Raw genomic sequence first — 72089 nt, forward strand, 5'->3', positions numbered from 1 at the left:
TTTACAGTCAGATTGGAGCCCCATCTGTACAGTCCATGAGAGTGCTACAGAGGGAAATAAACAACAGTGAACATAGAGATACATTATGTACATTTCATAGCTGGGCAAGGCACGCCCACAGTGGAATTTTCCAGGCAGATGCAGCTGGACAGTGAAATAAAAAAAAAAGTTTTGGTTCTCGTATATTACACAACCTAGTACAATCCAAGGTCGTTTCACCATTGGCCCACCATCAGAAAAGTGGGAGAGGTCCTCTATATAGTGAGAAAGGTATGCACTAACATGAACAGTCTATTCATAACTGAAACAAAACCTAACATTTCATGAAAAAACCATTACTCAGAAATAGATTAAATAAGTTTCGAACAGCCTAAAAAGGCGCCTGCAAAGAAAATGGTGTAGCGAATGCTAACTAAAATATGACATTGCATGAGCATTAACAAACCTAATCTAACAGGATGAGGGTAGGCAAGAGGTCACTACAAAAGCACGTATTAAAATATTGCTTATGGTCACCCTGTAACAATACACATGTATGCTAAATTTCACATTATGCTCGTAATAGATGTAGAAAACCTCAACACAGGCAAACAAAAAGTCACAAAACTATTTTTTATCTTCATTTCTTTTATCCATACAGGTCAACACCCATCAGAAGTGGGACATATGGAAGGCCATCACCAGGAAGGTATGGACTCTGGGGGGTCTACAAACAGTGCAGTGTCCATTGCAGCAAGAGGTGATATGATGCTGGACCCGAAAGTCAGCTAAACTCCAGCTCAGGCAGTCCTCCCAACATGGGAGGTGCATGTTCTGCACCCTGACACACCTAGTGGCCCATATTCTTGTGGTAGCCTATCTGGAGCTTGATGGACTGTGGAGGTCCCACCAACAGTAACAAGGGGCTAAGTTCTTATCAGAGCTTTCACATGTTACACGACTAATGTTTTGTAACAGGCAGGATTTTTAACATCAACATTAAGGGTGACCCATGTCCAACGCACAAGAGGAGTTCTTGAAGGTGAACAATGTGCATGATGATGTGCTTTGCCTATTGATTTGTTGTAAAGGATCCCCCTGATTTCTGTTCACAAACAATCGATTGTTCTGAGCAGACACATGGCTGATTAAACTCCACATATAAATCATGTTGTTTGATTTCATGATTAGCAGTTATACCAAACAGGCCAAATAGTATTTAGTGTGTCAGGCACGATGCTCCTTCACTTTGTGGATGATATGATGGTAGCACTTTTACATACAACATAGCATACTAGGCACTTAGTATACAGTGGATGTACCAAATGTCACATTGGTAAGTTGGGATTCTACACAAAAAAGAGTGAGCATGTAATCCAAAATGACTAGTGACATCAGAATAAATAGGTACATTTTGAAATCAAAACACATCCAAATTGTGTTTAGCATCAGAAATACCATTTCATACATGTTAACAGGGCCAATTTAGCATGATGTCTTACTCCTTCTTCACAAAGATGTGTGTGTAAGCCAGTCTGTTTTTTGACAAATAATAGTGAGAGGCATTCAATTTTTGTTGAATCACAGACGGGAATGTGTACACATTGGTGTTAGAGTGACACATACCCTGAACCATTTCTCAATGTCCTTTGTCATATCCAGATGATAAAGCTATGATGGAGATAAATTGAAAACTTAAAGGGATTTTGTAAGATAGAATGTTCCATTTCATATACATAGGAACATCCCTTCAGGAAAGCTCAAAATCAGGCCTAACTCATGACTCATTAGGCAATTGTTGAAATGCATCAAGGTGTAACATGTTACATACTGTGATTTATATGTGAATCTTTGAAGTAAGGATTCTATATGAATTAGTGTGTGTAATAATTTATGTGATGTTCTACAACTTTTTGATTAGACAGCAGTAAAAGCCACCATATTTGCTGAAATAATTTCACTAAGATACAAAAAACTTAAAATAACTAGAGGTATTTAGGAGTGAAATGTGAAAATGTGTTTTGCTGTGTGCTGAAGTGTATTGGAAATGTTTTAAGGCCTATGTATTTACTTATGCTGTGAAAGTCATTTTTCAATCCACCAAAATATTTGTTTATGACTGGAATTGCGTGGTGTAGAATTGAGTGGCTTGGAATTGTGTGTTGTGGAGTGGAGTGGATTGAAGTGAAATTGTGTGGCCTATAGTGGAATTGTGTGGAGTGGAGTGGAATTGTGTGTCATGGACTAGAATTGTGTGGAATGGAGTGGAGTGGAATTGTGTGGCATAGAGTGAAATTGAGTGGAGTGGAGTGGATTTGTGTGACATGGAATGGAGTAGAATTGTGTGGTGGGATGGAGTAGAATTGTGATGCAGAATTGCGAGGTGTGAAGTGGAGTGGAATTGTGTGGAGTGGAGTGAAGTGAAATTGAGTAGTATGGAATTGTGAAGTGTGAAGTGGAGTTGTGTGGCATGGAATTGTGTGAAGTGGAGTGAATTGTGTGGTGCAGAATTGTGTGGCATGGAGTGGATTGGGATTGTGTGATGTGAAGTGGAGTGGAGTGGCATTGTGTGGTCTGGAGTGGAGTGGTGTGAAGTGGCATTGTGTGAATGGTGTGGAGTGGAGTGTCATTGTGTGGTATGGAAAGTTGCCACCAAACTGCATACAGCACTTCAAAGCCTCGTGGAATATAAATGCAATTATAATCCAATATACTACCAATTATCTCAACCTATGATCTATGGGAACATTAGATGCCTTTGATCAAATGCAGGCAGGAGCTTGTTTGTATGTACAAAGCTTCTGCAAGAAATTGTTCGTTTACAAATAAATCCCTTTGAGAGAGGGAGGGGCAAGTGGGAGAGGGCGCAGCATGTATTGTACTGATTGGTGATACAGGAGATGGGCAGTGTGATGGAGCTACAAATGTTAACAGCCTTTTCCATAAAGGAAGTAGCAGAAGTGCTCAGTACTCAATCATGATAAAGAATGATAATGAGTAACAATCACCTTGTTGTGAGGAGTGGTCAACAGAGCAGCCTTTTGGAGGTTTAAACCAAATATGTTTCAGAGTTGAAAATTGAGTTCTATGATGACTTCTTAAAGGTTAGTGGGATGGGAGAAAGCAAACTAGGAAAGGGTGGGTGGGAGGGTAAAGAAGCCCCATGGACAAGGGTGGTGGGAGGGAAGAAGAAATAGTACCTTTTCTTACAATATGAGCAGAAGACGGACACTAATTAAGATGAGTCAATCTGTGCTTGGTCTATGCTCCACAGAAAGAAAAAGAAGTAACACCCAGCATGCTCTGATCAAATTGAAGGCAGCAAAAATTAGTGACAATGATGCCAATTAATTGTAAGCAATGGGCAGGCTTCAAGTCCCTTACAATAAACAATACTCCTCAGAGCAACAACAGCCCTTGCTCTGTCGACAGGCAAGACCTAAAAAGGGATGGCAGAAGCAAAGCGATGCATAAGTGCTATGCTTTTTAGTTTTTCTGCTTATTCATCCCTCTCATAGGCAATAGACTCTCAAATGCAACAATGGTAAGAAATAGCATATTTGGCTCTGACCATCACACATACACATTGTGTATTCGCAGCCAAGCTGTACCTGGGTTAAGATCCCTAACAAGGGTGAAACCAGTCCTGGGTAGATTGTGCCCTTTTTCAGGGAGGCCCTGTCCTTGTGGATTGGGTTGAAGTCCTTTCTCAGAATATTTCAAACCGTCCAGCCATCACTTTTTGTAAACTTCAGTGTGCCGGCCTAAGTGAGACAGATATGCCCAGACATGGCTCCAATGCCCACTGTGTCACTAGCGCCAGGCTATAGCTGGCTGATGAGCCCTTACTAGGGCAAAACGTGTCCTGAGTTGCTTGTGTCCGGCTCATGGAGGACCTGGCTTTGCAGTTCAGGCTGGACTCTTTCATTGTAGCATGGTGGAGACTGATATTCATATTTCTGGGTCCAAACTGACGTAGTTGGGGTGCAAATTATTGATGATGGGACATGGTTTCCAGTAATTCCTGCTTGAGGATTTTGTGGACACGTCCTGAGTTTCTGGGCATCACTTACCTTCGCCCCTTGCACCTCGCTGTCCTCCTGCTCTCCGTCCCCCACTGCCGCTATTACCAGCTGCGGCCGCTGTGCAGGGACGGACTACATCCCCCAACTTCCCGTGCGCCAGGGGACCAGCTGACGCCGATTACGCGCCAGGAGGTGCTCAAATTGACCGGTTATTCCTCGGCAGAGCGGGCTCCTGCTTGAGGATTTTGTGGACACGTCCTGAGTTTCTGGGCATCACTTACCTTCGCCCCTTGCACCTCGCTGTCCTGCTGTCCTCCTGCTCTCCGTCCCCCGCTGCCGCTATTACCAGCTGCGGTCGCTGTGCGGGGACGGACTTCATCCCCCAACTTCCCGTGCGCCAGGGGACCAGCTGACGCCGATTACGCGCCAGGAGGCGCTCAAATTGACCGGTGATTCCTCGGCAGAGCGGGCTCCTGCTTGAGGATTTTGTGGACACGTCCTGAGTTTCTGGGCATCACTTACCTTCGCCCCTTGCACCTCGCTGTCCTGCTGTCCTCCTGCTCTCCGTCCCCCGCTGCCGCTATTACCAGCTGCTGCCGCTGTGCGGGGATGGACTACATCCCCCAACTTCCCGTGCGCCAGGGGACCAGCTGACGCCGATTACGCGCCAGGAGCCGCTCAAATTGACCGGTGATTCCTCGGCAGAGCGGGCTCTTGCTTGAGGATTTTGTGGACACGTCCTGAGTTTCTGGGCATCACTTACCTTCGCCCCTTGCACCTCGCTGTCCTGCTGTCCTCCTGCTCTCCGTCCCCCGCTGCCGCTATTACCAGCTGCGGCCGCTGTGCGGGGACGGACTACATCCCCCAACTTCCTGTGCGCCATGGGACCAGCTGACGCCGATTACATGCCAGGAGGCGCTCAAATTGACCGGTGATTCCTCGGCAGAGCGGGCTCCTGCTTGAGGATTTTGTGGACACGTCCTGAGTTTCTGGGCATCACTTACCTTCGCCCCTTGCACCTCGCTGTCCTGCTGTCCTCCTGCTCTCCATCCCCCGCTGCCGCTATTACCAGCTGCGGCCGCTGTGCGGGGACGGACTACATCCCCCAACTTCCCGTGCGCCAGGGGACCAGCTGACGCCGATTACGCGCCAGGAGGCGCTCAAATTGACCGGTGATTCCTCCGCGACGGGGGACGCGCGCGGGCACCGCCGGGCTAAGCCCGGGCAAAGGGCGGGCCCTCTGTGGCCCTCAGAGGCCGGAGGAGACCGGACTGGACCCGTCCCCCTGGTCAAATCGTGCTTGAAACGACCTGAGCGCACAGTAAGTCTCTATTTCATATTATCGCTACGTCATCTGGTTGCCAAGTTCATAATAAGTCCTCGCAAGTGCTGAGTCCGATAATAACAGTGGCCAATAGAGTGGGGACTTCATTGAATGGAACCCTGGATAATTATATTGTCAGAACATCATCCGGAGGCCTGACAGAACGTTCACTTGTAGAGCGCCGGGCTGAACGCCGACGCTCTATTGAAAATATTAAGAATAGGGCATTGTCTGAGCCTAACCCCGCAGCCATTCTTAATAACGAGATAGCCCTAGATCCTGTAAACGATACCCTATTTTCTGATGGTGTACCTTTCTTGCTGAGAGACTGTGAAGTGCCTTGCACTAGTTCTACTGGAACAGACATTCCTATTTCACCACATAATACTGGAGTTTTGATTGTTGTGTCACCTACTCCTCCTAAGACAGTACGACAAAGGTTTAAGAAACCTATACAAACTATAAAGCATGGACCACCTCCTACCAAGAGGAGACGCAAAAGGATGGAACCTAATAAACAGAAGCTACGTTCTACTGACTTTGGGAAAAAGACCATCCCCCCTGGTACTAATGTTACAACTGCTGCTGTTCTCACGGAAGTGACTGGAACAGTTAATGCTTCTATATCAATGTTAACTTCTGCATATCCAGAGGGGGAACCTAGCACTAAATCTAGCCTGGAGGACAACGGGTCTAATTCAATATATACCAGAAACCTCTTGGATAGTATCAAGACTATTATGCAAACCTATACTCTAGCTATAGTGGAAAGATTGGAAAGTATGGAGAACAGATTGGGGAAAATAGAAACAGATCTGGGTAGGAAGAGAAGCCCTACAAGTCAAAAAGCTAATCCAGAGCTTAAATTGGTCTCAGTCCCTTCCCTAGTGGATAACTCCGTCAATAACTCCCGGCCATTGTCTACTGAATCTGTGTTAGTATTAAATACAATTTCAAATAATCCTATACCAGATGTTTCGTCGCCTAGTAGACACCCTCTGAATGGGATAGCTATTGCCCCTAAATATGCTCATAATAATTTTACTACCAATCAGATAAATGCTCCTGTGAGCACTGCAACAGTTAAAACTAACTGCTATCCAACAATCTCTGACAATAAATCTTTCAGAGATGAGGGCAGTTGTCCGATTGGATTAACAAGAATTGAGGAGGGAGGCCTCAGGCAGACCCGGGGGGAACAGATTAAGAGACCACTACCGGATCTTCCCCCAGAAGCCGTACCATATGTAGTGATTCTCACAGGGGTACCTGAGCTCTCAGCGAACAAGAGAGAGAGTTTTTCCCAACTAAAGAATAAAATAACTCACTGGCTGACATTACACAGGCCAATTGCCGGTAATATAGATGGCAAAATAATACATGTACGCCGTCTTCAGTGGTTGGGTGGAAGACCTAAAGACATTGGGGGGGATGTGGTTGTGGTAAATTTCAGAGATCAGAACGCAGTACGATACATCCTGAATTGGCCCCAGATAAATCTTAATAGCAGCATTATTCCACGCCCTTTGACCTACTTCTACCCAAGATCTGTAGTATTTCCTCACCAACCTGCCCATGATTATTCTTTTCCTACTACCAACTTCCAACTTAAGCCGAATAATAGGAATTCGGCCCATATCCATTATGCAGCTCCAGTCGAAGAAACACCTGGGTGGAAATTAGTACCTACCAGGCCGAGTGTTGCTGTACATGTGAGTAGGGACTATCCAGTGTCATTCACTCCGCTGGAGATGTCAAATAGGTTTGACATCTTCAGCGGTCTGGATGCCTGTGATTGAAGTTTACAGTTAGGAGGGGAGGAGACAGTGGGTGTACACCTTCTAACTACAGGTGGTTTGGATGAGGCTCTGGAAGGGAATGTACCCTCTGTTCCAAGTATACCTGATGGAGATTCTGATCCGATTAGTGTCACTGTTAATTTCCCAACTAATCTCGATAACTGCACACAAATAGACAACCAAGGTAGCCGTTTAAGTGGTACAACAACTTACGGTTCAATTAACTATGAGGCCCTCCCTGGAGTTACAGGACACTTTTCACCTAGTGACTGTTCAGGGAAGGCCAACAAATCTGGTTGTCCGGTGGAGGTCAGCGGACCAGAGACAGTGGGAGTGCAGGCCATTAGTAGCACAGGAGTTACAACAAATGTTCACAATCCCCTAATTAGTAGTGTGGAGAGCCAGTTTCTGGTCTCGTGGAATGTGGCAGGTCTTAAAAACAAGATGGCATCCAGGGATTGGGCTTCCTTTATTGATAACTATATGATTGTCAATATGCAAGAAACTTGGGCATTAGAACCCCAATATAGATCAGGGTATCTCCATTTTGCAATAGCTGCAACTAAAACAAATAAAGGAAGACCTAAGGGGGGACTGACTACTTGGGTAAAACAGGATGATGGATTCACAACTACCCAATTAGCAATTAATTCAAGGGATATTCTGGGGGTCAAGTTAAAATCTCCCTCATTTGGTGAACTCATTATTTTTAATGTGTATGCCAGGGGAAAGCCGGGAGGGAAATCGTCAGAAGTTGTGGTGGCACTGGGACACTATCTAAGTATTTGGAGGGGTGGTGCCAATATATTAATCTGCGGAGATTTCAACTGCTCTTATGAGCCTCTGGACCATATGGATCTAGAGCTCACGGAGGCAGAGGATATCTGTTGGCAAATTCCCCCCCTTAGTATATCCGCTATCACACGGTGGACCCAGGCAGCCCTTCAACTTAAGAACTTCAGTTTAGAACATCAATCAATCAATCAATCATAGGCATTTATAACGCGCACTACTCACCCGGAGGGTCTCAAGGCGCTTGGGGGGGGGGGGGTCCGCTACTGCTCGAACAACCAGGTCTTGAGCTTCTTCCTGAAGGAGAGGTGGTCTTGGGTCAGGCGTAGGTCGGGAGGGAGGGCGTTCCAAGTCTTGGCGGCCAGGTGGGAGAAGGATCTTCCTCCCGTTGTCGCTCTGTGGATGCGGGGGACGGCGGCGAGGGCGTGACTGGTCGAGCGGAGGTGGCGTTTGGGAGCGTAGAAGTTGAGGCGGCTGTTGAGGTAGGTCGGGCCTTGGTTGTGTAGGGCTTTGTGCGCGTGGGTGAGGAGCCGGAAGCTGATTCTTTTGTTGATCGGGAGCCAGTGCAGGTCTCTCAGGTGTCTGGAGATGTGGCTTTGTCTGGGGACGTCGAGGATGAGTCTCGCCGAGGCGTTCTGGATCCGCTGGAGTCTCTTCTGGAGCTTGGCGGTGGTACCGCCGTAGTCCAGTCGACTGGTGACGAGGGCCTGGGTGACCGTCTTCCTGGTCTCGGTGGGGATCCACCGGAAGATCTTACGTAGCATGCGCAGGATGTTGAAACAGGACGAGGAGACGGCGTTGACTTGTCTGGTCATGGAGAGGGAGGAGTCCAGGATGAAGCCCAGGTTGCGTGCGTGGTCTGTCGGTTTGGGTGCGTTGCCCAGGGCGGGGGGCCACCAGGAGTCGTCCCAGGCGGAGGGTGAGGAGCCCAGGATGAGGACTTCCGTCTTGTCTGTGTTCAGTTTCAGGCGGCTGGTCGTCATCCACTCGGCCACGTTTTTCATCCCTTCGTGTAGGTTGGCTCTGGCGGTGGCGGGGTCGTTGGTCAGGGAGAGGATCAGCTGGGTGTCATCGGCGTAGGAGATGATGTTCAGGTTGTGTTGGCGTGCGATGGCCGCAAGGGGGCTCATGTAGATATTGAAGAGGGAGGGGCTGAGCGAGGAGCCCTGAGGGACGCCGCAGATGACTTCCGTGGCTTCTGATCTGAACGGGGGCAGGCGGATTCTCTGTGTCCTTCCGGTGAGGAAGGAGATGATCCATTCCAGTGCCTTCTCCTTGATTCCGACGTTGCTGAGGCGCTGCACTAGGGTGCGGTGGCAGACAGTGTTGAATGCCGCGGAGAGGTCCAGGAGGATGAGGGCCGCTGTTTCTCCGTTGTCCAGCAGGGTTCGGATGTCGTCGGTGGCAGCGATGAGGGCGGTCTCGGTGCTGTGGTTGGCCCGGAAGCCTGACTGGGATGGGTCGAGGGAACCAGTCGTCTCGAGGAAGGCTGCCAGTTGCTTGTTGACGGTCTTCTCGATGACTTTGGCTGGAAACGGGAGGAGCGAGATGGGGCGGTAGTTCTTGAGTTCGGTGGGGTCCGCCGTTGGTTTCTTTAGTAGAGCGCTGAGTTCGGCGTGCTTCCAGCTCTCAGGGAAGGTGGCGGTGTCGCGGGAGGTGTTGATGATGTCCCGCAGGTGGGGTGCGATGACAGCGTCGGACTTGTTGAAGATGTGGTGAGGGCAGGGGTCGGTTGGGGATCCGGAGTGGATGGAGTTCATCGTGCTGATGGTGTCTTCGAGGTTGATCGGTGTCCAGGCGTTGAGGGTAATGGTGGGGGGTGTTGGTTTGTTCGTGGGGCGCGTTGGTTGTGTTCTGAAGCTGTTGTGTGTGTCAGCGATCTTGTTGTGGAAGTAGGAGGCGAGGGAGTTGCAGAGGTCTTGCGATGGGGTGATGTCGTTGGTTCCGGCGTTGGGGTTGGAGAGCTCTCTGACGATGTTGAAGAGTTCCTTGCTGTTGTGTGCGTTGTTGTCCAGCCGGTCCTTGAATGTTGTTTTCTTGGTGGCGTGGATCAGTTGATGGTGCATTCGGGTGGCGAGCTTGAGGGTAGTCATGTTGTCCGGCGTTGGGTCTCTTCTCCAGGCTTTCTCGAGGGCACGGCAGTTCTTCTTGGAGCTCTTGAGTTCGTTGGTGAACCACGGGGCCTTCTTGCTTCCGGGTCTGCTGGGCGGGGTCCTCAGAGGGGCGAGCTCGTCCGCGCAGGTGGAGATCCATTTCGTGAGGTTGCTGGCGGCTTGGCTGGGGTTCGGTGAGCTGGCGGGAGGGTGCTGGCTCAGGGATGCGGCGAGTTGTTCGGCTGTGATCTTGCTCCAGCTTCTTCGTGCAGCCTGTTGCTGGTGGTGGTGGACCGTGGTTCTTTTGAAGGTGAAGTGGATGCAGCTGTGGTCCGTCCAGTGGAGTCCAGTGGCGTGGCTGAAGGAGATGTCTTTGCTGGATGAGAAGACGGCGTCGAATGTGTGTCCGGCGAGGTGGGTGGGGGTGGTCACCAGCTTCTTGAGTCCGAGGGTGGCGAGGTTGTCAAGCAGGGTGGTGGTGTTGCGGTCGTTGTTGTTCTCCAGGTGGAAGTTGATGTCCCCGAGGAGGATGTAGTCAGCGGAGGGGAGGGCATGCGGGCTGATGAAGTCGGCGATGTCTTCGCTGAATTGAGTGCGTGGTCCCGGGGGTCGGTCGATCAGGGTGCCTCTGAGGGTGGTCTTGGGGTCGGTGTGGATCTGGAAGTGCAGGTGTTCGGCGGTTGTCAGGGTGTCGTCGGCGTTGGTCGAGATACGGATGGTGTCCCTGTGGATGATGGCGATGCCTCCTTCAGTCTGATTGTCGCGGTCTCTCCGGATGATCTTGTAGCCCTCTGGGATGGCGATGGCGATGTCGGGCGCTGAGGAGTCGTTCATCCAGGTTTCCGTGAGGAAGGCAACGTCAGGAGCTGTGGTGTCGAGGAGGTTCGAACGGCGTGTCTGTGGACGGAGCAGGATGCACTTGAGGTGGTTGCTGCTGGTGTTCCGTTTGGTGGGTGCTGAAGCAGTGCAGGTCCGGATGCAGGAGAACTTGCAGGACTGGCAGGTGAAGGGTCCGTGGGTGCGTCTCGGAGTGGCTTGGTAGCACCCGGGGGTTCGGCCGGTGTTGAGTGCGTTGAGGGTGGCGGCATCGTAAGTCCGGCGGGTGGGGTGGCCTATGCGGGGGCCAGGGGTTCTGGCGCTGGGCGCGGTCCAGGCACGGACGGGCGCAGACGGGCTTACCTTTGGCGCACCTTCGGCGCTCAATCGGTGCTCCCGCTGCGCGCGTCCGCTGCGCGGTCGCTCTGGGGGCATCATAAGAGGGGAGCCGGGAGGGAGGGTCTGCGGGGAGGCGGGGAGCGCGGGACCCAATCGGCGGGCGGGGGGGCGGGGTCTCGTTGGTAGCGGCGGGAAACCTGGGGGCTCTGCGGCGGCTCTGAGGTGGCTGGGGCGGCGCTCGGCGGCCCTGTGGTGGCTCAGGCAGCAGGTGGCAGCAGGAGGCTCAGCAGGTAAGGAGCAGGCGGGAGGTGTGGGGGCGACCAGGCCGAGGGCGCAGTGGTCACTCCTGGGGCAGTGGTGAGGGTCCCCTTAAGAGGGGAGCCGGGAGGGAGGGTCTGCGGGGAGGCGGGGAGCACGGGACCCAATCGGCGGGTGGGGGGGCGGGGTCTCGTTGGAAGCGGCGGGAAACCTGGGGGCTCGGCGGCGGCTCTGAGGTGGCTGGGGCGCCGCTCGGCGGCCCTGTGGCGGCTGGGGCGGCGCTCGCCGGCCCTATGGTGGCTCAGGCAGCAGGTGGCAGCAGGAGGCTCAGCAGGTAAGGAGCAGGCGGGAGGTGTGGGGGCAACCAGGCCGAGGGTGCAGTGGGTTGAGAGCTGTGAATGGTAGGACTCGAGGGGATGAGCAGGGTAATCCAACTTTTAATAATGGACTGAGTTCCAGCAGAATTGACTACATTTTGGTCAATCTTGAATTCTGGTCATCAATACGGGATATGACTGTAATTCATCGCATTGAAAGTGACCATAACCCTCTCAGTCTCGAGCTACAGCTTCATACAGGGCTGGGGTTAGCTTCAGATGATATAATAGATGATATCGTCATGGCAAATGAAACTCGGCGGGTAAGATGGGCCGAGTGTCTGGGCAAACCTGGAACCATTAGTGAAATGAATGATTTGGTAAAAGAAGCAATCACTGAAATACAGGGGGAGCCGGATTATGAGGATTACTGCAGCAGGGTAGTTCATATCCACTCGACCCTTTTTTTTTAAATTAAGTAAATATTTTAGTACTCCGAGGAAGAGGAACCCTGGTAAGGGGAAAAGTAAATCGGAGTCATGGTATGATAAAAACTGCAGCACCGCATATAAATCCTTAGCTGACACAGTACGATCTACTGATAGGGAGGCCATTCGGGCGGCAAGGAACCATTATAAATGGACACAAAACACCGCGAAAAAAGCGTGGGACTCTAAACATTGGGAGGAGATATTGGCAGCCAGTAAGTCCAGAAATTCGACGGACTTCTGGCATCTTGTGAGGTGGGGCACGGGGAATCAAAAGCCAATCCCGGTTAATTATGTCCCGCCAGAACACTGGGTCAAGCACTTCAAGTCCCAGTTTGCTGACACAAACAACGCCCCAATATCTGCCCCAGCCTTTTTCAGCCGCCCCTTATTAGTAAACACGCTAGTGTTCACCAAGAAAGATGTTAAATGTGCCCTTAACTTAATACCTAAGGGCAGGGCCCCGGGCTTAGACAAAATTCCTGCAGATTTGTTTCTGCATAGCAAATCAGTCTGGGTCCCTTACATCGAATTACTGGCAAATACTATAGCCAAAGGTACCACGGTGCCGGACATATGGTGGGGAGCAGAAATCATACCAATTTTTAAGAAGGGTGACCGAGCGGACCCGGGAAACTCCAGGCCAATTAGTTTATTAGCCTGCATTCAGAAGGTTGTGGCCAGAATGGTACTTCTTAGGGTCCAGAATTGGATCGAGGACTCGGGAGTCATGTCTACCTTACAGGCTGGCTTCCGACCCCTGACCAGTATGGTAGACCAAGTTTTTAGATTTTCCACTATATACTGGAAATGGGTGGTTCTGGGGGGTGGTACACTCTATGCAGCCTTTGTTGATTTAAAGGCGGCATTCGACCTAGTCCCAAGAGATAGGCTGTGGAGAGCGCTCCACGAGCAGGGTATCCCACCAGAACTGCTTGCGGTTCTGATAAAACTACATGAAAATAACTACGCGCAGGTCAGATGGGGTAACCAGAGTCAGGTGACCGGCAGATTTCCAACGGAAAGGGGTGTGCGACAAGGGTGCATGCTGGCACCCACATTATTTACATTATATATAAATAGAGTCACAGATTATTTTAGGGACTCTACTACTGATCCACCCAAACAGAATGGTATCCCCGTCCCCCTGTTAATGTTTGCCGACGATACCCTCCTATTGTCTAAGACTCAGGAAGGGCTTCAGAAGGCAATAGATTGCTTTGAAAAATTCTGTTATGACTACGGCCTCTCTGTTAATGTTTCTAAAACCAAATTTATGACTATGCACATGTATAGGAACATTAGGGGCAGAGTCTCTATGAATGGGGAACCACTAGAGCAGACTGATAGCTTTAGCTACTTGGGCATTACACTGGGTTCTAGGCTACAGTGGAAGCCGCATGTGGCCCATCTAATCTCCAAGCACGCACAACTATCTGGTGCCCTTTTAAGAGAATTTAAGATGTCAGCCACTAAACCCGTAGCCCCAGTATTAAGAATTTACGACTCTAAAGTAAGATCCTCCATGCTATATGGAGCGGAACTGTGGGGGTCGTCTAATATAGCAGGTTTACAAAAAGCACATAATTAATTTCTCCGCAGTATAACAGGGCTTCCACTTTCCACACCACTTGTACCTCTGCGCATGGATCTGGGCTGTCAGAGTCTGGAAAATATCTGCAGATTTAGACCAGTTGCCTACTGGAGAAGACTGTGGGTGACCCCAGAATTGCATCATTATGCGCTAGCACTTCTGGAAACACGTGATATGGACACTGGGGGTAAAATTTTATGGTTCAGAAAGGTTAAAATTCTTCTTAAATCACTAGGTTTGGTTGATCTTTGGGATAATCCTCAGGAGGCATTATTTCCAAACAAACAACAGTTAAAAGAGGTCTACTGGTCATTCATATCCCAGGAGGAGTTTCAGTCACACACTGCCCCATCGCATACTAGGGTTTTTTTGGAGCTGAAACACACTCCTAGGTATGAGTTGTACTGGGATTTGACCACTATGCCCCATGATAGGAAATTATTCCATCAGTTTAGGGTAGGTACCCTCCCATTGAATACGGTTACCTGTAAATGGGCATCTAGTAAAAGTGACCAAATGTGCCCTTTCTGTACAACACACCCGGAATCCATAGCTCATGTTTTGTTTATCTGCCCAGAATACAAGGCTCCCCATCATAAATGGATTAGAGCAGTCTGCATTCAAAAGGGTATCATGACAGGGATCACTGCACTGAGAATATTTCAAACTGACTGTTCGGAAACAATGGTGATAGCGATAGCTAAATTTTTCAAATGGATGTGGATGATAAGAGCTGGGAAATGTGAAAGCTCTCCAGTCGCCAAAAGCTTATCCAGTATAATTGTGGTATTCTTATTTTTATTACTAAAGTTTTAGCATTTTTTTACGGAAGACAGATATTTATTTTTTTAATTGGGAGAGAAGGAATATTAATTATGTAGTGAACTCAAATCCTGCGGTTCTCGGTTTCAGTGGTATGCTTTCTGTGTATAACTTAAATGTGTAGCTCTAATGGATGTGCTTGATGATGTATTGTGTTTTTTATTTCTTTTTATATATCTGATGATGAAATGTGTTTTTAAATTTGTCTTTTATGACAATATGTCGAAATAAAGACTGAATAAAGACTATAAAGAAATTAATTCAAGTATTCCATCAATTATTTTTTGTATACTTTAGTGTGTCACCCTAAGTGGCATGAGTATGCCAACATGTGGGTCCCTTGCACACTGTCTCACTGGAGCCAAGCTGATGAGCCCTAACTAGGGTAAAACTGGTCCTGGGTTGCCTGTGTTTCGGTTCAGAGAAGACCTGGCCTCACAGTTTGGTTTCATCTCTGCCCATTGGAGCAGGTTTGAGATAATGTGCATATGGCTGGGTCCAAACTGAGGTGGCAGGGAGTGCAAAATAATGATGGACTGGGGTGTGTGTGAGTAATCACTAGTGGCTGAGATCCAGTTAAGCATTCCATCCATCACTTATTTGTATACTTTAGGATGTGGCCCTAAGTGGGACAGAGGTGGCTAGACGTGGGTCCCGTGTCACTGGGGCCAAGCTGTATCTGGCTGATGAGTCTTAACTATGGCAAAACAGGTTGTGAGTTGCTTCCATTCTGGTTTAGAGATGAACTGGCTTTGCGGTTTGGGCTGGACTCTTTTCATAGAGAAGGGTTGAGTCTGGTTTGCATATGGCCGGGTCCAAGTGAAGTGACATGGTGTGCAAAATAATGATGGACTGGTATGAGGCCCTAGTAATTTAATTCCCAGTGGCTGAGATCAATTCAAACATTCCATCCATTCCTTTTTTATATACTTGTGTCTAATATAGAGACACGCGTATGTGCACAGACACGCACACAATTTCAGTCACAGAAAAATACAAAAATAGATTTGTGTAGTTTCTGAGTTTAACCTAGGTCGTACAATTCACCAGGCACATATCTTTTGCGGTGTCTCCTTTGATTTTCTTCGGAATTATTTTATCTTTCTTCCCAACCTTTTATAAACTTTGCCAATATTTTCAACGTTTTGTGTAAAGAAAACATTGCTGATTACAGAAGCAGCGTCTTTTTAACAATGCATTGCGAAATAGTTTGCAATTGGCTTTCTCTCCTCCCCAAAATCCGAATTAGTTACTTGTTGTGTTGAAATATCCATCATTACTGCAAACAAATGTCATAAAACACATGAGCAGTGTTGTTATTGGCGCGGTATTTTTTCTAGTCTGTAGTGTGATTCAGCTTTCTTGAAAACTGATCAAACGTGTGTTCGAGTTGACATCTGTTTGACCTCTCTAAAGGAAGCCTTGGCCGAGGATGGGTAAAGTATCACAAAGTCTGGTTTGAAGCTGGATCATAATACATCAGAAAAAAAATCAATGTACCGTGTAATATCATCCCCCAGTCCTCCGAGACCTTCATGCCACACGTTAACGGGAAAATAATCTTCTGAGAAACTGTGGGAACACTTATACGAACCTTGCACAGAGAGAGGTCTCATAAAGGAAGGATTCCTTTTAAAGGATCATGTTGTAGAACCAAATACGTGGTGATTCGAAATAATACCATCGGATCCGTAGAAAATTCCTTTGTTTACATGTATACTGACTGTGCTCTGCTATAAGGCCTTGAAAAGGAAGTAGCACTTTTGAAATTATCTGCGAATTTTCAATATTTTATGATAACATTTCACGGAGGAGGAAGGAGGAAGCATTTGCACGTTTTGGCCACCTCTCATTTTAACTTTATCTCAAACACCATGAGTAGTCAATATTTGCACAAACCTCTCCAGAGACACTGCCACTAGCTTAAACAACATGAACATTGTGGCAGAAAATTTGACATGACAGGTAAATCTCGAATCAAATATTTTTCGACGGAAATCGAGTAATAGAAAAGCCTAGAACTGAAAAGATACAGAAATTGTCCAAGAAAGCCAGATACTCACAAACTAATACATCAAAATACATTAGAAAATCAGATAAGCACTTTCATTCAAAAAAACTGCATAGATAGCATTTATGTAAACGAACACTTTCATAAAAAAAAAATCCAAAACTTTAATGGTTAAAAAACACACACAGATATTGGACGGTGTAATATACAATTAAAAAAACAGTGGCTGTTAATTTCTCCCAACTAAAAAGTTCCCAAAACCACAAAAAAAACATAAATGGCAACAACTCAAGGAATGTATATGCGCATCTCTCGTAAACTGCCTTCAGCAAATAACAGAATTAACAAAAATGCATCTTTTTATTTGTTAATGCATGTATTAACAAAAATGCATGCAGCACTGCACAAACATTTTTTCATAAATACTTTGAAAAATGACGTTATATTTCAATAGATTAAAAAAGGATCCCAGTTGTGGACCAAAAGCAATAAAAAAGATTCTTGGCCCTCGAAAAAAGTAGTATGATATTATGATAGACCCCATAACAAGATTTAAAAAGTGCGTCATAATTATAAGGCAAAGACATACAACAAACATCACAAAAATGGCAATTCCTGCATTTTATTCCCCAAAGCATGTATTTCCCCACCACTTGAACAACAGTGACCCTCCAAATTGGTAACTCCAGGGATGAGGAACCAACAGAAATTATGCTGAGTCTGATTTAGAGTTTGCTATATATGTGTGTGTGTGTGTGTGAAGAGATATATATATATACATATATATATATATATTCACTGAAAAAACCATAGGTTTCAGGGGTGTTATAGTTAGCTGGACTTTTCACTTGTACAAAACCATTGAAATTCCCCCGTTATAGTTAGTTCAGCTAACTATAACTCGCGCGCCCGCAATGCACTGCTGATGACGTCACATATTACATCACTCATGACATGGTCAGTGACATCACTCATGACATCACTGATGACATCTCAAATGACATCACTGATGACATCACTGATGACATCATCCAGTGAATGTGTGTTTTTCTGAAAATTAAATATGTTTTATATATGTATATCTCAAGGTCGATGGAAGAATAAATGGGTATATAAGTGTCTAAATGGATGATTTGTTTTTGAAAAATTGATTGTGTAACTGACTGATTAAGTGTATCATAGTGAATACATGGCTTAGTGAGTAATGTTTAAATATGTAAATATCTGTATCAGTCTCTCACTTTGTGTATAAGTGGCTGCATGGGTTGGTGAGTAGCTACATGGGTGTCTATATAGGTTATTAGTTGGTTTTTTGAGTATCAGTCTGAGTGTCTGCATGGTTCGGTGGGGGGTATTACGTAGTGCATAGGTGCATGAATGAGTGACTTACTGTTTGTATGGGTTGAACACAGCATGTGTGCAGGACTGTATGGGTGGATGAGTGTGTGTATGGGTGTGTTAGTGAGTGAATGACTGTCTCAATAGTGTCTTAAGAGTAACTACATATGTTTTAAACTAGTATATGTGACTATTGGTGTATATATGTGAGTATATGTGAGAGTGAGAGATTGAAAGAGTTCCTGTATGAATAAGTATGTGTTTCTATAAGTGATTGTTTAAAAGACTAAGTATGTGTAAGTTTCCGTAGAAGTAAGTATGGTGGTGTGTGTATAACTGTATATGCAAGTAAATGTATGTTTGATTCTTTATTAGCATGAGTGACTATGTGTGTGAGTAACTCTATGGATGAGTGGCATTGTGTAACAGGATGTATAGGTGTATGAGTACATATGATGAGTGAGTACATGTATGAGTGACTGTATAGGACTGTTGGTGAATGAGTGGATGTGTATGTGGATCTTAGAATTACTGAAGAGGTTGTTGTAACTGGTATTGGTATGTCCATTGTTTTGAAAATTTTAGTCTCTATTTTTGAATGTGTGTATCAAAGGTTATATTAGGGTGAGAGGAGGTCTGCCACTCTATCACAAGGATGATGTCATCAGTGATGTCATCAGTGATGTAATTTGAGATGTCATCAGTGATGTCATGAGTGATGTCACTGACCATGTCATGAGTGATGTAATATGTGACGTCATCAGCAGTGCATTGCGGGCGCGCGAGTTATAGTTAGCTGAACTAACTATAACGGGGGAATTTCAATGGTTTTGTACAAGTGAAAAGTCCAGCTAACTATAACACCCCTGAAACCTATGGTTTTTTCAGTGAATTTCTGAGGTTTTTTAAATGCTAATTCCTAACTATAACGTGCCTGAAACCTATGGTTTTTTCTGTGAATTTCAAAGGTTTTTTAAATGCTAATTTCTAACTATGCCTACAGAGATAGGACATGTGAAGAAAGAAGAAAAAATGCACAGAAAGAAACAAAAGAAGTGCAGAAAGAAGCAACAGAAGTCCTCAAATACGAAGATAAGTGCAGGAAGAAGGATAACGTGCAGAAAGAACAAAAAGAAGAGCAGAAAGAAGCCTTGTTGCAAAATCATCCTGTACCCTCAACTTTTTCAGACGGATACTGGTGGTAACTGAGTCTGACTAACCAGTCCTAGAGCCAGTGCTATGTTAAAAGACACTTAGAATACAGTGAAAACACCTACATACACTAGGGAACATTATGCGTTGGGGTCCCCCTGTGATTAGCATGACCTCCTCTGTAAGCCCCTAGTATATAATAGGGCATGGGGAATAAAACTACCTCTTAAAACAGGCCACAGGGCGTTTTTGCACACGTTAACTCAGGCCCCGTCCCCTCCATTCACCACTGTGTAAACATGCCCTGTGTCCATTTTTAGTTGGGAGATTAAGTTCATTTGAATCCTGAGGGTCCCTAGGGTCCAACTAGCCCACTAGGTACCTCCAGTAAGTGCCACAGAGCTGCGTTGCAGAGAGGTGTAAAAAGTGGCACGGCCTGGACCACCTCTCTGCAATGCAGCTCAGTGGCGCTTACTGGAAGCACTTGGTGGGCTAGTTAGCCCCCAGGGGCCCTCAGTATTGAAGGGAAATTATATCCCCAATTTAAAACGTGCCATAGTGCGTGTTTGCACACGTCACCTCAGGCCCCGTCCCCTCCCTTCACCACTGTGTAAACGCACCCTGTGGCTGTTCTAAGTTGAGAGATTAAGTCCCCTTGAATCCTTAGGGTCCCTAGGGTCAAACTAGACCACTAGGTACCTCCAGTAAGCGCCACAGAGCTGCGTTGCAGAGAGGTGTAAAAAGGGGCTTGGCCTCAGAACACCTGGCTGCAGCGCAGCTCCCTGGCGCATACTGGAGATGCCTGTTGAGGGCGTATTTGCAGAGTGCTGCACGGAGGGGGCATGGCCTCCGGCACGATGCCAGTCTTTTATTTATTTTAGTTTTTTAAGAAGGGGGGCTGTTTGGTTCCCCTTCTTATTCTAATTTATTGGCCCTGATGACCCCATCCCCCAGGGCCAGTCTCCTAATTATATTATTTTGACCCCAATCCCCAGGGCCGGCCACTGTTTTTTATTATTTTAAAAAAATATATATTTATAGACACACCTAGGACATGCTGGACAAACCGTACGTACCTATCACCATGACGATTTGCGTGATATTCATTAAAAGGCGACTATGCATGCAATGAATCCACGTGGAATGTATTTACACCACTAGTGAAGCTCTGACATGTCTGATGCCCTACCGTGCCTAATCCTGGTAGACACCCTTGTCGTTTATTTATACAAACATGGGTAGCTATTGACGGGCACATTTAATACACATGCACACCAAGCCATTCAAAGGGGATTCGACAAAAATTCGACCAAAACTATGCAAGAAACCCCCCTCACGGTTAATAAAACACACATCCACTGCCGGATGTGTAATACTTTTTATTTTACTCTCTGGAAAGGGGACGAACATCACTTGAGAGTCACAGCGTGCTCCTGACAGAGCCCAATGCAGTGTTACACCCACCATTGCCTGCCGAGTGCCACACACCTCTGTATTGTATTCCACTAGCTAGTGCATATGCTATGACACTCTCTAGCCCATGTGCACTGTAACACCACCCCGTGAATATGTCATGCCACACTTGTCTTCGCACGGGTTATATTGCCCCATCTAACGTGCCTTTCTCGATGCCTATGTTATAACGCACAGTGCTATGCCATACATATTACAATCTGGGATCCATATCTTTGTCACAGTGCATATGCAACGTTACACTCCCCAGCACATATTTTATATTACAACTTTAGAGACTAGTTAGGTTACACAACACTGCCCTGTGCATATTACACTCCAAGGCGCATATCGCATAGCACGCGCTAGTGCCTGTGCTATCTCGCGCTCTCCAATGAATCTGTCATTGCGCACAATGTATTGCATATTATATTTCACGCCCGGTTCATCTTATATCACACTTTTTGGTGCATAGTTTATACCATACACTATATCTAGTTTTCATTTTCAATCGTGCTCTCAGGACTATGTTCTATATAACACTGTGTTCACCTACCCTTTTCACGGGCATTACATTTTGCGATAGGGGGTGGAGGGTCAGGGGGTGTTTCTGCCAAGTGAGCCCGGAGTCACAGTCACAAACGTCCTCTTCTTCCTGAATAAAAGTGAGATTATGCTGCATTCTTGTTCATATTTTAAGTAGTTCGCACAGACACAATGTTTTAAAAACAATAAAGTTCCTAATACCCGCCTTCTCTGAACAGTTAGCTTTCTTCCCCATCCCCTTCCTCCCTATCCTCTGTTGTGTGAATCCATGGACTAGCCTCCTCCCTCCTGCCATGCATGGTCTGATGTGCTGCCACTGCCCTCAATTTAGTATGATGTACCAGTCCACTCCTCCTGCCCTCCATTGCCCAATTCTATGCCCCATCATTGACCTCCTGCTTAAACTCTGTGCTTAGCTTGCTGCCCCTATTCTCCTTCCCCCTGCCCTCAGATGTCTTTGTGCATGCCCCTGCTCCATCCTTTTTGCCCACCATGTCCCATGGACCTGCCACTCCTATCTACTCTGAGTGTTCTGTTGAGCTGCCACTCCCCTCCCACCTGCCTAGCATTGTCAGATGACTGTAACCTGTCCCTGCCACCTCCACCCTGCCTGTCCACATGCCATGCCCCTATCCTCTTCCTCCTGTCCTACATGGTCCATTGTACTGCCACACCCTTCTGCCCTCCCTGGTCTGTTGTGCTGCAACTGCTCCTCCTGCCTGCCCCGTGTGGTCTGTTGTGAGGTCCCTTCCCCTGAACTTTCTTGTCTGTGCACAGGTCCTGACCCTCCCTTCTATCCTCCATCGTCCTTTGTGCATGCCCCTCCACCCTCCTTCTTGCCCATCATAGCCATTGTGCTGCCACTAACCCTCCCACTTGCCATGCATGGTCTTCTGTGCTGCCATGGCCCCTCCCACCTTCCCTGTGTGGTAAGTTAGCTGCCCCTGACCCCCTCCCACCTTCCCTCCATGGTCTGTGTGTATGCCATCACAGTCTCACTGTTGCTCTTCATGGTGTGTCTTGCTTCTAGTGCCCATCCTGCCTGACCTCCATGGCTATCTTGCTGCTCCTGCCCTGCCCCCTTGCCCCCAGCCCTACTCCCTCCCTCCTGGCTTGTCTGTTCCATTGTAATGCCCCTATCCCATTTCCTTCCATGATCCAATGTACCATACTTGCGAACATTTTGAACTTGGTAAGAGGGAGATTTTGAAAAAAAACTGGGGTATTGATTTTCCCCTTTGAGTTACATTGAAAAAGAGGATATTGTAGACAGGAGACAGATCAAATAAAGCCCATTTGAGCTTAAAAACATTGGACGTTTCCTGGCTGAATCGGGTCTGTTGGCATGTATGGTTGTACTACCATTGCCTCTTCCTTCTGCCCACAATGGTCTATTACATTGCCACAGCCTTGAAGGAGGGTAGATTTTGTATCACAGGGGGCCCCTGGCCCGTTCTGTCCACACCTGAAGTATGAGACCCTTGTCCTTGCCCTGCCAGCTGCATTTGTAGGTCGTATTAAATTGACCAGCGGGTCCTGTGTTGCTATATAATTATCCTGAGACATCCTTACCACTCAGCCAGCATAAAACCCCTGTGTAGGCCCTTCTGTTCAATATGTAGGCCTCTTTGTTAAATTGACCATAGCTCTGCAATTTTAGTGTATAGTAGTCTGAAGGCAGGTCTGCGAGGCCTTCTGATCCAAACTAGTAGCCCCCACCCTACCCGAGTGCTCCGTGCTCGGTATCAAAGTTCAACATCCCCCTGAAGCTGTCGACATACAGTAGGCTGCATCCTGGACTGGTACTTGCTTCCTGGGCAGGTTTCCCGCTTTTAAGGAAGTGGCAACCGCAGAGCGTCAAGTTAGGAGAACTGAGGAGATTTTATACATGAATATATTGAATTCCCGTACAATACCCATTATTTTCTGCTTGCTCTATGGAACTTACGATAAGCGATTGGCCTGAGAGACTGACCTTTTCACCCAGTCCATTGTCAGCATTAAGTGGGTAAATGACGAAATGTCTGGTAAAATCTTCAGACGAAGCTTTTGGGTAGCATACGTAGGTAGATGTAGCGTGCAAAGGAGCCCACAAAATGATATAAAAAGGGAGCACCCACAGATATCGACGGACTACCTCGCCGTCTGTATGTAGGTTAACAGGCAGTGCAGGTTTTCCCCAAGAGCTGGGAGCTCTTGTCTTCCTTTGCTTAAAATGTCTTGCTCTGCTTTGCTTGAAGTATCTTATTCTATTTTACCTATATGAAATGTCATGTTATGTTTAACCATTGTTCTCTTTACTTTTGCATTTAAAAGATTTTGTATTGTAATTGCAGGAATGCTTGCTCTAAGAGTAAACGTGAGTGTTCCTAGGTAACATTTTCCTTGGTGTAACTTGTTTCTCATGATGCATTTATAGATGTGTTTTCTCTCTCTCTCTGTCAGTACATTAATTGAGATACAGAGAATATTATGACAGCTGTATGATTATCTGGATTCTGTATTTTGTACTTTATGTCTCTATTCTGCGGTTTCTTTGAAGTTGCATCTTCTCATTAAACTGCCATTGTATTCTGCCTCCAATTCCATGTCTCATATGTCTGTTTTCTTCATTTTTGGAGCAAGCGTTCCTAGGCACCCCGGCTCAAATTAAGGTGCCCCTTTTGTCCCTGACTCACTCTCCTGCTCAGTTCTGTGGTGGCTCCCGGGGATCTGGGGACCGCCCCTAGCTTCCTTGACCCGTAATAGATCTTCCCTCCAACAGCCTCTCTTGCAAGTCCTGTATTGTTGGTTTGTTGCCCCTGCCCCCCTTTCCACTGCCCTCCATAGTCTGTTGTGCTTCCACGGCCCTTCCTGCCTGCTCAGTGTGGTTAAATTGTTGCCTTTGCACCCTCCTACCTGCCTTCAATTTTCAGAGTCCGTGCCCCTGGCCTCTCCCTCTCAACAGTATCCTAATGAACAACTAGATTGCTAACATTCTATATTTATTACAAAAGTGTGGAACGCCTGACATCATCTTGATGTAATCAAAACTGTAATACCTAGAGCATTTCCTTTAGAAATTACATATATGAGAGGGTCTTATTGGCATCAAAATTATGGTTAGTGCTCTAAAAGACTAAAATAAGGACATATTTTCTGAGTTTTCAAATAGCGACAAAGCACTTTTAAATTATTTGTTATTTTTATGTTTTTTTATCCAGTTGACCACTTGATTAAATGTTGCACTTAGGGGAGAGGATGTGGTGTTACTTCCAGAACTGCAGACTTTGCAACTGGGGAACCAGGTTGAAGTTTCTGCTTCAGCTCGACATTCTGTGATTCTGGTCAAATCACTTAGTCTCCCCATGTCTACAACCAAAATGAATTTGTTCTTGTGTGATGTAACCAATGCTCATGTAAAGCACTCCAATACCTGACAAGTCTGCACTATATAACACTGCAAAAACACAAAATAATAAGTGTTTTGCACACTTCTGTCATTGGGCTATATTTGGGCTACATCTGGGTGATTTTGGGCTACATTTGGGCTCTTTTGTCTCCGGTGGCCATCTTGGGAGATTTATTTGTTATGAAGTTTCCTAATTTCCTCATGTACTGCAGTCTCCTCAGTAGGAAATGCTTTCAGTTTTTTACTTTGATTAGATCATGAAGGTATTCAGATATGTCACACATTTGCCATAAATTCTGAATGTTAGCACTCTAGTTGCTCATTAGATCACTGTAGTAAAACTACTGCACCATGGAAGTCTGCTCCTGGTATTAAAAGTGCATGTTTCAGTCTGCATGTCAGAATTTTTTAATGAAATAGAAGAGGATTTGAGAAGTCACTCAAAATGTGCCCTCATTTTCTTTCTTCAGCATTAATCATAATTTCTATGGCAAAATGAACCTCCTCATTGTGTTCCTTTTTAAATTAAATGTTTTAAGTGTTACCAGTTTATTCCAATCAAGATGGCTTCAGGTGTGCCATACTTTTGTCATAATGAAGACAGTAAGCGCTCTAGTTGTTTTTAAGAACATTCTGGGACATTCTGTCATTGGGCTATACTTGGGCTACATCTGGGTGATATTTGGGCTACATTTGGGCTCTTTTGTCTCTGGTGGCCATCTTGGGAGACTTATTTGTTATGAAGTTTCCTAATTTCCTCATTTACTGCAGTCTCCTCAGTAGGAAATACTTTCAGTTTTTTACTTTGATTCCATCAAGAAGGCATTCAGATGTGTCACACATTTGCCATAAATTCAGAATGTTAGCACTCTTTTTGCTCATTAGATCACTGTAGTAAAGCTACTGCTCACCAGGGAAAACTGCTGCTGGTATTGAAAGTGCATGTTTCAGTCTGCATGTCAGAATTTTTTAATGAAATAGAAGAGGATTTGAGAAGTCACTCAAAATGTGCCCTAATTTTTCTTTCTGCAGCACTAATCATACTTTTAATGGAAAAATGAACCCCCTCATTTTGTTCCTTTTTTAAATTAAATGTTTTAAGAGTTACCACTTTAATCCAAGCAAGATGGCTTCAGGTGTGCCATACGTTTATCATAAGTAGGACTGTTAGCGCTCTAGTAGTTCTTTGGAACACTCTGGGAAGCTGCAGTAGAACACAAAGGAATCAACTGACAGTCTCTGCCCTTGTTGGATGTACATGTTTTACTGAGAATGTCAGACTTCATTCTCACATGACTGAGAAAGATAATGTGAATTTACAGAAAATAAGCTCTCAGTTTAGCCTATAGATCACCTTCCAAACCTCTGTGGTAAAAGCATGAGAAAATATTTTTCTCTCAATCATGATATCCCAGCAGAAGGCTTTTTCACATGGTGAAATCACCTTAGAACATACCACAATTCCTAAAATGAGTATGGTACCATCAACAAATGATTTATAATGTAACTAAAGTCTTAAAACCTTCTATTAACTGCAATGCTTTTTAATGAGGTGCTATCATGTATATTGGTCCCAAGATGGCTGCCAACACTTCTTGGATGAAGAGCTGACAGCCAATCAGATCTCAGGATGAGATGTGTGGTTAGGCTCCGCCCACATATATATATGCTTTTAAATGCTATTTTCTCAGGAAATACTGAACAGATTTACACCAGACCTGCAAAAGGCACTTCCTTGACCTTATGGCTACCTCTCTGCCAAATTTCAAGTAATTCTGTTCAGCCGTTCGGGCTGTAGCTGTGTCTAAAGGTCCTATGGAAAAATGCATGGGGAAAACGCGTTTTGGGACCCCCCTTTTTTCTCGGCCCCTGCTTGACGAATCCCCCCGAGACTTTCAGGGTAGGAGCGGAGCGTAGCGCCCCACCTATTTTGAAAATTTCGCGAGGATTCGTCGACCGGCGCCAAAGTTATTCCAAATAGAATGTTGCGGATTTCCTATGGAAACAGGGTCCTAACTATAACTACCTACTGGCGACCGCCAGTAGGTAATATATATATATATATATATATATATATATATATATATATTACCTACTGGCGGTCGCCAGTAGGTAGTTATAGTTAGGACCCCTTTTCCATAGGAAAACCGCAACATTCTATTTGGAATAACTTTGGCGCCGGTCGATGAATCCTCGCGAATTTCTCAAAATAGGTGGGGCGCTACGCTCCGCTCCTACCCTGAAAGTCTCGGGGGGATACGTCAAGCGGGGGCTGAGATAAAAGGGGGGTCCCAAAACACGTTTTTCCCATGCATTTTTCCATAGGACCTTTAGAACGAGCTACAGCCCGAACGGCTGAACAGAATTACTAGAAATTTGGCAGAGAGGTAGTCCCTATGTCAAGGAAGTGCCTTTTGTAGGTTTGGTGTAAATCTGTTCAGTAGATTCTGAGAAAATAGCCTTTAAATCAATATATATATCTGAGCCCGCTTACGGTACGCTTACCGTACGCTTACCGTAAGCTTACCGTACGCGTACGGTGGCGTGCGCGAGCGCGATTCTGATTGGCTGTTAGATCATAGTAAACATTCGAATCGGCCGAAACCAGGAAGCGGCGGCCGCCATTTTGTGTGTTTCACTCAGAAAAAAAAGAGTGAAAACAAGAAAAGGGGGCAATGAGGAGAGTTACAGACCCCCTTACATTTCTGAGGGGGTCAAAGAAGGACTGAAAAGTACAAAGAAAACATTTATTGATTTTAAAAAAAATCACGGGGTACGCGTACGGTAAGCTTACTGTAAGCGTACGGTAGAAAAAAAAATAAAAAAATAAATGAAATTCAGATTTAAGTGTTTAGATATTAGGGGGCTCTAAAAAGAGCCGTTGTGTTTATGAAATGATTTTTTAGTGGTACCTACAAGTAAGTACCGATGCAGAGTCTAAGGTTCAAGAGGAAGACTCTGTTCCCTTCATCATTGAAGTGCACACCATCTCCTCTATAAATGTCTTGCATGTCATAACGCAAGTTGTTGTGGTAAATGGCACCCATACCATAGTCACGGAGGAAAGCAGAAACAGATTTGTTGACGTGCTTTCTTGCTTTGTCAATCTGCGGACAGAAATGATTGGACCAGTTCCATTTTTGCCTTTGGCATATGTTGGAAAACACAAAGGCAGTTTTAGGGAAAAGTGAAAACAGTTGTGCAAAGGTGTCCTTCATAAGCATTTCCAGACCTACCCCAGTCAAAGTGCCTAGGTCATTGCCACCACAGTGCACTATTATGAGGTCAGGGTGTTGGATTTGCATGAAGGATTTCACCAATGGCATCAATTGGTGCCACTTTAACCCTCTCTGACCAATCCATTTAATGTCTACATTTGGCAAAGCAAGGTCTCTCACCATATCTGTTTTCTCTGCAAACTTTTCACTCCAGAAGACATAGCTGTGCCCTACAATCCACACTGTGAACATCTTCAAAGGAGAACTGGATGCACTCAGGAGGTGTCTTTCAGTAGAATGGCAATATGAAAAGAAAGACAGTTTGGAAATGGAGGCATACATATTTTTTTCAAAACAAAAAGAACTGATTGGCTGTTTCATACCATTCTAGAATAAAAACTAGGCTGTATGTGTAAACTAATAGAAGCATGTTTTGTATTGGTACAAAAAAATGTGTTACCAAAGAACAGTACTATGGATTTGCTGTTAGGTTTGAAAAGTCAAGCACTCTTGCTCTGTGGAATTGAAACATTGTGTGGCGAACTTCTGACCTAACTCCACACAGCAGTGTTCCATGAGCTGTTGCTATGGTAGCAGGCAGAAGTCAAGTTGGGGGAAGGGTACTAGGCAGAAGTCAAGTTGGGGGCAGGGTACTTTTGGAAAAGGGTTGGTTTTCAACCAATAGAAATGTGTGATTACATTTGAAAAAAAGGGGGAAGCACTGAGATTTGAAACTTACATGTATATGTGTGGAAAAATAGAGGGAACGTTTGCCATTATCTGGTTCTGCTGAGAGGAGAGAGGTGAACAGAACAGAGATCCTGGCTCTGATAATCTGCTGTTTGAGTGCCACATTTCTTTCACAACTAACTAATTTTAAAGGTGAGGTTAGAGTTTGAGAGGAGATGTATATGGTAAATTAAGAAATGAATAATAGAAATGGAAATTCTTTTTGTTGAAGTTGCGTTTATCATTTTCTGTTTTGGGAGAAATTTAAATGTGAGGAACATGTAAAATAATATGGACTGTGTTTTCACGATAAATTAAGGTGTACTGGAAAAAAAAAGAATAGTTTAAGGGTTTGAGGTTGGACTCAGTAATGCAAATACATTCAGCATCACTAAGGCTGGTTGCCCTTGCTGGAATGTAGGCAGCCACCCAGGTTACACATGGTGGTGGTCTGAAAAAGCAGTTTGGACATGTGCATTTAAAAAAATCAAAAAAGTGGTTTCATAATGTGTCAGTCTGTAAAAGTGATTTTCACTTGCCAAAAAAAAAGAGCAGTAAGTGTGCTTTCAAATTGGCAAAGAAATTTCGTTTTGGGACTAATGTGAAAACATGACTCTGTGTGGAAATAGGAATTACAGGCAGAGATTTATTGCGTTTTTTTCTGGTGATTTCACAGTTGCATTAGTAGGAAAAAGGGGGAGCGATTTTTTGGGGGAAGAAGCAGACTCTTAGCACACACCCATCTGCTTGCCATGTATAATCATGCACAGTATTTACAAGCGAGTGGGGTTTTCAGGTTTCAGTCTGTAATGCAAATACATTCAGCATCACTAAGGCTGGTTGCCCTTGCTGGAATGTAGGCAGCCACCCAGTTTACACATGGTGGTGGTCTGAAAAAGCAGTTTGGACATGTGCATTTAAAAAAATCAAAAAAGTGGTTTCATAATGTGTCAGTCTGTAAAAGTGATTTTCACTTGCCAAAAAAAAAGAGCAGTAAGTGTGCTTTCAAATTGGCAAAGAAATTTCGTTTTGGGACTAATGTGAAAACATGACTCTGTGTGGAAATAGGAATTACAGGCAGAGATTTATTGCGTTTTTTTCTGGTGATTTCACAGTTGCATTAGTAGGAAAAAGGGGGAGCGATTTTTTGGGGGAAGAAGCAGACTCTTAGCACACACCCATCTGCTTGCCATGTATAATCATGCACAGTATTTACAAGCGAGTGGGGTTTTCAGGTTTCAGTCTGTTAATGCAAATACATTCAGCATCACTAAGGCTGGTTGCCCTTGCTGGAATGTAGGCAGCCACCCAGGTTACACATGGTGGTGGTCTGAAAAAGCAGTTTGGACATGTGCATTTAAAAAAATCAAAAAAGTGGTTTCATAATGTGTCAGTCTGTAAAAGTGATTTTCACTTGCCAAAAAAAAAGAGCAGTAAGTGTGCATTTAAATTGGCAAAGAAATTTCGTTTTGGGACTAATGTGAAAACATGACTCTGTGTGGAAATAGGAATTACAGGCAGAGATTTGTTGCGTTTTTTTCTGGTGATTTCACAGTTGCATTAGTAGGAAAAAGGGGGAGCGATTTTTTGGTGCAGAAGCTGACTCTTAGCACACACCCATCTGCTTACCCTGTGGAATCATGCACAGTATTTACAAGCGAGTGGGGTTTTCAGGTTTCAGTCTGTAATGCAAATACATTCAGCATCACTAAGGCTGGTTGCCCTTGCTGGAATGTAGGCAGCCACCCAGGTTACACATGGTGGTGGTCTGAAAAAGCAGTTTGGACATGTGCATTTAAAAAAATCAAAAAAGTGGTTTCATAATGTGTCAGTCTGTAAAAGTGATTTTCACTTGCCAAAAAAAAAGAGCAGTAAGTGTGCTTTCAAATTGGCAAAGAAATTTCGTTTTGGGACTAATGTGAAAACATGACTCTGTGTGGAAATAGGAATTACAGGCAGAGATTTATTGCGTTTTTTTCTGGTGATTTCACAGTTGCATTAGTAGGGAAAAGGGGGAGCGATTTTTGGGGGGAAGAAGCAGACTCTTAGCACACACCCATCTGCTTGCCATGTATAATCATGCACAGTATTTACAAGCGAGTGGGGTTTTCAGGTTTCAGTCTGTAATGCAAATACATTCAGCATCACTAAGGCTGGTTGCCCTTGCTGGAATGTAGGCAGCCACCCAGGTTACACATGGTGGTGTTCTGAAAAAGCAGTTTGGACATGTGCATTTAAAAAAATCAAAAAAGTGGTTTCATAATGTGTCAGTCTGTAAAAGTGATTTTCACTTGCCAAAAAAAAAGAGCAGTAAGTGTGCTTTCAAATTGGCAAAGAAATTTCGTTTTGGGACTAATGTGAAAACATGACTCTGTGTGGAAATAGGAATTACAGGCAGAGATTTATTGCGTTTTTTTCTGGTGATTTCACAGTTGCATTAGTAGGAAAAAGGGGGAGCGATTTTTTGGGGGAAGAAGCAGACTCTTAGCACACACCCATCTGCTTGCCATGTATAATCATGCACAGTATTTACAAGCGAGTGGGGTTTTCAGGTTTCAGTCTGTAATGCAAATACATTCAGCATCACTAAGGCTGGTTGCCCTTGCTGGAATGTAGGCAGCCACCCAGGTTACACATGGTGGTGGTCTGAAAAAGCAGTTTGGACATGTGCATTTAAAAAAATCAAAAAAGTGGTTTCATAATGTGTCAGTCTGTAAAAGTGATTTTCACTTGCCAAAAAAAAAGAGCAGTAAGTGTGCTTTCAAATTGGCAAAGAAATTTCGTTTTGGGACTAATGTGAAAACATGACTCTGTGTGGAAATAGGAATTACAGGCAGAGATTTATTGCGTTTTTTTCTGGTGATTTCACAGTTGCATTAGTAGGAAAAAGGGGGAGCAATTTTTTGGGGGAAGAAGCAGACTCTTAGCACACACGCATCTGCTTGCCATGAATAATCATGCACAGTATTTACAAGCGAGTGGGGTTTTCAGGTTTCAGTCTGTAATGCAAATACATTCAGCATCACTAAGGCTGGTTGCCCTTGCTGGAGTGTAGCAGTCTGGACATGGGCTTTTTAAAAAATCTGAAAAGTGGTTTCATAATGTGTCAGTCTGTAAAAGTGATTTTCACTTGCCAAAAAAAAAGAGCAGTAAGTGTGCATTCAAATTGGCAAAGAAATTTCGTTTTGTGACTATTGTGAAAAGAAATGTAGTAATATATTTAAATAAAATAAAGGAATTTTTTTTTTAGTTTTTTTCAGGTATTGCTGAAGAGCAGTGAACAAAATTTAAGATGCCTACAAAATCCAGAGTTCAAAAAACGCTAAAAAAAAACCTATATTTGAAGACAACTAGAGGACCAAAGTTAGTAGAAGATGCTGATGTTGGGAAAAAGAAAAAATCTTCTGGTAAGCAAAAAAAACAATTTCTTAAAAATATATTCAAAAGAATGAAAAATGTACAAAATGTCTGTACTCGAAAGGATGTTTTTAAAAAAAAAGAAGAGGAAAAAATTGACAATTTAGTTAATGCAAATATACCTTCAGCAACTGAAAAGATTTATATAAATAGAAAAACAGCGTTTAAAGAGATACGTAGAAAAATGTTTCAGAGAAGAGTTATGTCTAATTTGATGAAGGATGTGAAGAAATATAAGAAAAAGACAAAGTTTTATAAAAGAAAAAAAGAAATAGAAGCCATTGCAGCAAAGGCATTAGAATTAAAAAGGAAACTATTCATATTAATTTTGAATAGGATGCGTACATTAGACAAAATGGTTAATGTACTGAAATCACATAGCAAAAGGAAAAGAGTAGTGAACAGAACAAACTTTTGTAAAGTGTTTTAGGAAAGTGGATGCATAGTTCAAGTAGTGAACCTTTTTTTAATGAAGAGAGCTATTTTCAAAGTAATAGTTTGCTGCATGCAGTTGACACCAGAGGTCGTTCTTACGAAGTAAAAAATGGTTGCATAATGGAGAAGGAGATAATGGTTCCAAGAGATGAGGTACAAGTGATGGCAGATGAGGCAATGGGGAGACGTCCTAAAGCCCCAGTGTACACTTGGAATTGTAGTAGTATTTGCACTGTGCGTCAGGAATCTATTGACAAATTTCGAGAGTTTCTAAGAGAATATAGTAAAAAAAGTATAAAACAGAAGATTAAGGTGCTTCAAAGTCTGGATCCATGCAGAGTGAGAGAGAATACTGGTTTGCAGGGTCATTCTCTGGCTTTTCTATCTAGAAAAGTGTGCAATAGTGTTTTCCAACATTTTAGGATGCTGGCTGTTCATCATACTGAAATGAGAAAGTTTGTGAGACGGTTGTATTTTGCTAAAAGTCCAGCAATAAAGTTAGATGAATTGAATAGGGCTCTGTTCCGAGGAACGGTATCAGATGTAGAGAAGGTTGTTGATGAAATTCAGTTTTGTTAGTTTGGTCCTGAACAAAACAGTGCAGAGAAGGACACACTAAATGAGGAAGAAGTGGAAAAGAATGTAGAACCATTTGTAAGTAAGACATTTAATGATCACATAACAAAATTTGAAAAAATCTCTAATGAAAGACCAAATATTACTTGTATTTGTTGCCGCAGAACTCATTATAGAAAACAAACCAGGTATGTTGATCTGTACAGAAAGAGTGAAAATGAAGATAATTATAAGTGGAAGGATTTTGCCACATATATATTTCTTGAAAATTGTTTTGAATTGGGTGAAGTTCAGCGTATTTGTAAATACTGTTACAACAAGTTAGAGGAAAATAGAATGCCGACCAGAGCTGTACATAATAATTTAGAATTGGATGCTATTCCTGCTGAACTTTCTGAATTAAATACTTATGAGTCTATACTCATTCAATGTGTTCATCCATTCCAGACCATAGTACGTATGGAGCCCAAAACTGGTAAATTGCCTCCTTCTGATTTACTGAGAGGTTTAAAAGGTAGAGTGGTGTATTTGCCCTTGGATTTGAAAAAAAATATGGAAACTATTGATGCGGATACTTTGGAAACTGAACCATTAGTTATTCTGGTTAATGGTGTACCTACAAAGAATAAGAAGATTTGGCAGGAGCTGGTAGATGTACGGAAAGTACAAAGAGCAAATTTGTATTTGAAAAGGAATAACAAATGGTATGAATCAATTTATATAGAAGAAGAAGAAGAAGAAGATTTACAAGAAGACACAGAAACACCAACTGGACAAATTGAAAAAGTGGACAAGTCAAAGGAAGAAGAAATTTATGAACATTTTAGCATACATCCTCTTCATTCAAAAGAAGTTATGGGAGACAATATTGATCTCTTTCAGATGAAGAAAGCAAAAGGAACTCCCGTGAGTGTATGGGAGGAGAGTTTGGAAGCTCGATGTTTTCCCCAGCTGTTTCCTAAAGGAAAAGGAGGACGATACGATGAACGTCCAGAACAGATTCCAGCTTCTGAGTATCGGACTACAAGACTATATGCTGAAGATCCCAGATTTCGACAAAGTATTCCTTATTTGTTCCATCTTTTATTTGAAAGCGACTTGTCTGCACTGTCTTATGCAGTAAATCACATTTTAAAAAGTGGAGTACATTTACAAAATGTGTCTGCTAAGGATTTTATGGAGAAAGTGCAGCACCGAGATGATCATTTGGAAACACAACTGATCAATCTGATGGCTTTTCAGCGTGGGACAAATGAATATTGGTACCGACGTCATGGTGAATTAAAATGCATGTTACGGAATTTAGGAACTCCAACATGGTTCCTTACCCTAAGCTGTGCCGAGTACGCTTGGGATGATTTACTGGATTTTCTACGAGAGGCAAATTCAAACATTAAAAACATCGAATACAAGACAGCAGGAGAACTGTGCTCATTGGATCCGGTTAATGTTTGCAGATATTTCAATCATAGATTTGAGGCTATGATGTCCTTCATCTGCAATAAAAAAAATCCACCTCTTGGAGAAGTAGTGGATTTCTTTTGGAGAAAAGAGTACCAGGCAAGAGGTGCTCCTCATATTCATATGCTGTTGTGGATCAAGGATGCCCCAAAGTTTGGAACAGATACTGATGAAGCAGTGTTATCTTACATTGAAGAATATGCAACATGTGCTATACCAAAAAGCACAGAAGAGAAAAAGTTAAAGGAGCAAGTTTTACGTTTCCAAAGTCATCGGTGTGGAAAATACTGTCGACGGAAATACAAGAGCAAAGAAAAATACTACACTAAATGTCGATTTGGATTTCCTAGACCTGTTCTTTCAAATGGAAGAGTTAACAGTTTTATGTCAGCTGTGAGACATACTATCACAAGAAAATCACCTAAGAATACCTACAACCTTAAAAGAAAAGAAGAATCAAAAAATATAAATGACTACAACCCAGTCATTTTATTCATGTGGAACGCTAACATGGATATACAGTATGTAGCTGACAATTCCATTGCTGTTGCTCGATATGTAACGTCTTACATTACGAAATCAGAAAAAACAGAATTGAAGGAAATGTGGGAAGAGATTTCTCACGAGAAGACTGTCAGTAAGAAGCTGTACAGTTTCAGTTTGAAGATGTTATCGCATCGAGAAATTGGATCCTACGAATGTTCAGATAGGTTATCTTCTGCAAGTCTCTACTCGAAGTCAAGAAGAATAATTTGGGCAAGTTTAGGCCTTGCAGCAATGAGAAATCGGGTACTGAAATCTGTAGGAGAAATTGAATATTTGGCCGAGAATGACCCAGAAAGTACAGATATTTTGAAATCAAACATGTTGGACACTTATTATCCCAAGAGAAGTCATCATCTGGAGAACATGTGTCTCTATGAAGTGCTGCAGAACTACATTTATTCACGGAAAGCCGCAGAAGACATCAACAATGGAAAATATAAAGTCGTTGGTGAAGAAGGATGTTTGGTGAAGCAAACAAAAGGAAGTTTGATAAATCACCGGAAGCTGAGTTGTGACACTACTGACAAGAAGGAATTTTACTACTTGGCTCTTTTACAGTTGTTTAAACCATGGCGTACAGAGGATGAACTACTGGGAGAATTTCAAACCTATGAAGATTCTTTTAATGCTTGCAAAGACAGCATACAATGCAGTACATTTTCAACTTATCTGCAAATGTTAAATGAAGAAATTGAACAGGAAACTACAATTGCAGCAGAAATAGCTAGAGACAGTTCTCAGGACAGCCAAAGTTCAGGAACACTCAGTCAAGATCCCCTAGGACAACCAATCGTTGAAAATGAAGCATCAATAGCCATGAATGAAGTGGAAACGGCTATGAATCAAGCTCAAGAAGAATTTATAGACTTAGAAAATTTGGAAAGACAACTGAATCAAGAGCAGCAACAAATTTATGAAGAGATCAAAAACAAAATTGATCACGGATTTCTACATGAAAAAAAAGAGTGCTCATGCACATCATTTCATCCAATCAGGATGTATGTAAGCGGACAAGCTGGAACTGGAAAAAGTTTCCTAATAAAAGTCATCAGAAGCTACCTACAGCAAAAAACGGATTCTACTTTGTCTTGTGTGGTTACTGCTCCAACTGGGTTAGCAGCATATAACATAAAAGGAATCACTTTACATCGTTTGCTAATGTTACCAGTGGAGCATGAGAACAAAATACAATACAACAAGCTAACTGGAGAAGCATCCTTGGAAGTTTCAAGAGTATTGAAGAAGATGCAAGTTCTCATTATTGATGAGGTGAGCATGGTATCAAACTTAATGCTTGCCTTTGTGCATTTAAGAATGCAGCAAATTTTGAAGACAGACTATGACATGTTATTTGGTGGAAAACACGTCATAGTTTTTGGAGATCTTCTGCAGCTTACTCCAGTTAAAGGACAACCAGTATTTAATACTGTCACACATGAAGACACGAAGAAGTCATTGGGAAGCATCGGAAATACAAATATTTGGTCCTTCTTTGAGTACAAGGAACTTACTACTAATATGAGGCAAGCAAGCGATGAAGAATATGGAAGTATTCTGAAAGATATCAGAATTGGACTACTCACAGAAGTTGGCAAAAAAGCATTACAGAGTCGGCTGCTACATAATTTATTTCCAAAGGAAGAAATAGTTGCAGAGAAAATATACAAGAATATTGCAGAAAACAAAAGTGTCATCTGCTTAATGCCAACTCTACGTGAATGCTCAATATTTAATGAGGAGCTTTTGAAATTGGAAAAGGAAGAGATCAGGAAATTGGAAGCAGTGGACAAAATTGAGGATGGAAGAATTACTGTCACAGTAACAGGCAAACTGAAAAATAAATTGGACTCACTAGAGAAGAACATCTCCAAAACAGCTGGATTAGAAAAAAATCTATATGTTTGCATGAACTGTAGAGTATTTTTAAGAAGAAATTTGGATGTTGAAAAAGGTTTAGTTAATGGAGCTATGGGAAGAGTTGTGGGTTTTATTAATTATCAGAAAAAAGAAGGAATTGAATGTTTAAAAATAAAATTTGATCAGATAGAAGAAGTTAAAGATATTTGTCGTTGTACAGTTCGTTTCATGCTTGTGAAAGACTTATATGTACGTAGGAAGCAGTTTCCGTTTTCTCTAGCATATGCTGTAACTATTCACAAGTCTCAAGGATTGACTGTAGATTGTGCTTTTGTGAACATTGGTTCAACTGTGTTCAAAGAAGGTATGGCATATGTTGCTTTGTCACGAGTGAAAACATTATCAGGTTTATTCATGATAGACTTTGATGATTCAAAAGTTAGTGCTGATACAAACTGTGTAAAGGAGTATAATAGATTAAGAAGAAGCTATGCTCCTCATTTAGGTCAGTATCCTGTGTTGGAGAAACGTGTAGTTTCTCGTAAAAGAAAAAATGTGAATATCTGTAATGAAGATGTAGAGAAGAGGAAAAAAAAGAGGAGTGATGTAATTGCAAGCAAAAAGAAAAAGGAAAATGAAGAACAGGTTGTAGGATGTCATTTTGAAAATAGCTCTGGTGTCAACTGCTACGCAAATGTAGTGCTGAATGTTGCATTTTATCTGGAAAGTTTGCAAGAGCAGATAATAGTAAATCAGGGAAAAAGATTCTGTTCAGAGCTGAGTCTCCTTTTTCAAAAGCTGAGTAAAGATAAAACTCAAATAGAAAGTGCTACTGAAATTAGAAAACTTTTAGATATATGTTCAGGACGAACACAGTTTTCTCAAAATGAACAGCAAGATGCACACGAATTTTTGATGTATTTTCTTCAGGTAGTGGAAGAAGAAGGAGTTCCCATTGAAATTTTTTTTGGTCTCTCTTATAAATGGGAACATAGTTGTGAAAATTGTTATAATATATGTGGCTCTAATGTTGATAATGAAAGGTTTATTTATTTGACATTGCCAGAGAGTAAAACAGTCACTTTTGCAAAATTAGTTAAAGATGCTAATCATAGCATGAAATGTGGTGAGTGTAAATCTGACATGTTTTCAACATTAATTTTAAAGGAATACGGACAGTATGTAATTTTAATGATGCAACGATGTAGAGCTGATGGTTCAAAATTGGATACTTTAATAAAGAAGTTTACAGGACAGCAATTATCAATTTCAGGAAAAACTTTTGTAACTGTTGCAATAATTTTCCATGATGGACCTACTGTTACTTCTGGACATTACACAGTTTATCTTAAATGTGAAAAAGGCTGGACACTGTGTAATGATTCCCAATTGATTTTCAAACAACGTTTGCCTTTTGATTTAGCAAATTCCTATCTAATCTTCCTGAAACCTAAATTTTAGAGAGATTTGGCAAGATCTGGACAAAATAATTTTACCATTTTACTGGATTACCATTGCAATTTTGTAAAAAAAAGATTTTTTAAATTATCATTTGGCCTAATGGAAAGATAACCAATTGTAATGTGGACTTTTTTAATTTTTAATGAAACTTTCAAAAACCAATAATTTAGAGATAATCGGTAACATCTGCACAATTTAAATTTTGGAATGTTATTGGACTGCCATTGGAAATTTTTTCAAAAATGATTTAAAAAATTACTATTTGGCCATGTGGAAAAGTAACCAATTCTATTGTGGACTTAATAAATTATTCAAAAAATTTTCGTGAACCAAAATGTTACAGAGAATCAGTGAGATCTGAACAAATTAAACTTTAGAATTTTATTGGATTACCGTTGGAAATTTGTTCCCAAAAAAAATTTAAAATTACTATTTGGCCTAAAGGAAATAAAATCAGATGTATTGTGGAGTTATTTGAGATATAATATTGTGATTATACTTCTGAAACAAACATATCAGACGGTATTTTAAAGAAATAAGTATTGGTATTAGATGATATTTTTTTAGATAATTATGCATTTCTATAATGTTAAGTTTAAGTAAAAAGAGATTCTGGGCTTTTTTAATACAATCTTTGTGATTGTTATTTTTTTTTGCCCGCTGTAAAATGATGAATGCAATTGCTTTCACAATTTATAGTGAAATGCAATATATTCTGAAAACAGCAAAAATAAGGCAAAAATATTTTTTGAAAAATATGTAAATATGTGTACTGTATTATAAAATGTTTTAAAAATATTAATACTTTTTTCTTTTTTTCCAGATAGATATAGAAAATTTTCGAAAACTACAAACATTTTTAAAACTATTTTTAAAAAAAACAAATGAATAAATATTTTTTTGAGTGGGTATGGTAAGTCAATAATAATAATTGTAGTCTCTCAAGGACCTTGTAATGTAAATATTGATTTTTAGTGTTTTTTAAAAAAAAAAAAAAAAAAAGTACGCGCACCGTACGCGTACGGTAAAAAAAAAATAAAAAAAGTTTTTAAAAACATATGTAAAAAAAAGATGAAAGATAAGGTTGGCTCTTAAAAGAACCGTTGTGTTCATGCAGGGACAGAGGAAAGAAAGAATGGGAAAATTATTCAAAGCGACAAGTGTGCTGATCTATTTTGTTGTTCACTAGGGAAACACTGGTCTCCCTATGGCAAATTAGATCTTGACAAAAGGCGCATCGAATATCAACCCTCCGAAATCGAGGGTTCATTTCCAGAGGGCCAGCAAAAGGAGATGCTCCCCCCACAGATGAAGGGCTCACCTGACCTGCAGAAGAAGGAGTCAGCTCTGCAGATGATGGTCCAGGCTGAGCTGCTCTGGATGTACTTGCTTGTCTTTCTGAAGAGTTACCTCCAAAAAGATGACCATGTGTCCTTCTGTGTACATCCTTGAGGTGTCTCTTCATGGAATGATTCCCAAAGGAATACTTCCTGTCAGGATTACCTCTTGAAAGTACACGCTGACACAGCTTGCAAGTTACTAAGGGTGCATTCACCTTTTGCTGGCCTTCAGGAAAAGTAAAATAATCCCATACATAAGAGGGCTTTTGTTTCCTCGCTCTCTGCCTCAAAACAGTGCTGCTAGTGCTAGCCTCACTCTCAGAAGAGCTCTGCTGTTCTGCCATCGTATCACAAAGACAACCCAGCTCCTTCTCCTAAGGGATCACAAGCAGAAATGAGGGGAATGGGTGTGGTGTAGGAGAGTTCTAGAACTGAAAGTAGTTTCAACCAATCAAAAGTTGTGTTTCATGATCACATGACCTACCGTACGCTTACGGTACGCTTACGGTACGCTTACGTCAAAAGTGCGCATGCGCGTTAAAAAGACACGCGCTTGCGCGCATGCGCATAACAGACACAACCCGACACTTCCGCGTAACGTGCGCGTGTCGCGTACGCGCGCACGCGTCCCACGCGGAGTACGCGTGGCTACGCAAATTGCGTAACTATATGCAAGCAGCGTAGAAAAATTACGGGCGTTGCGTAAACCGTACGCTTACCGTAAGCTTACGGTACGCGTACTAAAAAAATAATAAAAAAAAATAAAAAAAGTACTGCAAATAAATTTTACATGTTTATTTTAAAAAATATATTAAAAAAACATTAAAGAATTTTAAAAATTTAACCATAGTCTTTATAAAAGGTAAGAAAAATAAAATAAAAATATGTTAAAAAAAATAGAAGAAAAAAAAACAATTAGCATTTAAAAAACCTTGCAAATTCACTGAAAAAACCATGGGTTTCACACACGTTATAGTTAGGAATTAGCATTTAAAAAACCTTAGAAATTCAGTGAAAAAACCATAGGTTTCACACATGTTATAGTTAGCTGGACATTTTACTCGTAAAAAACCAATGAAATTCCCCCGTTATAGTTAGTTCAGCTAACTATAACTCGCGCGCCCGCAATGCACTGCTGATGACGTCACATATTACATCACTCATGACATGGTCAGTGACATCACTCATGACATCACTGATGACATCTCAAATGACATCACTGATGACATCACTGATGACATCATCCAGTGAATGTGTGTTTTTCTGAAAATTAAATATGTTTTATATATGTATATCTCAAGGTTAATAGAAGAATAAATGGGTATATTACTGTCTAAATGGATGATTTCTTTTTGAAAAATTGATTGTGTAACTGACTGATTAAGTGTATCATAGTGAATACATGGCTTAGTGAGTAATATTTAAATATGTAAATATCTGTATCATTTTTTCACTTTGTGTATAAGTGGCTGCATGGGTTGGTGAGTAGCTACATGGGTGTCTATATAGGTTATTAGTTGGTTTTTTGAGTATTAGTCTGAGTGTCTGCATGGTTCGGTGGGGGGTATGACGTAGTGCATAGGTGCATGAATGAGTGACTCACTGTTTGTATGTGTTGAACAGAGCATGTGTGCAGGACTGCATGGGTGGATGAGTGTGTGTATGGGTGTGTTAGTGAGTGAATGACTGTCTCAATAGTGTCTTTATGAGTAACTACATATGTTTAAAACTAGTATATGTGACTATTGGTTTATATATGTGAGTATATGTGAGAGTGAGAGATTGAAAGAGTTCCTGTATGAATAAGTATGTATTTCTATAAGTGATTGTTTAAAAGAATAAGTATGTGTAAGTTTCCGTAGAAGTAAGTGTGGTGGTGTGTGTATAACTGTATATGCAAGTAAATGTATGTTTGATTCTTTATTAGCATGAGTGACTATGTGTGTGAGTAGCTCTATGGATGAGTGGCATTGTGTAACAGGATGTATAGGTGTATGAGTACATATGATAAGTGAGTACATGTATGAGTGACTGTATAGGACTGTTGGTGAATGAGTGGATGTGTATGTGGATCTTAGAATTACTGAAGAGGTTGTTGTAACTGTTATTGGTATGTCCTTTGTTTTGAAAATTTTAGTCTCTATTTTTGAATGCGTGTATCAAAGGTTATATTAGGGGAAGAGGAGGTCTGCCACTCTATCACAAGGATGATGTCATCAGTGATGTCATCAGTGATGTCATTTGAGATGTCATCAGTGATGTCATGAGTGATGTCACTGACCATGTCATGAGTGATGTAATATGTGACGTCATCAGCAGTGCATTGTGGGCGCGCGAGTTATAGTTAGCTGAACTAACTATAACGGGGGAATTTCATTGGTTTTTTACGAGTAAAATGTCCAGCTAACTATAACATGTGTGAAACCTATGGTTTTTTCACTGAATTTCTAAGGTTTTTTAAATGCTAATTCCTAACTATAACGTGTGTGAAACCTATGGTTTTTTCACTGAATATATATATATATATATATATATTACCTACTGGCGGTCGCCAGTAGGTAGTTATAGTTAGGACCACGTTTCCATAGGAAAACCTCAACATTCTATTTTGAATAACTTTGGCGCCGGTCGACGAATCCTCGCGAATTTCTCAAAATAGGTGGGGCGCTACGCTCCGCTCCTACCCTGAAAGTCTCGGGGGGATCCGTCAAGCGGGGGCTGAGATAAAAGGGGGGTCCCAAAACGCGTTTTTCCCATGCATTTTTCCATAGGACCTTTAGAACGAGCTACAGCCCGAACGGCTGAACAGAATTACTCAAAATTTGGCAGAGAGGTAGTCCCTAGGTCAAGGAAGTGCCTTTTGTAGGTTTGGTGTAAATCTGTTCAGTAGATTCTGAGAAAATAGCCTTTAAATCAATATATATATCTGAGCCCGCTTACGGTACGCTTACGGTACGCTTACGGTAAGCGTACGGTGGCGTGCGCGAGCGCGATTCTGATTGGCTCTTAGATCTTAGTAAACATTCGAATCGGTCTAAACCAGGAAGCGGCGGCCGCCATTTTGTGTATTTCACTCTGAAAAAAAAGAGTGAAAACAAGGAAAGGGGGCAATGAGGAGAGTTACAGACCCCCTAACATTTGTAAGGGGGTCAAAGAAGGACAGAAAAGTACAAAAAAAACATTTATTGATTTTAAAAAAAATCACGGGGTACGCGTACGGTAAGCTTACGGTAAGCGTACGGTAAAAAAATAAAAATAAATAAATGAAAAGCAGATTTAAGAGTTTAGAAATTAGGGAGCTCTAAAAAGAGCTGTTGTGTTTATGAAGTCATTTTTTTAGTGGTACCTACAAGTAAGTACCGATGCAGAGTCTAAGGTTCAAGAGGAAGACTCTGTTCCCTTCATCATTGAAGTGCACACCATCTCCTCTATAAATGTCTTGCATGTCATAACGCAAGTTGTTGTGGTAAATGGCACCCATACCATAGTCACGGAGGAAAGCAGAAACAGATTTGTTGACGTGCTTTCTTGCTTTGTCAATCTGTGGACAGAAATGATTGGACCAGTTCCATTTTTGCCTTTGGCATATGTTGGAAAACACAAAGGCAGTTTTAGGGAAAAGTGTAAACAGTTGTGCAAAGGTGTCCTTCATAAGCATTTCCAGACCTACCCCAGTCAAAGTGCCTAGGTCATTGCCACCACAGTGCACTATTATGAGGTCAGGGTGTTGGATTTGAATGAAGGATTTCACCAATGGCATCAATTGGTGCCACTTTAACCCTCTCTGACCAATCCATTTAATGTCTACATTTGGCAAAGCAAGGTCTCTCACCATACCTGTTTTCTCTGCAAACTTTTCACTCCAGAAGACATAGCTGTGCCCTACAATCCACACTGTGAACATCTTCAAAGGAGAACTGGATGCACTCAGGAGGTGTCTTTCAGTAGAATGGCAATATGAAAAGAAAGACAGTTTGGAAATGGAGGCATACATATTTTTTTCAAAACAAAAAGAACTGATTGGCTGTTCCATACCATTCTAGAATAAAAACTAGGTTGTATGTGTAAATTAATAGAAGCATGTTTTATATTGGTAAAAAAAAATGTGTAACCAAAGAACAGTACTATGGATTTGCTGTTAGGTTTGAAAAGTCAAGCACTCTTGCTCTGTGGAATTGAAACATTGTTTGGCGAACTTCTGACCTAACTCAACACAGCAGTGTTCCATGAGCTGTTGCTATGGTAGCAGGCAGAAGTCAAGTTGGGGGAAGGGTACTAGGCAGAAGTCAAGTTGGGGGAAGGGTACTTTTGGAAAAGGGTTGGTTTTCAACCAATAGAAATGTGTGATTACATTTGAAAAAAAGGGGGAAGCACTGAGATTTGAAACTTACAAGTATATGTGTGGAAAAATAGAGGGAAAGTTTGCCATTATCTGGTTCTGCTGAGAGGAGAGAGGTGAACACAACAGAGATCCTGGCTCTGATAATCTGCTGTTTGAGTGTCACATTTCTTTCACAACTAACTAATTTTAAAGGTGAGTTTACAGTTTGAGAGGGGATGTATGTGGTAACTTAAGAAATGAATAATAGAAATGGAAATTGTTTTTGTTGTAGTTACACATGGTGGTTTCATAATGTGTCAGTCTGTAAAAGTGATTTTCACTTGCCCCGAAAAAAAAAGAGCAGTAAGTGTGCTTTCAAATTGGCAAAGAAATTTCGTTTTGGGACTAATGTGAAAACATGACTCTGTGTGCAGAGAGGAATTATAGGCAGAGATTTATTGCGTCTTGCTCTGGTGATTTCACAGTTGCATTAGATGGAAAGGGGGAGCGAATTTTTGGGGGAAGAAGCAGAGTCTTAGCACACACCCTTGTGCTTGCCATGTATAGTCATGCACAGTATTTACAAGCGAGTGGGGTTTTCAGGTTTCAGTCTGTAATGCAAATACATTCAGCATCACTAAGGCTGGTTGCCCTTGCTGTAGTGTAGCAGTCTGGACATGGGCTTTTTAAAAAATCTGAAAAGTGGTTTCATAATGTGACAGTTTGTAAAAGTGATTTTCACTTGCCCAAAAAAAAGAGCAGTTAGTGTGCATTCAAATTGGCATAGAAATTTCGTTTTGTGACTATTGTGAAAAGAAATGTAGTAATATATTTAAATACAATAAAGGAATTGTTACAGAGAATCGGTGAGATCTGTACAAATAAAACTTTAGAATTTTATTGGATTACCATTGGAAATTTAATCAAAAAAGAATTTTAAAATTACTATTTGGTCTAAAGGAAATGAAATCAGATGTATTTTGGAGTTATTTGAGATATAATATTGTGATTATACTTCTGAAACAAACATATCAGACGGTATTTTAAAGAAATAAGTATTGGTATTAGATGATATTTTTTTAGAATATTATGCATTTCTATAATGTTAAGTTTAAGTAAAAAAAGAATCAGGGCTTTTTTAATACAATCTTTGTGATTGTTATTTTTTTTTGCCCGCTGTAAAATGATGAATGCAATTGCTTTCACAATTTATAGTGAAATGCAATATATTCTGAAAACAGCAAAAATAAGGCAAAAATATTTTATGGAAAAAAATGTAAATATGTGTACTGTATTATAAAATGTTTTAAAAATATTAATACTTTTTTTCTTTTTTTCCAGATAAATATAGAAAATTTTTGAAAACTACAAACATTTTTAAAACTATTTTTAAAAAAAACAAATGAATAAATATTTTTTCAGTGAGTATGGTAAGTCAATAATAATAATTGTAGTCTCTCAAGGACCTTGTAATGTGTTTATTGATTTTTAGTGTTTTTTAAAAAAAAAAAAAAAAAAGTACGCGCACCGTACGCGTACGGTAAAAAAAAATAAAAAAAAGTTTTTAAAAACATATGTAAAAAAAAGATGAAAGATAAGGTTGGCTCTTAAAAGAACCGTTGTGTTCATGCAGGGACAGAGGAAAGGAAGCATGGGAAAATTATTCAAAGCGACAAATGTGTTGATCTATTTTGTTGTTCACTAGGGAAACACTGGTCTCCCTATAGCAAATTAGATCTTGACAAAATGTGCATCGAATATCAACCTTCCGAAATCGAGGGTTGATTTCCAGAGGGCCAGCAAAAGGAGATTCTCCCCCCACAGATGAAGGGCTCACCTGACCTGCAGAAGAAGGAGTCAGCCCTGCAGATGATGGTTCAGGCTGAGCTGCTGTGGATGTACTGGCTTGTCTTTCTGAAGAGTTACCTCCAAAAAGATGACCATGTGTCCTTCTGTGTACATCCTGGAGGTGTCTCTTCATGGTGTGATTCCCAAAGGAATACTTCCTGTTAGGATTACCTCTAGAAAGTACACGCTTACACAGCTTACAAGTCACTAAGGGTGCATTTACCTTTTGCTGGCCTTCAGGAAAAGTAAAATAATCCCATACATAAGAGGGCTTTTGTTTCCTCGATCTCTGCCTCAAGACAGTGCTGCTAGTGCTAGCCTCACTCTCAGAAGAGCTCTGCTGTTCTGCCATCGTATCCCAAAGACAAACCAGCCCCTTCTCCCAAGGGATCACAAGCAGAAATGAGGGGAATGGGTGTGGTGTAGGAGAGTTCTAGAACTGAAAGTAGTTTCAACCAATCAAAAGTTGTGTTTCATGATCACATGACCTACCGTACGCTTACGGTACGCTTACGGTACGCTTACGGCAAAAGTGCGCATGCGCGTAAAAAAGACACGCGCTTGCGCGCATGCGCATAACAGTCACTCCCGGCACTTCCGCGTAACGTGCGCGTGTAGCGTACACGCGTACGCGTCCCACGCGGAGTACGCGCGGCTACGCAAATTGGGTAACTATACGCAAGCAGCGTAGGAAAATTACGGACGTTGCGTAAACCGTACGCTTACCGTGAGCTTACGGTACGCGTACTAAAAAAATAAAAAAAAACATAGAAAAAAAGTACTGCAAATAAATTTTACATGTTTATTTTAAAAAATATATAAAAAAAAACATATTTAAGAATTTTAAAAATTTAATCATAGTCTTTATAAAAGGTAAGAAAATTAAAATAAAAATATGTTAGAAAAAATAGAAGAAAAAAAAAAATTAGCATTTAAAAAACCTTGCAAATTCACTGAAAAAACCATGGGTTTCACACACGTTATAGTTAGGAATTAGCATTTAAAAAACCTTGCAAATTCACTGAAAAAACCATGGGTTTCACACACGTTATAGTTAGGAATTAGCATTTAAAAAACCTTAGAAATTCAGTGAAAAAACCATAGGTTTCACACACGTTATAGTTAGGAATTAGCATTTAAAAAACCTTAGAAATTCAGTGAAAAAACCATAGGTTTCACACATGTTATAGTTAGCTGGACATTTTACTCGTAAAAAACCAATGAAATTCCCCCGTTATAGTTAGTTCAGCTAACTATAACTCGCGCGCCCGCAATGAACTGCTGATGACGTCACATATTACATCACTCATGACATGGTCAGTGACATCACTCATGACATCACTGATGACATCTCAAATGACATCACTGATGACCTCGTGGCTTCGTGGCCAGAGCAGGCCACTGAATATTCACATAAAGGTTGCTCGAACAGTGAAGCGCCTCACACGACGTTTTGTTTCAACCTTTATTCATCAGAAGGCAGCAGGAAATTACAGCGAACTCAATCCCTGCACAGTCTTTTCAGAGCCTCATGCCAGACGCGTTTCTGGAGCAGTTCTCCCTTTATCAATGGCAGGCTAATGGAGGAGGTAGACAGCTGCTGTTGCATCTCGTGCAGTTTTAAAGTTCGTAATCCCGCCCCAATGGGCGTATTCATAGCGTGCATTCTGGTCAATGTGGTCTTCAGATAAGTGACATTCTTACGCGGTAGCAGCTGTGACTCATACCTTCCAAAATGTCAAATCCTTCAAGTTGCTGGATAATCGTAACGCCGCATCTCTTGCTTTTTTCATGCCTTCCGATTCGGCAACGTCGTTCTTACAGGTATTCCCGACGTGAGAATGACCAGACCTGCTCTGTCAGCAGAGGGGCAGCTTCGTGGCCAGAGCAGGCCACTGAATATTCACATAAAGGTTGCTCGAACAGTGAAGCGCCTCACACGACGTTTTGTTTCAACCTTTATTCATCAGAAGGCAGCAGGAAATTACAGCGTACTCAATCCCTGCACAGTCTTTTCAGAGCCTCATGCCAGACGCGTTTCTGGAGCAGTTCTCCCTTTATCAATGGCAGGCTAATGGAGGAGGTAGACAGCTGCTGTTGCATCTCGTGCAGTTTTAAAGTTCGTAATCCCGCCCCAATGGGCGTATTCATAGCGTGCATTCTGGTCAATGTGGTCTTCAGGTAAGTGACATTCTTACGCGATAGCAGCTGTGACTCATACCTTCCAAAATGTAAAATCCTTCAACTTGCTGGATAATCGTAACGCCGCATCTCTTGCTTTTTTCATGCCTTCCGATTCGGCAACGTCGTTCTTACAGGTATTCCCGACGTGAGAATGACCAGACCTGCTCTGTCAGCAGAGGGGCAGCTTCGTGGCCAGAGCAGGCCACTAAATATTCACATAAAGGTTGCTCGAACAGTGAAGCGCCTCACACGACGTTTTGTTTCAACCTTTATTCATCAGAAGGCAGCAGGAAATTACAGCGAACTCAATCCCTGCACAGTCTTTTCAGAGCCTCATGCCAGACGCGTTTCTGGAGCAGTTCTCCCTTTATCAATGGCAGGCTAATGGAGGAGGTAGACAGCTGCTGTTGCATCTCGTGCAGTTTTAAAGTTCGTAATCCCGCCCCAATGGGCGTATTCATAGCGTGCATTCTGGTCAATGTGGTCTTCAGGTAAGTGACATTCTTACGCGATAGCAGCTGTGACTCATACCTTCCAAAATGTAAAATCCTTCAAGTTGCTGGATAATCGTAACGCCGCATCTCTTGCTTTTTTCATGCCTTCCGATTCGGCAACGTCGTTCTTACAGGTATTCCCGACGTGAGAATGACCAGACCTGCTCTGTCAGCAGAGGGGCAGCTTCGTGGCCAGAGCAGGCCACTAAATATTCACATAAAGGTTGCTCGAACAGTGAAGCGCCTCACACGACGTTTTGTTTCAACCTTTATTCATCAGAAGGCAGCAGGAAATTACAGCGAACTCAATCGCTGCACAGTCTTTTCAGAGCCTCATGCCAGACGCGTTTTTGGAGCAGTTCTCCCTTTATCAATGGCAGGCTAATGGAGGAGGTAGACAGCTGCTGTTGCATCTCGTGCAGTTTTAAAGTTCGTAATCCCGCCCCAATGGGCGTATTCATAGCGTGCATTCTGGTCAATGTGGTCTTCAGGTAAGTGACATTCTTACGCGATAGCAGCTGTGACTCATACCTTCCAAAATGTAAAATCCTTCAAGTTGCTGGATAATCGTAACGCCGCATCTCTTGCTTTTTTCATGCCTTCCGATTCGGCAACGTCGTTCTTACAGGTATTCCCGACGTGAGAATGACCAGACCTGCTCTGTCAGCAGAGGGGCAGCTTCGTGGCCAGAGCAGGCCACTAAATATTCACATAAAGGTTGCTCGAACAGTGAAGCGCCTCACACGACGTTTTGTTTCAACCTTTATTCATCAGAAGGCAGCAGGAAATTACAGCGAACTCAATCCCTGCACAGTCTTTTCAGAGCCTCATGCCAGACGCGTTTCTGGAGCAGTTCTCCCTTTATCAATGGCAGGCTAATGGAGGAGGTAGACAGCTGCTGTTGCATCTCGTGCAGTTTTAAAGTTCGTAATCCCGCCCCAATGGGCGTATTCATAGCGTGCATTCTGGTCAATGTGGTCTTCAGGTAAGTGACATTCTTACGCGATAGCAGCTGTGACTCATACCTTCCAAAATGTAAAATCCTTCAAGTTGCTGGATAATCATAACGCCGCATCTCTTGCTTTTTTCATGCCTTCCGATTCGGCAACGTCGTTCTTACAGGTATTCCCGACGTGAGAATGACCAGACCTGCTCTGTCAGCAGAGGGGCAGCTTCGTGGCCAGAGCAGGCCACTAAATATTCACATAAAGGTTGCTCGAACAGTGAAGCGCCTCACACGACGTTTTGTTTCAACCTTTATTCATCCTAGGACATGCTGGACAAACCGTACGTACCTATCACCATGACGATTTGCGTGATATTCATTAAAAGGCGACTATGCATGCAATTAATCCACGTGGAATGTATTTACACCACTAGTGAAGCTCTGACATGTCTGATGCTCTACCGTGCCTAATCCCTGTAGACACCCTTGTCGTTTATTTATACAAACATGGGTAGCTATTGACGGGCACATTTAATACACATGCACACCAAGCCATTCAAAGGGGATTCGACAAAAATTCGACCAAAACTATGCAAGAAACCCCCCTCACAGTTAATAAAACACACATCCACTGCCGGATGTGTAATACTTTTTATTTTACTCTCTGGAAAGGGGACGAACATCACTTGCGAGTCACAGCGCGCTCCTGACAGAGCCCAATGCTGTGTTACACCCACCATTGCCTGCCGAGTGTCACACACCTCTGTATTGTATTCCACTAGCTAGTGCATATGCTATGACACTCTCTAGCCCATGTGCACTGTAACACCACCCCGTGAAAATGTCATGCCACACTTGTCTTCGCACGGGTTATATTGCCCCATCTAACGTGCCTTCCTCGATGCCTATGTTATAACGCACAGTGCTATGCCATACATATTACAATTTGGGATCCATATCTTTGTCACAGTGCATATGCAACGTTACACTCCCCAGCACATATTTTATATTACAACTTTAGAGACTAGTTAGGTTACACAACACTGCCCTGTGCATATTACACTCCAAGGCGCATATCGCATAGCACGCGCTAGTGCCTGTGCTATCTCGCGCTCTCCAATGAATCTGTCATTGCGCACAATGTATTGCATATTATATTTCACGCCTGGTTCATCTTATATCACACTTTTTGGTGCATAGTTTATACCATACACTATATCTAGTTTTCATTTTCAATCGTGCTCTCAGGACTATGTTCTATATAACACTGTGTTCACCTACCCTTTTCACGGGCATTACATTTTGCGATAGGGGGTGGAGGGTCAAGGGGTGTTTTTGCCAAGTGAGCCCGGAGTCACAGTCACTAACGTCTTCTTCTTCCTGAATAAAAGTGAGATTATGCTGCATACTTGTTCATATTTTAAGTAGTTTGCACAGACAAAATGTTTTAAAAACAATAAAGTTTCTAATACCCGCCTTCTCTGAACAGTTAGCTTGCTGCCCCATCCCCCTCCTCCCTATCCTCTGTTGTGTGAATCCATGGACTAGCCTCCTCCCTCCTGCCATGCATGGTCTGATGTGCTGCCACTGCCCTCAATTTAGTATGATGTACCAGTCCACTCCTCCTGCCCTCCATTGCCCAATTCTATGCCCCATCATTGACCTCCTGCTTAAACTCTGTGCTTAGCTTGCTGCCCCTATTCTCCTTCCCCCTGCCCTCCGATGTCTTTGTGCATGCCCCTGCTCCATCCTTTTTGCCCACCATGTCCCATGGACCTGCCACTCCTATCTACTCTGAGTGTTCTGTTGAGCTGCCACTCCCCTCCCACCTGCCTAGCATTGTCAGATGACTGTAACCTGTCCCTGCCACCTCCACCCTGCCTGTCCACATGCCATGCCTCTATCCTCTTCCTCCTGTCCTACATGGTCCATTGTACTGCCACACCCTTCTGCCCTCCCTGGTCTGTTGTGCTGCAACTGATCCTCCTGCCTGCCCCGTGTGGTCTGTTGTGAGGCCCCTTCCCCTGAACTTTCTTGTCTGTGCACAGGTCCTGACCCTCCCTTCTATCCTCCATCGTCCTTTGTGCATGCCCCTGCACCCTCCTTCTTGCCCATCATAGCCAGTGTGCTGCCACTAACCCTCCCACTTGCCATGCATGGTCTTCTGTGCTGCCATGGCCCCTCCCACCTTCCCTGTGTGGTCAGTTAGCTGCCCCTGACCCCCTCCCACCTTCCCTCCATGGTCTGTGTGTATGCCATCACAGTCTCACTGTTGCTCTTCATGTTGTGTCTTGCTTCTAGTGCCCATCCTGCCTGACCTCCATGGCTATCTTGCTGCTCCTGCCCTGCCCCCTTGCCCCCAGCCCTCTGTTTACATGTGCAGACCCCTACTCCCTCCCTCCTGGCTTGTCTGTTCCATTGTAATGCCCCTGATCCGTCCCTCCTGCCCTTTATGGTCTGTTATGCTGCAGCCTTTTCTCCTGTCTGTCCATTATGGTCAGCTAGCTACCATTGCCTCTTGCCCCTCTGTTCTCTGTTGTCCATGTGCATGGTCCTGTCCCCTCCCTCTTGCTTTCTATGGATTGTTGTGCTGCACTCCCGTCCTGCATGCCCTGTGTGGTGTATTGTGCTGCTGCAAACCCTGATGCCTGCCCTGCAGGGTCAGTTTGGTGCACCTCTCCATGTCTCTCCTGTCCTCTGTTATCCAAGTCCATGTCCCTATCCCATTTCCTTCCATGATCCAATGTACCATACTTGCGAACATTTTGAACTTGGTAAGAGGGAGATTTTGAAAAAAAACTGGGGTATTGATTTTCCCCTTTGAGTTACATTGAAAAAGAGGATATTGTAGACAGGAGACAGATCAAATAAAGCCCATTTGAGCTTAAAAACATTGGACGTTTCCTGGCTGTATCGGGTCTGTTGGCATGTATGGTTGTACTACCATTGCCTCTTCCTTCTGCCCACAATGGTCTATTACATTGCCACAGCCTTGAAGGAGGGTAGATTTTGTATCACAGGGGGCCCCTGGCCCGTTCTGTCCATACCTGAAGTATGAGACCCTTGTCCTTGCCCTGCCAGCCGCATTTGTAGGCCGTATTAAATTGACCAGCGGGTCCTGTGTTGCTATATAATTATCCTGAGACATCCTTACCACTCAGCCAGCATAAAACCCCTGTGTAGGCCCTTCTGTTCAATATGTAGGCCTCTTTGTTAAATTGACCATAGCTCTGCAATTTTAGTGTATAGCAGTCTGAAGGCAGGTCTGCGAGGCCTTCTGCTCCAAACTAGTAGCCCCCACCCTACCCGAGTGCTCCGTGCTCGGTATCAAAGTTCAACATCCCCCTGAAGCTGTCGACATACAGTAGGCTGCATCCTGGACTGGTACTTGCTTCCTGGGCAGGTTTCCCGCTTTTAAGGAAGTGGCAACCGCAGAGCGTCAAGTTAGGAGAACTGAGGAGATTTTATACATGAATATATTGAATTCCTGTACAACACCCATTATTTTCTGCTTGCTCTATGGAACTTACGATAAGCGATTGGCCTGAGAGACTGACCTTTTCACCCAGTCCATTGTCAGCATTAAGTGGGTAAATGACGAAATGTCTGGTAAAATCTGCAGACGAAGCTTTTGGGTAGCATACGTAGGTAGATGTAGCGTGCAAAGGAGCCCACAAAATGATATAAAAAGGGAGCACCCACAGATATCGACGGACAACCTCGCCGTCTGTATGTAGGTTAACAGGCTGTGCAGGTTTTCCCCAAGAACTGGGAGCTCTTGTCTTCCTTTACTTAAAATGTCTTGCTCTGCTTTGCTTGAAGTATCTTATTCTATTTTACCTATATGAAATGTCATGTTATGTTTAACCATTGTTCTCTTTACTTTTGCATTTAAAAGATGTTGTATTGTAATTGCAGGAATGCTTGCTCTAAGAGTAAATGTGAGTGTCCCTAGGTAACATTTTCCTTGGTGTAACTTGTTTCTCATGATGCATTTATAGATGTGTTTTCTCTCTCTCTCTGTCAGTCCATTAATTGAGATACAGAGAATATCATGACAGCTGTATGATTATCTGGATTCTGTATTTTGTACTTTATGTCTCTATTCTGCAGTTTCTTTGAAGTTGCATCTTCTCATTAAACTGCCATTGTATTCTGCCTCCAATTCCATGTCTCATATGTCTGTTTTCTTCATTTTTGGAGCAAGCGTTCCTAGGCACCCCGCCTCAAATTAAGGTGCCCCTTTTGTCCCTGACTCACTCTCCTGCTCAGTTCTGTGGTGGCTCCCGGGGCTCTGGGGACCGCCCCTAGCTTCCTTGACCCGTAATAGATCTTCCCTCCAACAGCCTCTCTTGCAAGTCCTGTATTGTTGGTTTGTTGCCCCTGCCCCCCTTTCCACTGCCCTCCATAGTCTGTTGTGCTTCCACGGCCCTTCTTGCCTGCTCAGTGTGGTTAAATTGTTGCCTTTGCACCCTCCTACCTGCCTTCAATTTTCAGAGTCCGTGCCCCTGGCCTCTGCCTCTCAACAGTATCCTAAAGAACAACTAGATTGCTAACATTCTATATTTATTACAAAAGTGTGGAACGCCTGACATCATCTTAATGTAATCAAAACTGTAATACCTAGAGCATTCCTTTAGAAATTACATATATGAGAGGGTCTTATTGGCTTCAAAATTATGGTTAGTGCTCTAAAAGACTAAAATAAGGACATATTTTCTGAGTTTTCAAATAGCGACAAAGCACTTTTAAATTATTTGTTATCTTTATGTTTTTTTATCTAGTTGACAACTTGATTAAATGTTGCACTTAGGGGAGAGGATGTGGTGTTACTTCCAGAACTGCAGACTTTGCAACTGGGGAACCAGGTTGAAGTTTCTGCTTCAGCTCGACATTCTGTGATTCTGGTCAAATCACTTAGTCTCCCCATGTCTACAACCAACATGAATTTGTTCTTGTGTGATGTAACCAATGCTCATGTAAAGCACTCCAATACCTGACAAGTCTGCACTATATAACACTGCAAAAACACAAAATAATAAGTGTTTTGCACACTTCTGTCATTGGGCTATATTTGGGCTATATCTGGGTGATTTTGGGCTACATTTGGGCTCTTTTGTCTCCGGTGGCCATCTTGGGAGATTTATTTGTTATGAAGGTTCCTAATTTCCTCATGTACTGCAGTCTCCTCAGTCGGAAATGCTTTCAGTTTTTTACTTTGATTCCATCATGAAGGTATTCAGATATGTCACACATTTGCCATAAATTCTGAATGTTAGCACTCTAGTTGCTCATTAGATCACTGTAGTAAAACTACTGTTCACCATGGAAGTCTGCTCCTGGTATTAAAAGTGCATGTTTCAGTCTGCATGTCCGAATTTTTTAATGAAATAGAAGAGGATTTGAGAAGTCACTCAAAATGTGCCCTCATTTTCTTTCTTCAGCATTAATCATAATTTCTATGGCAAAATGAACCCCCTCATTGTGTTCCTTTTTAAATTAAATGTTTTAAGTGTTACCAGTTTATTCCAATCAAGATGGCTTCAGGTGTGCCATACTTTTGTCATAATGAAGACAGTAAGTGCTCTAGTTGTTTTTAAGAACATTCTTGGACATTCTGTCATTGGGCTATACTTGGGCTACATCTGGGTGATATTTGGGCTACATTTGGGCTCTTTTGTCTCTGGTGGCCATCTTGGGAGACTTATTTGTTATGAAGTTTCCTAATTTCCTCATTTACTGCAGTCTCCTCAGTAGGAAATACTTTCAGTTTTTTACTTTGATTCCATCAAGAAGGCATTCAAATGTGTCACACATTTGCCATAAAATCAGAATGTTAGCACTCTTTTTGCTCATTAGATCACTGTAGTAAAGCTACTGCTCACCAGGGAAAACTGCTGCTGGTATTGAAAGTGCATGTTTCAGTCTGCATGTCAGAATTTTTTAATGAAATAGAAGAGGATTTGAGAAGTCACTCAAAATGTGCCCTAATTTTTCTTTCTGCAGCACTAATCATACTTTTTATGGAAAAATGAACCCCCTCATTTTGTTCCTTTTTAAATTAAATGTTTTAAGAGTTACCACTTTAATCCAAGCAAGATGGCTTCAGGTGTGCCATACATTTATCATAAGTAGGACGGTTAGCGCTCTAGTAGTTCTTTGGAACACTCTGGAAAGCTGCAGTAGAACACAAAGGAATCAACTGACAGTCTCTGCCCTTGTTGGATGTACATGTTTTACTGAGAATGTCAGACTTCATTCTCACATGACTGAGAAAGATAATGTGAATTTACAGAAAATAAGCTCTCAGTTTAGCTTATAGATCACCTTCCAAACCTCTGTGGTAAAAGCATGAGAAAATATTTTTCTCTCAATCATGATATCCCAGCAGAAGGCTTTTTCACATGGTGAAATCACCTTAGAACATACCACAATTCCTAAAATGAGTATGGTACCATCAACAAATGATTTATAATGTAACTAAAGTCTTAAAACCTTCTATTAACTGCAATGCTTTTTAATGAGGTGCTATCATGTATATTGGTCCCAAGATGGCTGCCAACACTTCTTGGATGAAGTGCTGACAGCCAATCAGATCTCAGGATGAGATGTGTGGTTAGGCTCCGCCCACATATATATATTGATTTAAATGCTATTTTCTCAGGAACTACTGAACAGATTTACACCAGACCTACAAAAGGCACTTCCTTGACCTGAGGACTACCTCTCTGCCAAATTTCAAGTAACTCTGTTCAGCCGTTCGGGCTGTAGCTGTGTCTAAAGGTCCTATGGAAAAATGCATGGGAAAAACGCGTTTTGGGACCCCCCTTTTTTCTCAGCCCCCGCTTGACGAATCCCCCCGAGACTTTCAGGGTAGGAGCGGAGCGTAGCGCCCCACCTATTTTGAAAATTTCGCGAGGATTCATTGACCAGCGCCAAAGTTATTCCAAATAGAATGTTGCGGATTTCCTATGGAAACAGGGTCCTAACTATAACTTTCTACTGGCGACCGCCAGTAGATAATATATATATATATATATATATATTATCTACCGGCAGTCGCCAGTAGATAGTTATAGTTAGGACCTACTTTCCATAGGAAAAGCGTTTTTCGTTTTTCCAATAACTTTGGCGCCGGTCGAAGAATCTTCGTGAAATTTTCAAAACCTATGGCCCGCTCCGGTCAGCTCCTATCCTGAAAGCTTCGGGGTGATTTGCCAAGCAGGGGCCGAGAAAAAGGGGGACCCAAAACGTGTTTTTCCATGTTATTTTACATAGGAAACTTTAGACACGGCTACAGCTCGAACTGCTGAACGGAACTACACCAAATTTGGCAAAAAGGTAGCCCTTGGTTCAGAAAGAGACCTTTTTGTTAAATGGTGTAAATCCGTTCAGTAGTCCCTGAGAAATTAAAAAAAAAAGGTTGAAAAATGCATTTCCCATAGAAAACTTTAGACATGGCTACAGCTCGAACAGCTGAACGAATTACACTAATTGGCTGCCAACACTTCGATCTAGGAAGTGTTGGCAGTCATCTTGGTGCAATCTTTTTAGGTTTTGTCTAGGAACCCTGAAACACTACCCCCAGCATGACCCCCTACACTAACTAAACACCACTGCACTACCCTAAACCCTAACACATTACCCCCGCATGACCCCTTACACTACCCAAACACAACTGCACTACCCTAAACCCTAAATCGACCCCCAGCATGACCCTATACAGTATAGAAACACAACTGCACTACGCTAAACCCTAAAACACTACCACCAGCATGACCCCTACACTACCCAAACACCACTGCACTACCGTAAACCCTAAAACACTACCCCCAGCACGACCCCCTATACTACCCAAACACCACTGCACTGCCCTAAACCCTAAAACAGGACCCCCTACACTACACAAACACCACTGCACTACCTTAAACCCTAAAACACTACCCCCAGCACGATGCCCATCACTACCCAAACACCACTGCACTACCCTAAACCCTAAAACACTACTCCCAGCTGGACCCCCTACACTACCCAATCACCACTGCACTACCCTAAACCCTAAAACACTACCCCCAGCATGACATCCTACACTACCCAATCACCAGTGTACTACCCTAAACAGTAAAATACTACCCCCAGCACGACCAACTACACTACCCATACACCACTGCACTACCTTAAACCCTAAAACTGGACCCACTACACTACACAAACACCACTGCACTACCTTAAACCCTAAAACACTACACCAAGCACGAACCCCTTTACTACCCAAACACCACTGCACTACCCTAAACCCTAAAACACTACCCCCAGCATGACCCCCTACACTACACAAACACCACTGCGCTACCCTAAAACACTACCCCCAGCAAGACCCCCTACACTACACAAACACCACTGCACTACCCTAAACCCTAAAACACTACCCACAGCATGACTAGGCCTGGGCTAAAATTCCGTTCCGCTCGCGGAAGTTGCGATAATTTGACATTTTCGCGTTCCACGGAGAGCGCGAAAATGTCAAAATTTCCGCAATCCGCATTTTACCGGAAATATTTTGCTTGCTCGCGCTGTAAAATAATACATTCTCGCATGTGCGTGATCGCCTTACCTGAATCCCCGCGTTCGCCAACAAGTTTTCCCGATCCGGTCGCATTCTCCACGAGATGTTGGATTGTTGGTAGCCATTTGCGCTGTCTCGCGACAGTTCGCGCCCGTATTAATGTCATGCGTCGCGCGATCACGTCTTTCTTCTCGCGATCATGCACCACGAGACAAGTGAAAACAAGATGGCCGCGCCCGCAAGCAACCGCATGGGTAAGTTGGCGAGCCGCGACCACGCAGAAAATACCGCGAACGGGTGGGAAAAAAACCTCCGCATCTTCGCGATATTTCTGCGTGTTTGGGGAGATTTTTAACATTTTCGCGATAATTTGCGAAAGTAAATTTCGCAAATTCTGCCCACCCCTAATCACGACCCCCTACACTACAAAAAACACCACTGCACTAACCTAAAACCTAAATAACTACTCCCAGCACGACCCCCTAGACTACTCAAACAGCACTGCACTACCAAAAATCATAAAACACTACCCCCAGCACAACCCCCTACATTACCCAAACACCAATGCACTAACCTAAACCACGAAAACACTGTCCCAGCATGATCCCCTACAGTACCCAAACACCACTGCACTACCCTAAAACACTACCCTCAGGATGACCCCCTATGCTACCCAAACACCACTGCACTAAACTAAACCCTAAAACACTACCTCCAGCATGACCCCCTACATTACCCAAACACCACTGCACTACCCTAAACCCTAAAACACTCTTCCCAGCATGACCCCCTACACTACCCAAACACCACTGCACTACCAAAAATCCTAAAACACTACCACCAGCCCAACCCCTTACACTACCCAAACACCAATGTACTAACCTAAACCCTAAAACACAACCCTAAGCATGATCCCCTATGCTACCCAAACACCACTGCACTACCCTAAACCCTAAATCTACCCCCAGCACGACCCCCTACACTACCTAAACACCACTGCACTACCCTAAACCCTTAATTTACCCCCAGCACGACCCCCTACACCATCAAAACACCGCTGCACTACCCTTAACCCTAAAACACTACCCCAGCACGACCCCCTACCTTACCCAAACACCACTGCACTACCCTGAACAATAAATCTTCCCCCAGCACAACCCCCTACACTACCCAAACACGACTGCACTACCCTTAACCCTAAAACACAACCCCCAGCACGACCCCGTACACTACACAAACACCACTGCACTACCCTAAACCCTAAAACACTACCCTCAGCACTACCCCCTTCACTACACAAACATCACTGCACTACCCTAAACTGTAAAACACTTCACCCAGCACAACCCCCCAAACACTACCCAAACACCACTGTGCTACCCTAAACCCTAAATCTACCCCCAGCATGACCCCCTACACTACCCAAACACCACTGACCTACCCTAAACCCTAAATTTACCCCATCACGACCCCTACACTACCCAAACACCACTGCACTACCCTAAACCCTAAAAATTACCCCCAGCACAACACCCTATTATACCCAAACACAAGTGGGCTACCCAAAACCCTAAAAAGAAGCCCCCAGCATGGTACCATACACTACCCAAACATCACTGCAGTACCCTAAACCCTAAAACACTACCTCCAGCATGACCTACTACACTACCCAAACACCACTGCGCTACCCTAAACCCTAAAACACTACCCCACCACGACACCCTACACTACCCAAACATCACTGTGGTACCCTAAACCCTAAAACACTACCCCCAGCATGACCCCCTACACTACCCAAACAACACTGCAGTACCCTAAACCCTAAAACACTATCCCCAGCACCACTCCCTACACTACCCACACACCACTGTGCAATCCTAAACCCTAAAACACTACCCCACCATGACACCCTACACTACCCAAACACCACTGCAGTACCCTAAACCCTAAAACACTACCCCCAGCACGACCCCCCACACTACCCAAACACCACTGCTCTACCCTAAACCCTAAAACACTACCCCACCACGACACCCTACACTACCCAAACATCACTGTGGTACCTTAAACCCTAAAACACTACCCCCAGCATGACCCCCTACACTACCCAAACAACACTGCAGTACCCTAAACCCTAAAACACTAGCCCCAGCACAACCCCCTACACTACCCAAACACCACTGCCCTACCCTAAACCCTAAAACACTATCCCAAGCACGACCCCATACACTACACAAAAACCACTGCGCTCCCCTAAACACTACCCCAGCATGACCCCCTATACCACCCAAACACCACTGCACTACCCTAAACCCTAAATCACTACCCCAGCAAGACCCCCTACACTACCAAAACACCACTGCACTGCCCTAAACCGTAAATCTACCCCAGCATCACCCCTTACATTACCCAAATACCACTGCACTACTCTTAACCCTAAGACACAACCCCCTACACTCCACAAACACCACTGCACTTCCTAAACCCTAAAACAGTACCCACAGCACAACCCCCTACACTACAAGAAACACCACTGCTCTAACCTACACCCTAAAACACTACCCCCAGCACGACCCCCTACACTACAGAAACACCACTGCACTACACTAAACCCTAAAACACTACCCACAGCACGACCCCCCACACTACCCAAACACCACTGCACTGCCCTAATCCCTAAAACATGACCCCCTATTCTACACAAACATGACTGCACTACCCTTAACCGTAAAACACAACCCCCAGCACGAATCCATACACTACACAAACAAAACTGCACTACCCTAAACCCTAAAACACTACCCCCTACACTACACAGACACCACTGCACTACCCTAAACCCTAAAACACTACCCTCAGCACTACCCCCTTCACTACACAAACACCACTGCACTACCCTAAACTGTAAAACACTTCGCCCAGCACGAACCCCCAAACACTACCCAAACACCACTGCGCCACCCTAAACCCTAAATCTACCCCCAGCATGCCCCCTACACTATCCAACCACCACTGACCTACCCTAAACCCTAAATCTACACCAGCATGACCCCTACACTACCCAAACACCACTGAACTACCATAAACCCTAAAACACTACCCCAGCACAACAAGCTATACTACCCAAACACAAGTGGGCTACTCAAAAGCCTAGAACACGGCCCCCAGCACGATACCATACACTACCTAAACATCACTGCAATAACCTAAACCCTAAAACACTACCCCCAGCATGACCCCCTACACTACCCAAACACCACTGCAGTACCGTAAACCCTAAAACACTATCCCCAGCACCAGCCCCTACACTACCCAAACACCACTGCGCAACCCTAAACCCTAAAACACTACCCCACCATGACACCCTACACTACACAAACATTACTGTGGTACCCTAAACCCTAAAACACTACTCCCAGCATGACCCCCTACACTACCCAAACAACACTGCAGTACACTAAACTCTAAAACACTATCCCCAGCACCATCCCCTACACTACCCAAACACCACTGTGCTACCCTAAAGCCTAAAACACTTCCCCACCACGACACCCTACACTACCCAAACATCACTGCGGTACCCTAAACCCTAAAACACTACCCCCAGCACAACCCCCTAAACTACGCAAAAATCACTGCGGTACCCTAAACTGTAAAACACTTCACCCAGCACAACCCCCCAAACACTACCCAAACACCACTGCGCTGCCCTAAACCCTAAATCTACCCCCAGCATGACTCCCTACACTACCCAAACACCACTGACCTACCCTAAACCCTAAATTTACTCCAGCACGACCCCTACACTACCCAAACACCACTGCACTACCCTAAACCCTAAAACACTACCCCCAGCACAACACCCTATACTACCCAAACACAAGTGGGCTACCCAAAACCCTAAAAAGAGGCCCCCAGCATGATACCATACACTACCCAAACATCACTGCAGTACCCTAAACCCTAAAACACTACCTCCAGCATGACCTACTACACTACCCAAACACCACTGCGCTACCCTAAACCCTAAAACACTACCCCACCACGACACCCTACACTACCCAAACATCACTGTGGTACCCTAAACCCCAAAACACTACCCCCAGCATGACCCCCTACACTACCCAAACAACACTGCAGTACCCTAAACCCTAAAACACTATCCCCAGCACCACTCCCTACACTACCCACACACCACTGTGCAATCCTAAACCCTAAAACACTACCCCACCACGACACCCTACACTACCCAAACATCACTGCGGTACCCTAAACCCTAAAACACTACCCCCAGCATGACCCCTTAAACTACGCAAAAATCACTGTGGTACCCTAAACCCTAAAACACTAGCCCCAGCACAACCCCCTACACTACCCAAACACCACTGCCCTACCCTAAACCCTAAAACTCTATCCCAAGCATGACCCCATACACTACACAAAAACCACTGCGCTACCCTAAACACTACCCCAGCATGACCCCCTATACTACCAAAACACCACTGCACTACCCTAAACCCTAAAACACTACCCCAGCAAGACCCCCTACACTACCAAAACACCACTGCACTACCCTAAACCGTAAATCTACCCCCAGCATCACCCCCTACATTACCCAAATACCACTGCACTACTCTTAAACCTAAGACACAACCCCCTACACTCCACAAACACCACTGCACTTCCCTAAACCCTAAAACACTACCCACAGCACAACCCCCTACACTACAAGAAACACCACTGCTCTAGCCCAAACCCTAAAACACTCCCCCCAGCACGACCTCCTACACTACCCAAACACCACTGCAGTACCCTAAACCCTAAAACACTACCCCCAGCACGACCCCCCACACTACCCAAACACCACTGCTCTACCCTAAACCCTAAAACACTACCCCACCACGACACCCTACACTATCCAAACATCACTGTGGTACCTTAAACCCTAAAACACTACCCCCAGCATGACCCCCTACACTACCCAAACAACACTGCAGTACCATAAACCCTAAAACACTAGCCCCAGCACAACCCCCTACACTACCCAAACACCACTGCCCTACCCTAAACCCTAAAACACTATCCCAAGCACGACCCCATACACTACACAAAAACCACTGCGCTCCCCTAAACACTACCCCAGCATGACCCCCTATACCACCCAAACACCACTGCACTACCCTAAACCCTAAATCACTACCCCAGCAAGACCCCCTACACTACCAAAACACCACTGCACTGCCCTAAACCGTAAATCTACCCCAGCATCACCCCCTACATTACCCAAATACCACTGCACTACTCTTAACCCTAAGACACAACCCCCTACACTCCACAAACACCACTGCACTTCCTAAACCCTAAAACAGTACCCACAGCAAAACCCCCTACACTACAAGAAACACCACTGCTCTAACCTAAACCCTAAAACACTACCCCCAGCACGACCCCCTACACTACAGAAACACCACTGCACTACACTAAACCCTAAAACACTACCCACAGCATGACCCCCCACACTACCCAGACACCACTGCACTGCCCTAATCCCTAAAACATGACCCCCTATTCTACACAAACATGACTGCACTACCCTTAACCGTAAAACACAACCCCCAGCACGAATCCATACACTACACAAACAAAACTGCACTACCCTAAACCCTAAAACACTACCCCCTACACTACACAGACACCACTGCACTACCCTAAACCCTAAAACACTACCCTCAGCACTACCCCCTTCACTACACAAACACCACTGCACTACCCTAAACTGTAAAACACTTCGCCCAGCACGAACCCCCAAACACTACCCAAACACCACTGCGCCACCCTAAACCCTAAATCAACCCCCAGCATGACCCCCTACACTATCCAACCACCACTGACCTACCCTAAACCCTAAATCTACACCAGCATGACCCCTACACTATCCAAACACCACTGAACTACCCTAAACCCTAAAACACTACCCCAGCACAACACGCTATACTACCCAAACACAAGTGGGCTACTCAAAAGCCTAGAACACGGCCCCCAGCACGATACCATACACTACCTAAACATCACTGCAGTAACCCAAACCCTAAAACACTACCCCCAGCATGACCCCCTACACTACCCAAACACCACTGCAGTACCGTAAACCCTAAAACACTATCCCCAGCACCTGCCCCTACACTACCCAAACACCACTGCGCAACCCTAAACCCTAAAACACTACCCCACCATGACACCCTACACTATACAAACATTACTGTGGTACCCTAAACCCTAAAACACTACTCCCAGCATGACCCCCTACACTACCCAAACAACACTGCAGTACCCTAAACCCTAAAACACTATCCCCAGCACCATCCCCTACACTACCCAAACACCACTGTGCTACCCTAAAGCCTAAAACACTACCCCACCACGACACCCTACACTACCCAAACATCACTGCGGTACCCTAAACCCTAAAACACTACCCCCAGCACAACCCCCTAAACTACGCAAAAATCACTGCGGTACCCTAAACCCTAAAGCACTACCCCCAGCATGACCCCCTACACTACCCAAACACAACTGCACTACCCTAAACCCTAAAACACATTCCCAAGCACGACCCCATACACTACACAAAAACCACGGCGCTACCCTAAACCCTAAAACACTACTCCAGCATGACCCCCTATTCCACCCAAACACCACTGCTCTACCCTAAACCACTACCCCAGCAAGACCCCCTACACTACCAAACCACTGCACTACCCTAAACCTTAAATCTACCCCAGCATGACCCCCTACACTACCCAAATAACACTGCACTACACTAAACCCTAAGACACAACCCCCTACACTCCACAAACACCACTGCACTACCATTAACCATAAAACACTAGCCCCAGCATGACCCACTACACAAACACCACTGCACTACCCTAAAGCCTAAAACACTACCTCCTACACTACACAGACACCACTGCACTACCCTAAAACCTTAATCACTACCCTAAGGAAAACACCCTACACTACACAAACACCACTGCACTACCCTCAAACCTAAAACACTACCCCCAGCACTAACCCCCAAACACTACCCAAATACCACTGCACTACCCTAAACACTAAACATACCCCCAGCAGGACCCCCTACACTACACAAACACCACTGCACTACCCTAAACCCTAAGTTTATCCCCAGCACGACCCATTCCACTTACCAAACACCACTGCACTGCCCTAAACTCTAAAACACTACCCCAGCACGATCCCCTACACTACCAAAACACCACTGTACTACCCTAAACCCTAAAACACTACCCCAAGCACAACACCCTACACTACCCAAACACCACTGCACTACCCTAAACCCTAAAACAGGACCCCCAGCACGACCCCCTACACTACCCAAACACAACTGCACTACCCTAAACCCTAAAACACATTCCCAAGCACGACCCCATACACTACACAAAAACCACTGCGCTACCCTAAACCCTAAAACACTACTCCAGCATGACCCCCTATTCCACCCAAACACCTCTGCTCTACCTTAAACCCTAAAACACTACCCCAGCAAGACCCCCTACACTACCAAACCACTGCACTACCCTAAACCTTAAATCTACCCCCAGCATGACTCCCTACACTACCCAAATACCACTGCACTACACTAAACCCTAAGACACAACCCCATACACTACACAAAAACCACTGTGCTACCCTAAACCCTAAAACACTACCCCAGCATGACCCCCTATACTACCCAAACACCACTGCACTACCCTAAACCCAAAAACATTACCCCAACAAGACGCCCTACACTACCAAAACACCACTGCACTACCCTAAACCCTAAATCTACCCCCAGCATGACCCCCTACACTACCCAAATACCACTGCACTACACTAAACCCAAAACACATCCCCCTACACTCCACAAACACTACTGCACTACCCTTAACCATAAAACTCTACCCCCAGCATGACCCTCTACACTACACAAACACCACTGCACTACCCTAAACCCTAAAACACTACCTCCTACACTACACAGACTCCACTGCACTACCCTAAACCCTAAACCCTAAAACACTACCCTCAGCACAACCCCCTACACTACACAAACACCACTGCAATACCCTCAAACCTAAAACACTACCCCAGCACGAACCCCCAAACACTTCCCAAATACCACTGCACTACCCTAAACCCTAAATCTACCCCAGTACGACCCCCTACACTACACAAACACACCTGCACTACCCTAAACCATAAATGTATCCCCAGCACGACCCAATACACTAACCAAACACCACTGCACTGCCCTAGACTCTAAAACACTACCCCTGAATGACCCCCTACACTACCCAAACCCCACTGTACTACCCTAAACCCTAAAACACTACCCCCAGCACAACACCCTACACTACCCAAACACCACTGCACTACCCTAAACCCTAAAACAATACCCCCAGCACGACCTCCTACACTACCCAAACACCACTGCACTACCATAAACCCTAAAACAGGACCCCCAGCATGACCTCCTACACTACCCATACACCACTGCTCTACCATAAACAATAAATCTACCCCCAGCACAACCCCCTACACTACCCAACACCACTGCACTACCCTAAACCCTAAAACACGCCCCCCTGTACTACACAAACACCACTGCACTACTCTTAACCCTAAAACACAACCCCCAGCACGACCCCCTACAATGCACAAACACCACTGCACTGCCCTAAACCCTAAAACACTACCCCCTACACTACACATACACCACTGCACTACCCTAAATCCTAAAACACTAACCTCAGCACTAACCCATTCATACACAAACACCACTGCACTACCCTAAACTGTAAAACACTTCACCCAGCACGAACCCCCAAACACTATCCAAACAGCACTGCACTACCCTAAACCCTAAATCTACACCAGCACAACCCCTACACTACCTTAACACCACTGACCTACCCTAAACCCTAAATCTCCCTCAGCAAGACCCCGTACACTAGGCCTGGGCAAAAATTTCGTTCCGTTCGCGGAAATTGCGATAATTTGACATTTTTGCGTTCCGCGGAGAGCGCGAAAATGTCAAAAATTCCGGTTTCCGCAGCTTGGCGATAATTTGTTTCTTGCTCGCGCTGTAAAATGATACATTCTCGCGCGCGCGCGATCGCCTTACCTGAATCCCTGCGTTCGCCGACAAGTTTTCTTGATCCGGTCGCGTTCTCCATGAGATGTTGTATTGTTTTTAGCCATTTGCGCTGTCTCGCGACAGTTCGCGCCCGCAGTGACGTCATGCGTCGCGCGATCACGTCTTTCTTCTCGCGATCATGCACCGCGAGAACAACTCAAAACAAGATGGCCGCGCCCGCAAGCAACCACATGGGTAAGTTGGCGACCCGCAACCATGCAGAAAATCTCGCGAACATGCCGGAAAAAAACTTCCGCATCTTTGCGATATTTCTGCTTGTTTGCGATAATTTTAAACATTCTCGCGATAATTTGCGAAGGTTAATTCCGCAAATTCCGCCCACCCCTACCGTACACTACCCAAACACCACTGCACTACCCTAAACCCTAGAACACGGCCCCCAGCATGACACCATACACTACCCAAACATCACTGCAATATCCTAAACCCTAAAACACTACCCCCAGTATGACCCCCTACACTACCCAAACAACAATGCAGTACCCTAAACCCTAAAACACTATCCGCAGCACCACCCAAACACCACTGCGCTAACCTAAACCCTAAAACACTACCCCACCACGACACCCTACACTACCCAAACATCACTGCGGTACCCTAAACCCTAAAACACTACCCCCAGTACGATCCCCTGAAATACGCAAAAATCACTGTGGTACACTAACCCCTAAAACACTACCCCCAGCACGACCCCCTACACCACCCAAACACCACTGCATTACCCTAAACCCTAAAACACTATCCGCAGCACCACCCAAACACCACTGCGCTAACCTAAACCCTCAAACACTACCCCAGCATGACCCCCTATACTACCCAAACACCACTGCACTACCCTAAACCCTAAAACACTACCCCCAGCCAAACCCACTACACAAAAACCACTGCACTATCCTAAACCCTAAAACACTAACCCCAGCATGATCTCCTACACTACCCAAACACCACCGCACTACCCTAAACCCTAGAAAAGTAACCCCCACCCCATGCCCAATCCCCCTTACCTGTCACTCCTCGTGGTTCCTGCTTCACATCGTCTCTGAGGGGTGGTGCATGTCATTGTGAGGAACCGGAACAACCTATGTTTCCTTACAACTACGTGAATCGTCTAAGTTGTTTTAGAATGCATGGTCATTTACCATACATACCTTTACAACGAAATTTGTTTTAAAAGCATGTGTGGTAATTGACCACGCGTTCTAAAAAAATGCATAGTAATGACTTACGATGTACAACACATGCATGGAAATGCATGCATTGTAATGGTATTGCGAAGTAAAAAAGTTGTTGTAACAGCTGTTTACCGATCTAAGTGGCCCCTGTTCTTCAGTGAGTCTTTTATTTTATTAAGAGGAAGGCATGTGTTTTTTTTACCGAAAAGTGCATTCCCAGCTGTTGTATTGTGAAAGTGTCCGCGTGGCCTGGTTTCACTTCCAGTGAGAGAGTGAAAGAGTCAGTTTCGATCTAAAGGAGTTCTGTTTTTGGACGGGGCCGGTGCGTCACGTAATCAGAAAACACAGCTGATGGAAAAAATCCTCCCCGAAGTGTGGAGCAGTGCCATGAGAGGTCAACAAATGTGCGTCCCACCGCAGTTTGACCATACTGTGCTGTTCTAGTGTAGTGAAGATCGTTATCTATATATTTACAATGCTAAGTTAGCACAACCGCGTTAGATGTTAGAAAGCCATCTTGCCGCTTTTGCTGCTTTTGCACACGACACTGTAGTCACATGGTATTAAATTGAGAAATGCTTACTCGACTTTGCTTCACATGAGAACTGTCTGTTGTTCACATCCCAAACAGTGAGCTGCGACCTTGGTCTGTACACAGTGTAAAGAAACAGTCTGGGTCGCTAGACGGTGCATGTTGTTGAGTTCAGGTTGATCGGCCCACTAGTTTAGCCATAACATGCACGCAGCTGCACATGCCTGAAAGTCGGGTGCTTTTAATATTGCAGTGTTACATGTTTTCATTACATTCGGAAGAAGAGCTTTCCCAGGAGCAGAGCTTAGCTGATCCTGTGATGTGATCTCACTGAGCTGATCTTTACGGTATGGGGTTCCCCATTCAAGCCTAGAGACCTTTTACTAGTCTAATAATAATACTATTAGTTTGCTAGCGAACGGAAGGTGGCTTAGATCCACTGTCATTTTAGTATGATTACTCCTTTCATTGTCTATGGTATTGTAACTATGCTGATGGTTTTGATTTTAATAGTTTGTCTGCTTATGTTAGCCAAACTGCTGCATCTTAGGACACGAGGTTTATAAAATAAACTCTTTAAACTTTTACCGTGTCTCTGTTTATTCTGTTGTGGACTGATATGAGAATAATTCCGAACAGGTATTTCTGATTCTCACCATTCCTGAGAAATATACTAAGTTGCTTGTTCTGGGTTGTCTATACATTGGGCCCGCCGAGCTAAACCTCGGATGACGAATGGGACACTGATGCTGGTCGGATAAGGAGTTCTGGGTTCTGAGGTGAGTTTTTGGTACACCAAAATTCACTGAGGGCCTGGGTTTCTGCACATAGTTCTGTGCATAAGCAGAATCCCTGCAACATGGCGCACCTAAAGTTTGGTCTATTGATTTGAAACGCCTTAGTAGTGCTTGTATTAGTCCACAACACCCTCACTCTGGTTTCCGGATAACAGGAGTGATGCTTTAACCTACCTGTGTTTCGACTAATAGGTTCTTTCAAGCTTGATCATTAAAAAGGTTATTTTTTCTGAACCCCAGTGCTACTGTTGATATCGTTGATACTCTTTAGTGTGTCCTGATGGCGGTTGACATAGCTGCGCATAGCCGTACACCTCTGCGCCGTCATTTGACGATGTATGGGGTGCCGGATGATGGGATGGCTGTAATTTTTTTGGTAAGCGCTGATGCGTCATACCCGTATGAGTTGTTTTACTCATGGGTGACTTTTCCAGTGGTAGACGACGATGATACGTTTCATACCTATACTGCCACACAGCTGCCTGCGGTCTATACCCCATAGAAATTCCAATCTCGGCCTGGCAGCATACTATTTGGTTTAATGGCGCCCTTCCCCATGCGGTTGCACCGGCGAGAATGGGCCCGTTGTCTTTTGCAGGGGCCACATGGCCGGTGCTAGCTGGCTTTACGCCTCATCCCCGCTATCTCACGGTGGCGGTGGCTGACTTGCGGGTACTACACACAGCCCTGATTACAGTCCATAGGGCTTAAGTGCAGTACGTGTCACGCAACGTGCAGGTGGGGGCACCTGCTGTTGCGGGACAACCTACGGACCACCACGCGGTGGTTATTAGTCCTGTTATGGTTAATTCGGTGGTCGGCAAGCGCCCCCAAAGTAAGGATGAATTTCCTTATTGGCTTGCTGAGAAATTTGACCAGCTGGAAGCGGTTTTTCCAAATTCAACCCCTGTGGAGAAACACAGGATCCTCACCATTACTTTGCCTAAAGACCTGGTCCCGGATATGGCCGATTGTGACAACTGGGGTAAAGTCTTTGCCGCGACCTATTAGAAGTGCTATGGCACTCCGTCTATGTCTGTGCTACCATCCGTCATCAAAAAGGTTCAGGAGAATCATGGTGCGGAGGCTGCTATTGAATTGGGAATGAGGCTTGTCGACAGCTTCGATGTGGTATGCTCCATGGTAATTGGCAACCTCAAAGGAGATGCCATGCAGTTCCAAGTTGCGAATATGATGGACCGCGTGGATGACGCCGATAAGCCCAAAGAGTTTGCTAAAGTAATTGCGAAGGCATATAGGACCGTGGGTCGTAGTGCCTTGGGTGTAAAACTGACTGTGATAATTCCTGATATAGTACAGCAAACTAAGGTGAGCTCGTTTACAAAAGACGAACGCCCCAACTTTCCTAAGCAAAGTTGGAGAGCTAAGAAACAGGGGAAACAGCAACAGAAACAGGGGTCACGTCCTGCCTCACCGGTACAGTCGTATACGGAACGCACATATGATCTGCGCGATCGATCTCGTATTAAGTCACCTGATAGATTTCAGGTTTCTGAACAATGCTCTCCTCGTTCTTCACAGGAAACATCGGCTTCACAATCCGGTGGCGGAGACCGTGGTAAAGGAAGGGGTGCCCAAAGTCGTGAGCAGCCCCGCCAGTCGGACGGCAAAGGCAAGCAGGATGAATCTCCGCGTCAAAGACCCCCGTTTCAGAAGAAGAAAGTTGCTGCGCTGACAGCGAGGTATGCCTCAGATGGTACGGACGCAGCTTCAGAACCTGACATGGGCGCTAACGCTGCTAGACAGCGCAGCGGAAGTCACAGTAGTGCGACAAGCACTGCGTCCATATCTGGTGGTGACAGCAACTGATATTTTCGTGAATATTGAAACTGCTGATACTCGGGTGTCTCCCCCTGATAGATTGTATATTATAGTCATTCACATTGAAGGTGACATACAACGTACAATTCAAGTTTTTTTGGGGATAATCTGACCACTTCCTATGATATTCTGTTGGCGGAGGCAGATTGGCCCCCAGCTTTCGTTTTAGATGCTCCTAGAGGGGAGGAGGTAATCCTCCCGTCCTTTGCACACACAGTGCCGAAGGTCCAAGCTAAAAAGTACGCCGAGGAATGGGCTCAGGTGCTAGCACCTGCGTTATATCGAAATCAGGTTGGCTGGGAAAAATTGTCTCCCGGCCATGAGATTCCGTTGCGGACTACGCCCTAACCACAGCCCCAATACCCCATGCATCGCGAAGCTAGACCTCACGTCGCGTCGATCCTTGAACAATTGGGAATATCAAGGAGTAATCGAAACATGTGTGTCACCTATGAATAATCCTTTGTTCACTGTGACGAAGCCTGACGGGTCGTACCGCCTAGTTTTGGATTACCGGAACCTAAACTCTCATTGCCGGACATGTGCAGTACAAAACATCCACAGTTCGGCTCTCGTCGATAGTCTCGT

This window comes from Triturus cristatus, chromosome 11 (assembly GCF_964204655.1).
Source record: "Triturus cristatus chromosome 11, aTriCri1.1, whole genome shotgun sequence".
In the NCBI taxonomy this organism is placed as follows: domain Eukaryota; kingdom Metazoa; phylum Chordata; class Amphibia; order Caudata; family Salamandridae; genus Triturus; species Triturus cristatus.